Genomic DNA, 72,089 nt, shown 5'->3' on the forward strand with positions numbered 1-72,089 from the left:
AAGCCATTTAGAGTATGTAGTAATTCAGCCATAAGTGGTATTATCCTCAGTTTCTATTGCCGTTTTGACTTATAGAATTGTTTTAATTCATTCCAAAGCTACCATCATACCCCCAAGAAACTGTGATAATACATGGATACCACCACTACTACAGCTGGGACATGAATAGAACAAGACACCAAAGTTCATGAGCTAATTAGAACTGAAAAAAAAAAAAAAAAAGAAGAAGATATACTACACACTCCCAATACTCAACATATAGGGGGTTATTTACAAAAGGCAAATCCACTTTGCACTAAAAGTACACTGTAAGTACACTTGAAAGTGCACTTGGAGGGGCAGTCGCTGTAGATCTGAGGGAAAGATCTGAAATGAGGGGAAGCTCTGCTGATTTTATCATCCAATCATGTGCAAGCTAAAATGCTGTTTTTTAATTTCCTTGCATGTCCCCCTTAGATCTACAGCGACTGCACTTCCAAATGCACTTTTAGTGCACTTTTAGTGCACTTTTTAAGTGCACCCATAGTGCAAAGTGGATTTGCCTTTAGTAAATAACCCCACTGTTACCCAACTAGGTTGTTCTCACTATTGTTGTTTATAGGTATTCTAAAAGTGACAATTCTGGTTCTGGACCTCTATCAAAATAGGTATTTATAACTCAATAAAAGTACCTTAAATTGCTCTCAGTCTCCTCCAAATTACTTTATTTTATTTTTTTACTGTGATTTGACTCGGTTAGAAGATGGCAAAGTTCATTCTTCATGTTCCTACTTATGTATAGGACTATGGGATTTGTAGTGTGCATAGCAGTCCACGTGACCACAATTAACGGGGGGGGGGGGGGGGGCGGGATGTGTATGGATTATTTTCTGTGTCACCGATTTAAAACAAGTACTGAGATCTGGAAAGTTCTTATGTTGCATACTTGTTCCAGGCCTGTGATTCAAAGCACCAAAAGCAAGGAGGTCATGGCATTTTCTGAAGGTCAAAAATAGTAGCTGCCATGTTTCTGCTATAACAGTTTTTTTTTTTTTTTTTTAAAGGAACAGAATACTGGTTTTGAAGTGATCTGCCCCACTGCTAAATATCTAATGTTGAGATATGGATAAATAGCATAGTACAAGCAAGTACTCAATTGTCAGTTAAAGCGACGCAGTGCTGAATTGCAAAGAATGGCCGGTCATTGAGCAGCCAAATCCTTTGGGGCTGAAGTGGTTAAGCACAAAATTTCAGATAATTTTATAGAGAGGATTAAGATATAACCATGCCAATGGTGCAGCAGAAAACATAGCACAGCGAGGAAGGTTTGTGGTCCAGGATGATAGGACAGTCGAAATTAGAAGCCCCGCCCCCAGTTGTGGAATGCCGGCCGACCGCATACTGGAAGCAGTGCGGCCGCTTTACAGGGGTGCTAAACTAATTTGCTTCTCAGCCCAGTCCACCCCATAAGACTGGCGCTACTCTAACAGTGTCGGCCTAGGCCAGGATACAGCGTTGCTGGTAGGTCAGTTGGCTCCTGTCTAAATCTGGCCCTAGTATGAGTCCACGTGTATGCAAGCATGTGAGGTCCTCAGATTGTATAGATTAGATTGAGGAACCTTAGACTAAGCTTCTTGAGGGCACAGACTGATGTAACTGTACAGTATGTAAAGAACTGTAGAAAAAATGTTGGTGCCATATACAAGTACCTGTAAAAAGGAGCCCTATGTGTAATGCACTCAGAGATTCAACAGTCTAAGGGCACCTAAATTCCTTACATTCCCCAAGGAGCTCTACAAAGGGTGGCACAGGCTTTTTCACACTATGTGTTTGTTTAGATCCACTAGAAATTACAAGACATTTTAGTTATATTAATGTTTTTGTCTCTCACTCACAAACTATTTAGAAATGTGACTACATACTTCCAGCAAACTGCATATTTTCATGGGCTGCCAATATAGGCCCCTTTGCGCATCAGTTTTCTTTCACAACACGGCAATTCAATTTTAAAAATAAAACCCCTCTTTTTTTTTTTAAATCTTCCTTTATCAAGGAGGCCACTGAACCTCAAGAAGGGATCTTACGTCCAATTTTTTTCTAGTTTTGGTTAATGTGGGAAGTATTAGAACCCAGTTACTGCTATATGGGGGTACTTTTAGTGAGATTTCCCCTTACTTCCTGTCCTGACAACAGCTTCACAAGGCAAAGTAAGGAAAGAAGTGCAACACAGACACCAATTAAAAGTTTTACTCCCTCTGGAGCAAAAAGTGTGTACCTCCCACATAACATTTTTATTTCCGTGTTGCTCTTGCAGTCACTTCCTGTCTGGTAAAATGTCAGAACAGCAAGCAAGGGTCCATCTGCTGATGGAGCATCAGATACCAGTGAAAAACTGACATGGGTTCAAACCCATTCCTCAATAAGTAAGGAAAAAAAAAAAAAAAAAAAAATAGTTTTGCTGGACATTCTTCGTAGGTGCTATATTTGCTAGGATTAATACAAATGAACAGCAATAATCACTGAAAAACAAAAACTTTTACTGTATAATAGAATATTTTATGATCAAAAGCATGCAAAATATAAAAATATATATATATAAAAAAAAACAGCTCAAAATATTACTGCTAAACATGTAAAGAAAATACATATCTAAAAATTCACATTGATTACTAGAAAAGGTGTGCAATTCATCTCACTGACCTGTACTGTACATTGAAGCCAATTCTAACAAACTGCAAAAACATTTGTCTCCATCTCTGCCGATAAATCACAAATAAAATGATTATTACCTATTGCAGCACATGGGTGGAAAAGTGGTGCTTCACCTACGTTGAAGGAAAGGGTTTCAAGGGAAAAAAAATGAGGGGTGCCATTTCGGACCTCCTTAAAAATGCTAGTTGCCTGGTTGTCATTTTAATACTCTAGTTGCAAAGCCATTTACCTGAATGAGTGTGTTAATCAAGAAAGTCTCTGAATAGTCTGATCTGCATACTTGTTCCAGGTCAGTGACTTGAATTTGTCAAGAAAGAGGACCAGGGGGACAGCCAGGCAATCGGAATTTGCTGGAGGGATTAGCAATGATAGCCTACATATTTAAATCGCAGTTTCCTTTTAACAATAGATTGTCACAGGGCCCAAAAGTTGTTTTTTTTTAATGCTCAAATTTCTGTGTGTATGCCCATTATTCTCACTAGAAGAGATCTCCAGTTCACTCAATCTTCTTCTAGTAACACAAGGAAATCCCTACTGATATGTCTGTAAAGAGCACTATTGACATGAACAGGCAGACTTTATTATGCCGCTGCTGCACATGGGTCTCTGTTAAAAACTAAGCATGCAGTTACAGCTCACACGTATTTTTAATATACTACAGAACTGTCACTCTTATTGCTCCTATACTACTTGGTGATGGACATGGGTTGAGCACAAGTATACATCAGGAATTCCTACGCTCCATGCTCAGTCCAGACTACGGATTCATCAATATCTAAGGAAAGAGAAGGATGACCAGCCTGGAGCTTTGACCTTCAGGGCTAAAGCCTCGTACACATGGTACGATTGTTGGCCAACCAAGTGTCTGCTTTTATGTCAAAAGGGCGTGTGCCAGGATCTTGTCTTACATACCAATGGTACACAATTGTTGTGCCACAAACATGAGCATAGTGACGTACTACGAGGAATTTCAGCTTTTGAGCACCACCCTTTGGGCCCCTTTTGCTAATTTCGTGTTTGGTGAGCATTGATTCCCAACATGTGTATTTGTACTTTTGACGTGTGTGATGGATTTGTGTACTGACCATACGAAAATCTGACGTCAAACCGTTGTCCACCGAAAATGTACTAACCTGTCATCCAACATTTATTGGCGGAAAACTGGACAATTGTCAAAAGGAGCGTACTAAACGGTAAGATTTTAGGACAACAGTCTGTCAACAGACAATCCCCTGCCAACAATCGTCCAGTGTGTACGAGGCTTTAGTCATACTTCTATGTTTTGATGCAGTAAAAAAACTCTTAAACTTTGCTGCATGAAAATGCATGTCAGTTTGAAATTCCCTTCTTTCAATGTGGCTGGTTCTCATCCCCATGTTGCTGTTTAGTGTAAAAGACAGGGAAACTATAGGTCCATTCACACCCACACATGTGCATTACCATGCTCATTGCAAGTACACACACAGTGAAAATCCAGCCTACAGCTGGATACACACTATACAGTTTTCTGTAGACTTTCCTCATATTATATGGTTTTGGTAAATCTTAACACTTTCAATTTGTATGCAATCAGGCAGGCCCTTGCACTACATGGTTTTGGTAAATCTAAAGAAAATCAGACAAAAATTGTATAGTGTGTATGGGGTCTTAGAAATAAGTCAGACATGGCAGTTTTTAGATTTTATACCATGACTGGTTCCTTTTAACTGTGAGAAGCAGATGGGGGCCCTCAAAACAGAGACTATCCTTAAAATGCATGCCACTTCCTTACATTTCCTTTCCATGATTATTAGTGAAATGTATGCTTCAAATGAGGTTTGCCCAATATATTAATTTTCCTGCACAGCTTAAATTGTATATTTTAAAATTTCAGGGAACATAAAAAAAAAAAAAAGTTTCAAGGTAAATCCAAGGAGCTCTTCATTGGCAGTAGAAAAGGCAATGCAAAGCAGTGAAGTTGTAGAGTGGAGCAACAATTTGGCTGAAAAGCACAGGTCAGAACTCTTTGAAGTGCTCTCATGGCCCTGTGAAACTAAACCTTATTTTTTCCCTGTTTCAGAATAAATGCTACTAGGTATTTCATAGGGAACTGAAAAAGTTTGGCTGTACTACTACATATGACTGAGAGAGTTCTATCTTACAGTATCACACTGCTTCAGTAGAGCAAGCAGGGAGTGAGACACTGAAAAGACTATAACTGAATGATATTATTGCAAAGGAACATAAATCAGATTTACATATATTCACAGAACACAGTTCCAAAAACACTTCATACATTAGAAGTGAAAAGTTTTCAAAATATGGATTTGTCCTTTATACAATGTCCACATTTTCTGTGCTGGAAGGGCCAGCATTCTCACACAGCAAATAAATGGCATATATTTCCAAAGGCTTCTAGACAAGCCTTAGGTCCATTGCCTCTTCGTTGTTACAAGATCACCTAGCAGGTACTGGTTTTTGTGTTGCTGGAGCTGGAGGTGTATGTGTTCTTTCTGGAATACTTCATAGAGCTAAATGAGATCTGCATCCTTTCCACAGTCCTGACGCTTCTGCAGAGGAAAGTGTTCTTAACATTGTCTCTGAAGTCTTTGGACACAAAGTAGTAGACAAAGGGGTCGATACAGCTGTTCAGTGAGGAAAAGCACAGGGCCACAATGTAGAAGGCGTAGGTGTCACCAACATGGTTCTCCTTAATAGTGGAGAAGTTCACCAGCAACAGAATGTTACTGGGCAAGAAACACACAAGACACATAATCAGCACAATAACGATGAGCACAATGGCTTTCTTCCTCTTTTTACCAATGTTTTCATCTGTAATGGAAGCATTTAACGTTCTGATAATCACAATATAGGCCACAGAGATTAGGACTGCTGGGAAGAAGAAAAGCCCGATGGCAAGAGAGAGGAAGTAGTTGAACATGTCGGAGGCTAGAACACTGAGCGGGAGGACATCATGGCATGTTGTGATATTAACATTGCTGACGTATACAGTTTGTTCAACCAGATACAATGGAATTGTGCTGAGAAGAATGACCACCCATATTGTGGCTGAAACTATTAAGGCAAGTTTAGTCTTTTTTCGGGTGTGAGAAATGGGATTTACAATGACCCAGTACCGCTGAACGCTCAGACAGGTGATGAATAGGATTGAACAGTACATATTCCCATAGAAAAATCCCACAAGGACTTTGCATAGGCCTTCCCCATAAATCCAGTTGTTGCCATTCAGGTGATAGGAAATCTTGAGTGGAATCCAGATGACAAACATCAAATCGGCAACTGCCAAGTTGGCCATATAGATCACGGCTGGGTGTTTCTTTTTGGTGCGGAAAAGGAAGACCCATAATGCAATGGCATTGCTGGGCAAACCAACTACAAACACAATGATATAGACCAAAGGCAGGAAGACTCTCGTTAAGCCACCCGTCAAAACTTGTTTGGCAAAGTCATCCACTGTATATCCATATTTGCCAGTAGTATTGTCAAACGCGCCATCCTTGCCAATAAACCTTCGTCCAACTTTGGTTGTATTTTGGCCTAAGAGGAGGAAAATATTGAAATCATTAATTCTAGCTCAAAATCTTACACATGATATAAAATGCATTCTATCAACATTATAAAAACATAGAATGGATAAACAATAGCGCTAAAACGTGGCCATGTGTGGATAGGAAAGGGTCACAGTCAGTGGCATGGAGTCTAAGCCCAGTGCAGCTGGAGGTCATGGATGAAACAGAACAAAAAACGATCCAGCGCTCAATGGGTTAGTGGAAGAAGCAGTCTCACAACAGGCAGTTGAACATGAGTACACATAGTTTATTCAGGAGCGCATGACGTCACCCACGGTCATCAGCCTATTCGACACGATCACACGCTGTCCAGCCGACACTCGGATCTGAGTGCCGGTCTTTGTAAGTGCATCTTTTTACCTTGCTTTTATTTAAATAAATTGACAAGCAGAGAGCACTATATGTGTTATTTTTTTGCATATACTACTTTCCCTAATCCGATGAGTGCTGAACGCTGAACACAGGGCTATCACCATTTGGATCGGTTTATCCACTGTATGGTATATATGCTGTATGAACTGTTTCAGGTCGAATGTTTCAGGTGAGGGGCCATCCATGTGCGGTGAAGGGATCACAATCACTTTGAGATTTACCCCCTGTCGTCTTGAGTGTTCACTGGTGGTCCTACCTCCTCACTTCATTTGTTCCATCTGTTCCATCTGATGTATTGTTTTAAGGACATTTATATTTGCGCAGCACTGTTTGCTTTTTATTCAATGATAGCCATAAAATCCAATCCTATTAGACAAGGAGGAGCAATGATAAATAATAATAAAGCAGGCTTACGGTGTCACCAGAAGTCCACAGAGTAATGAGGTGCAGGATGCTGTTAGTCCCTCATTACTCTGTGGACTTCTGGTGACACCATAAGCCTGCTTTATTATTTTTCATTCCCTACTCCTCCTTGTCTGACAACAGGATTGGATTTTATGGCTATCATTGAATAAACTATGTGTACTTACGTTCAACTGCCTGTTGTGAGACTGCTTCTTCCACTAACCCATTGAGCGCTGGATTGTTTTATAACAAATAGAATGAACAACCTATAATGGGTGTACTTTCTGAATGCAGCAATGTTTGCTGAATAGAATTAGCAGTTCATTGATGCATATTTCTGTATATCCAGGACTGCGGGTGCAGAGCTTAGACACAGCATGAAGCGTATGTCAAGCCAAAAACTTTATTTTTTTCTTTTAGTTTTGGATAGAGTTGGTAGAGATTAGAACTCTAGCCAGCTTTTACTGCTATCTAGAACGCCAATAGGCAAGACTTACCCTCACTTCCTGTCCTGCTAACAGTTTCAGCATATAGGAAATGGGGGAAAACCTACAACTTGAACGTGCGAGTACCATTTTTAATGGCACCCCAAATTCTTCTAACACACGCACACACTGCGTTTGCGGTCACCAAACAGCATGGTAGAGCAGTATTTTGAGGTTTGACGTGAATACTAAAAGTCACACCTGCCGTACTTTTTTCCCCCTTCCATAGGTGAGCAGAGCTCTCAGATTCCTACTGTATTAAATTGTATTGTAACTGTACTATCTGCCCTCATGCTGTAAAGTGCTGCATAAATTGTTGGTGCTATATAAACCTTGTAATATAATAATAACAATAAGATTTTAGTAATGAGAACAGTATCATTAGCAGTAATCAGCATGGATTCATGAAGAATAATTATTCTTGCCAAACCAATCTATTAACCTTCTATGAGGAGGTGAGCTGTCATCTTGATAAAAGGAAGTTCCCCATAAACGTTTACTGTACAAAATAAGGTCCGTTGGCATGGACCATAGGGTGAGTACATGGATTGAAAACTGGCTACAAGGGCGAGTTCAGAGGGTGGTGATAAATGGGGAGTACTCGGAATGGTCAGGGGTGGGTAGTGGGGTTCCATAGGGTTCTGTGCTGGGACCAATCCTATTTAATTTATTAGGATGGGATAAACAGTTCAATCTCTGTATCTGCAGACTCTAGGAATCTAGGATGGAAAAGGACCTGGGGGTCCTAATAGATGATAGGCTCAGCAATGCCAAGCTGTTGCTAGCAAAGCAAACAGAATATTGGCATGCATTGAAAAGGTGATCAACTCGAGATAAAACGATAATTCTCCCGCTCTACAAGACTCTGGTCCGGCCGCACCTAGAGTATGCTGTCCAGTTCTGGGCACCAGTCCTCAGGAAGGATGTACTGGAAATGGAGCGAGTACAAAAAAAAAAAAAACAAAGCTAATAAAGGGTCTGGAGGATATTAGTTATGAGGAAAGGTTGTGAGCACTGAACTTATTCTCTTTGGAGAAGAGACGCTTTAGAGGGGATATGATTTCAATTTACAAATACCGTACTGGTGACCCCACAATAGGGATAAAACGTTTTCACGAAAGGGAGTTTAACAAGACACGTGGCCACTCATTAAAATGAGATTTAACCTTAAACTACGTAGAGGGTTTTTACGGCAAGAGTGGCAAGGATGTGGAATTCCCTTCCACAGGTGGTGGTCGCAGCAGGGAGGGGGGGGGGGCGCATCGATAGTTTCAAAAAACTATTAGATAAGCACCTGAACGAATGCAACATACAGGGATATACAATGTAATACTGACATATAATCACACACATAGGTTGGACTTGTGTCTTTTTTTCAACCTCACCTACTATGTAACAGACAAATAAAAATCTAAACATTTTCCTTTTTTATTCAATTTATTCAATTTCTGTCCGGTGTTTGACCAGATATAAAGTGAGGGTAAATCTCTCTAGCAGAGCCCCAGATAGCAGTAGAAACCCCTAATCCAAAACCAAGGAAAAAAAAAAAAAAAAAAAAAAAAAAAACAAACACACACACACACACACACACACACACACACTTCCAACTAAATTAACAGGGTCATTTCCACAGCCTTTCCTTTTATAGTCCCTCCTCAGTGCAAGATGTACAACACATGACTCTAAAGCAGGTCATACCTTAAGCAATTTTCGATTCCCCCAATCGAAAATTGACTCGCATTCAGTGATGTATTCTGACAGTGGGAGGCTTCCCAGGAGTCAGAATAGAATGTGAATGACTGAAAAAAAACAAAAAAACAAAAAAAAAAACAAATGAAAGGCTGTTTGTACTGTGAGGCGCCATACACACTGGTGTAAAAAACGTTGCTTCTACAGGAGTTTTGTGTTCTGCCTGTAGAAGCAGCTCAATGTTATCCTATGTGTCCATACACATTAGGACATTTAGAGGCATATTTTAAGATCAACGTTTAGAGGCAGGAAAAAAAAAAACCCCTTCTGATTCGCGTTTCTGATTGGAGCTCACTGGCAGAAAAGAACAAAAAAACAAAAAAAACAAAAAAAAAGTAAAAAAACTCTCCTAAACTTTGTAATAAAAAAGCTCTATATGAGCGTTTTTTACTCCAAAAGAGAACAGATTTTTTTTTTTTTTAAAGCCCAGTGTGCATGGAGCCTAAGTCAATTGATAGATTGGTCAGGCTTGTTGTACTGAAGTCATAGATGGTTCGAAATTCATCAGCTCCCTGCTGAGCCAGACAAATTGATCCATTTATGGCGAAGGTGGCTTCATTCACACCATGGCGTTCCTGGATCACGGGCGGAATCTCCGTGACGCGCTTGCGAACCCCGTTACTTTCAACGGCACCCCAAGTGCAGTGCGATTTTGCCACAATTGATGTCAGAAGAATCGTGGTAAAACTGCGTAAACAGAATCAGGGGACACCTGGAAATACTTTTGGATGACAAGCGTCCCGCAATTCTGTTTATGCAATTTTACTGCAATTCGTCGGGCAACAATTGCAACAAAACCGTGCCGCGATTGGGGTGCAATTGAAAGGGGATTGCAAGCGTGCCCCCCTGCAATTTGGGATCGCCGGCAGAATCGTGGCGATCCAGAACGCCATTGTGTGAATTGAGCCCAGGATGTAGGGGCATGCACTCTTTTCCTTGGATGTGGGAGCAAATTACAGATTATCGGTCTTTCTTGCCCGACAACTTAAGCCTTGTACATGGGGGCCAAATGTCAGGCGGCATCCTGTTCTATAGAAACCAGCAAACATTCGGCCGGCTTCTGTGGAAGGGGCATGACCGAAAAAGGTCTGCTGACCGGCTGCCGGTCAGCGTTCTCAGTCATGGGCAGATAGTCCGCAGTCAGAACACAATAGAACAGCAGGGGCGATGGCTGTAATAACAATCGCATAGTTAGTACAGCGGCTCCAACCGGAGCTGTCAGGTTTTTTTTCGTTCAGCTCCCTGGGTTGAACGCAAAAATAAAAAAAAAATAAAAACACCAAACAGTGTGTACTAGATTTAAGCCATTAGAAGGGCTAAACTCCTTTAAACTTTTGCTAGAAGTAACTGTATAATACTGTATTATAAAAAGGGAGGATACTGCATTTCTCAATTGAAAAAAAGAAAATCTAAAACATTTGAAACCATCAGCTTTATCTAAAAGAAGAAATTAAACATTCTGTAAAGTCACTTGATGGCATTTTCAGAAGTATCCTACCGAGAACTACTATACAGTTGTGCTCATAAGTTTACATACCCTGGCAGAATTTATGATTTCTTGGCCATTTTTCAGAGAATATGAATGATAACACAAACATTTTTCACTCATGGTTAGTGTTTGGCTGATCAATCAACTGTTTTTACTCTTTAAAATCATAATCACAACAGAAACTACCCAAATGACCCCGATCACCTGTGATCCATTTGCTTGTAATTGGTGTGTGTGCATAAGGCTGGGTTCACACTGGTGCGACACGACAGCCGTCCTACTTTGGATCCGACTTTGCCCTGCGACATGAAGCCGGCATTTGTCCGACTTTCAATGAACGGGGATCCGACTTGGATCCCCGCCAATGCCCGGCATTGTTTGGTATTAGGGGGAACTCCGCGCCAAATTTTAAATAAAAAACCGGCATGGGTTCCCCCTCCAGGAGCATACCAGGCCCTTGGGTCTGGTATGGACCTTGAGGGGAACCCCCTACGCCGATAAAAACGGCGTGGAGGTCCCCCCCCCCAATCCATACCAGACCCTTATCCGAGCACGCAGCCCGGCCGGACAGGAATGGGGGTGGGGACGAGCGAGCGCCCCCCCCCCCCTCCTGAACCGTACCAGGCCGCATGCCCTCAACATGGGGGGGTTGGTGCCTTGGGGGAGGGGGCGCGCTGCGGCCCCCCACCCCAAAGCACCTTGTCCCCATGTTGATGAGGACAAGGGCCTCTTCCCGACAACCCTGGCCGTTGGTTGTCGGGGTCTGCGGGCGGAAGGCTTATCGGAATCCAGGAGCCCCCTTTAATAACACCCGATGACCACGCCCCCTAAAACGTCACAGTCCCAGCATGCCCAGAGACTGACGGCATAAGGGGGCGGGGTCACCGCCTATATAAGTCAGAGCAGAGCGCACAGAGAGCATTTCAGCCGGGGAGAGCGTCGTGTCAACATCGGAAGAAGAGATGAAGAGAAGAAGCGGCGAGACAGCGGCGACAAGACAGCGGCAGCAGACCGGGCCCCTTGATGGCAATAGAGCTGGAAGAAGATAGCGTCGGGGCCCGGGAGAAGAGGCGGAACACCGGGAGAAGTCGGAAGAAGATACCGGAGCTGCCCAATAAATTAATTTTGAAACCTGTGTACTGTGGTTTTTTTTATTGACACTTCCCTAGGTGAATGGGTAGGGGTACCATGTACCCCATACTCATTCACATAGGGTGGGGGGCCGGGATCTGGGGGCCCCCTTATTAAAGGGGGCTCCTGGATTCCGATAAGCTCTCCGCCCGCAGACCCCGACAACCAACGGCCAGGGTTGTCGGGAAGAGGCCCTTGTCCTCATCAACATGGGGACAAGGTGCTTTGGGGTGGGGGGCCGCAGCGCGCCCCCTCCCCCAAGGCACCAACCCCCCATGTTGAGGGCATGCGGCCTGGTACGGTTCAGGAGGGGGGGGGGCGCTCGCTCGTCCCCACCCCCATTCCTGTCCGGCCGGGCTGCGTGCTCGGATAAGGGTCTGGTATGGATTGGGGGGGGGGACCCCCACGCCGTTTTTATCGGCGTAGGGGGTTCTCCTCAAGGTCCATACCAGACCCAAGGGCCTGGTATGCTCCTGGAGGGGGAACCCATGCCGGTTTTTTATTTAAAATTTGGCGCGGAGTTCCCCCTCAAGAACACAAGGCCAAGTCGACCTGTCATTGGCTACATCAGAATAAAGTGAAGGTTCTGGAGTGGCCATCTCAGTCTCCTGACCTCAATATCATTGAGCCACTCTGGGGAGACATTAAACATGCAGTTCATGCAAGACAGCCCAAGAGTTTACAGGAACTGGAGGCTTTTTGCCAAGAGGAATGGGCAGCTTTACCATCTGAGAAGATAAAAAGAGCCTCATCCACAAATACCACAAAAGACTTCAAGCTGTCATTGATGTTAAAGGGGGCAATACACGGTATTAAGAACTGGGGTATGTAAACTTTTGATCAGGGTCATTTGGGTAGTTCCTGTTGTGATTATGATTTAAAAAGCATAAAACACAGTTGATTGATAATAAATGGCTTTAGCCAAACACTAACCATGAGTGAAAGAAAAGTTTTTGTGTTATCATTCATATTATCTGAAAAATGGTCAATAAATCCTAAATTCTGCCAGGGTATGTAAACTTATGAGTAATAAATAGAATATATATATATATTTTCTGTGTGTCTAGAATATAGTAGTTCATTGTAAGTGACTCAAAGTCCTGGAATGTGAGAGGGGATATAGTCACGATAAAGGCTGTGATGACAAGACAAGTGATGGAATGCGTGGGTGAAAACCCTCTGAACTTTCGATCGCAGAAATCATCCCAAACTAGTCTGAGTCAATGTCAGTGAGAAGCATCTGACATTGATAAAACAATGTATGAAACTTCATGTGCCTGCTGCAAAAATATAACATGCTGTTTTATTTGTTGGAAAACGTAGAATTTTTGATATAAATCAGAATTTACCATTTATTGTAGGGAGGATGAATCAGATTTGTCGTTCTGAAGCACCCCTATTACAGATGTTGCTCGAGGGCCATTGACAAGCAAAATTAAAACACTTGTGTGACGTATGGTGGAATAACATGCAAGCTATTTCTGTCTTCTAGTTTCAGGTTTGTCACCAACATTTTTCTGAATCTCTAACCAGGAACAATATGCAGCATGGAAACTCAGAATAAAGCCAACACTTTGATTTTAATACATATTCCAGTTAGCTGGCTGGATGTATGGAAACCTTTGTATCAGCATGACAGCCAGGCAACTAGCACTTTCTAAATAGCAGAAAACAGATTTAGCAGCCTTCTCACTTTCTGAATACAGGTTTTCTTGTAAAGGACTTCCTACGCTTTTAAATGTATAGGAGGTTTTGTGCTGGCATATTGCACTTAAAACAAGTACAGTATAATGTGATGGCTTTATTTATGGACTTATGGGTCAAGTACCTAACCCAACCATTTCTACTTCATCTACTGCACCTGTTCCTTACCAAGAGGAGCATACTGCAGGGGTGAGATAGGGTGGTAGGACAACAGGCTGCCAACTATCCAGGGGTATTCCTTGTATTGGAGAAACAGGGAGGGTAGAAGAGGGGGGGAGGGGTGTGCCTGTATATCAAGAATAATTTACGAGTGGAAGAGAGAAATTACATTGTAAATGGGCAAAAGAGGGCCACGCTTGTCCATACCAGATACGCCGTCCTCAGTTCACGTTCAGTCCCTTGTTAGCTAGGACACAGTTGTTGGCTGTGCAGCCATCAGCGTCATAGCAATGGCTGACTCGTATAGCTTCCGACTGGGAAATTCCTCAGCTGAATGTAAACTAGGAGATGAGCATGCAGGCTAAGGTCATTACCCAACGCCATATTTCGACAATGTCGTCAGCCAGCATCCCCTCCCTTGTTTACTTTCAGGCGCAGACCATGGAATCTCGCCAGCAGCCGAAAGGGGCTGGGGATGAGTCTTCAGTTGCTGGGCATCCAAGCAACCCAGAGACCTGTGCAGAAAGCTCACATTATAGACAGCTTCCCAGTACATATGCCCCACCTCTGAGCACTGGTATGTCTCTGTACACCAACTCAGAGCTGGGCCTAATTACTGCCAGATTGCTGATCTGAAAACAGGTGGTAATTGTTTTAGAATCTGTTGCAGCAATAGCAGTAATAAGAACTACCTGAATCTGGTGCTCATGTCGGTACCGATATTGAAACTGACACAACTTTCATGAATTTGCATTAGGCCACGTTAAAGGGGCCATACCACCAGGAAAGCGTCCTTATTGCTTTATTGAATCCTCCCACAATATGTCTACTATAGACTACTACAGACTTCTATAACTTTCAACCACAATATTTGCCAGTCAGATTTCATCATTTATTTACATAATTCTTTCCTTGCGCACCAAAAAGGACTTCATCTGCAAGAAGCACTTCTCTCACTGAGAAAGACCAAAGCAATAGGAACCCGTTTTACAACTTATCTGATTGAAGTCAAACTTTACGCCACTTCTGAGAGTGGTAAAATGATGTACATGAAGGTACCTTATACTGGTTCCCACCATGCCTTCTGAACGCCCCATTGCCCATCTCGGATTTTAAAGCAAAATAAATAATGCATTCGTTTTGGCTTAATATAACTCATGTAAGATTTCTTGGTTTTCATGATATTTAGAACTTAAATCCAGTGCGATTTTTACAATGTTTTATTGCAGTTTTTTTTTTTACTGCACAGAGGAAGATTTTTTTTTTTTTCATAAAACAAAAGCACACAGCTTTGTTATGGCCATTTAAAACCTTAAAGCAGAACTTCCCCCAAAGGATTGCTTGTTTGTATTCCCCCCTCCCTTCCACATTTGGCACTTTTTTTTGGGGGGGTAACCTGGTTTTGACAGGTACCTGCTCCCACTTCTGGGTCAGATTGCCACGGTGAGCCACGAAGATGTTTGCGCCCCCCCACTCCTTACCCCCGCAGCCTTCTGGAACCATTCACAAAGCCCAGCGTGGCTCATGCATGCGCAGTAGGAAACTGGCTGTGCAGCCATAAGGCTTCACTGCCAGTGTCCCTTACCTAACATGCCAGTGCCTGCACACAAAGCTGACTGAAGAATTGGTTCAGGTGAGGACATCGCTGGATCCCTGGACGAGGCAAGTGTCCTCATATTAAAAAAGTCAACAGTGTTTGTAGTTGCTGACTTTTTTGGGGAGAGAATGGAGCTCCTCTTTAACGCCTCATTTACAAGCAGTCTCACTACATGATGAATTTCATGCAATTGTGTGTGTCACATTCACTTGAATGGGTTGCAGTTTTCGGGTGAGGCACACATATAAGCTCCTGATCCTTTTGGGTAACAAGCTTCACAAGATTTATGAAGGTGCAATTTGTCGCGTGACAATGGCAGCAGAATCGCATTGCATTTGAGTGCCATTGAAGGATAATGGCACCCAAAACGCGTGCAGCACGTTGCACTGCGATTGCCACACAATTTGGGTTGCGGGCAGAATTGCAGAGATTCTGCCTGCAATCCCAAATTGCGAGATGTTAACGGGGTCTAAAAAAAAAAAAAAAAAAAAAAAACCAAACAAAAAAAAAAAACCAAAAAAACACACAGAAAGAATGCACGCATAAATTGAAAATATTCTTAGTATGCCTTCATTCACAGAATGATCGCCTTCTAGTGAAATGTTTCACTTTATCTATATTCCAGAGCGAAGGACATAAAAGTACACAATGTAGCAATGTGGAAACGTTAACTTAGAGCCCATTCACACAGGGACGACTTGTCAGGCGACCTAGTCGCCTGACAAGTCGCCTCCCGTTCTGTGCTATGGAACCGTTCTAAGGGGAGCGACGCAAGTCGCTCCAACTTAGAAAAAGGTTCCTGTACGACTTTGGGGGCGACTTGGGGCGACTTGCATAGACTTCTATACAGAAGTCATCTTGCAAGTCGCCCGGGCAGTCGTTTGCAGGTCGCCTCACTGAGGCGACCTGCAAGTCGTGTTGCCCCTGTGTGAATGGGGTCTTATTGGCCAAGGCAGAGTTCCCTTCTACAATGCCTGTACCATGAGATAAATAATGAATGTATATTGTGTTTAGTGAATTACCTTTAACGATTTATCTATTTTGTTTTCTTGCAGTATTTACTACTTACATTTTTAATGAATTTGTGGTATTATCACAAATTTGATATTTTACTTATTACTGCAGGCCATATCCCCCCCCCCCAAAAAGCAAACACAAATATTACATGAGATAATCGTTAGTGAATCACCTAAACACATACTTCCCTTTATTTTTTTCACCACTGTAATTTGTTTACATTCACTTCTCTTATTAAGAATTGTTTATTAGGGATTTTACTGTGACTCTTCTACTGCTTATTATGACTTTATTTTCTCTTAGGGACCAATTACGTAATTTCTCATTATGGATCCTTTGTCATGCTTCGTGTCAATTTGTATCTTTTTTTTTTGTTTTGTTTATTCAGGGCCAGTTCACACCTTGAAATTGCACAGGAATACGCTGTGCAATCCACATGTGATCCAGGAGCAGTGCGATTTCAGCCCATTTATTTGAATGGTCTGAAATTGTGCTGGGGACCACACCAAAAGTAGTAAATGCACTACTTTAAAAAACACACAGCAACCAGATTGCACAGCACTACTGTACCATGGGATCCAGTGCAGGCAAACACTGTTTGCGACCTATGTTTTGGGCACTGTTCAGTTAACACTGGCATCTATTGCAGATTGCAAGCGCAGTGCATTTTGAACACGGTTTGGAAAACGCACACAGAATGCAGGTTTCCAGCACTGTTTCTGGTGTGAACTAGCACTTAGTCACTTATCGTATATATAATTACTGTAAGCACTTTAGTGGACAAGGGTTTTGTTTTACAGGGGACTGCAGTGACCTCAAGGTGTGTAAATTACAGTGTATTCATGTAGATAGATATATCAAGATTGCTGAAGTGCAGATATTAGTAATTTGGGAATTAATATTTTTAGTCATTTGTTATCCATACGTCCAGAGATGCATGATCCATTAGAACAGCAAACAAGTACAATGCTGATAAGACGCAAGAGCTGCCACTTTGTGTGTCTCCCAGGGACAGGACCAGTCTGGTACAGCAACGGTTTCTGACAATCTTACTAAAAGGAGTGCGTTAGTGTCAGTTATGTCTGATTTCTAAAGAATGAAGTCAAACACAATGGAAAATAAATATGATTTTCCCATTTTATTTTTGAAACTTTGCTACTGCTGTTGAAGGTCCCTGTCCCTTTTCAAGTTATTGACCTAAAAACGCAGCATGCATAGCGGGAAAGTCAGAAGTCCTTAAAGTGGTTGTAAAGCCTCAAGGTTTTTCACCCTAATGCATTCTATGCATTAGGGTGAAAAACCTTTTGTGCTGCAGCTGCCCCCTTTTTTCTTACCTGAACCTATCCGTTCCAGTGACGAGTACGAGATCAGGAGTTGCAGCCGCTGTCTCAGTCCTCATTGGATAGACTGATAGCAGCAGGAGCAGTTGGCTCCTGCTACTGTCAATCAAATCCAGTGACACAAGAGCAGGGGCGGGGCCCGTGGGGGCACCAGATGACAAGGAGGAGCCAGGAGCGCCGCTGGGGCACCCCAGAAGAAGTGGATCCGGGCTGCTCTGTGCAAAGCCCTTGCACAGAGCAGGCAAGTAACATGTTTGCTTAAAAAAAAATAAAAATAAAAATAAAAAAAAAAAAAAAAAAAAAAAAGGAAAGAACCTTTACAAATCACTTTAACTGCATATCATTTCAAGGTACTGAAGCCGGATGGTTAGCACAACAACCAGGCAACTGGACTCAGAATATAGTGGTCAGATTAATAAATGTAATTCTGATTGGTTGTTGTGAATCAATGCAGTTTGCCTAGAATCATTGCTGTTGAATACATCTAATGAATTATATATATTAATTATATCTACAGAAATGTTGCATTTGCAAAAAACATTTAGTATACATTACAGTCAATTCTATGTTATCGATATAAACAAAACTAGACAAAATAGCACATATAGGGAAAACTCTTCAAATTGTAGACGCTTTCCTAACAAAGACTCCTTTATTACCAGGTTTTACAAGGAAGGAAGAGGCTGGTTTACAACAATGATATACTTTTACCATAGCTCCCATGACCTCTGGTAACTTTAGAGCTGTCATCAATGGGCTGGCTACCCCACCCCTGTTATTAATGAACACACAAGTGCATAACAAGTGTAGTTATAAGTGACAAGGGTCCTCTGATCCCTCTTGTATTGAATTGTATTGTAACTGTACTGTCTGCCCTCATGTTGTAAAACGCTGTGCAAACTGTTGGCGCTATAGAAATCCCGTATAATAATAGTGACAAGTGGAAACAGGACTTGAGCTCTACAGGCCATCAAAGCAATTCTGGGGCTTGGACATCAAGTCAGCTCTAATATAAATGAGGGTCATTTACTATTACTATATGGTGCACATTCTCAAGAGATATCTAATGCCTTGTTTCCACTGAGCGGATCGGTTCGGGTCGGTACAGTTTGAATGGCCTAGAATGGTCCGGTCTATTCTGGTGAGCGTTTCCACTGCAAGTGGGACCACAAAGGGCCATACAGGGTTTAGAAAAAATGCCTCAGCATAGCACAGCAGAGGGTTTTCTGTCAGCCAATCAGTGGAATGGATCGTAGTTCCGCCCTAACCGAACCGTTCCATTTTCTATGGCCCCACATCTGAAGCAGGACCCTGAATGGAACGGTTCTGTTGTATGGGCTACTTTCATAATGGAAACACCCAAAATAGCGTACCGTACCGATCCGCTCAGTGGAAACGAGGCATTAGAGAATCCAAAACACACAACCACCGCTGCAATACAGTACTTGTAATATAGAAGGGTGCATGGACCAAAGGCCCGATCAGTAAAGCCCTGTACATGCATACTGAAAACGGTACATGTGTACTCTTCTCTGTTCTGTCGAACAGTCAGGCTGGAAAGCCAGCATCCGATCAGTGCTTCTAGCCTGTCAGAATTCAATAGAGCAGTGGGAGAGATCCCTGCACCAACCTTGCTAGTGTTGGTGCGAGGAACTGTCGGGTTTTTTTTTGTTCAACTCACTGGTTGAACGAAATAAAAAAAACAAACCCCACACACTGTACATGTATACCCAGCTTAACCCCTTCCCACTGATGTAACACATATGTGGTTCCACTGCACAGTGGCTTTTTTCCGTGGGGCCACGTCGCACAGCAGAGACTGGGGTCTCACGAGAGCCCCAGGCCTCATACTAACAATCGGCACCTGAAACTCCTGATTCCTGGTCACTCTGGTAGCCTCTGATTGGCTACCACAGTAATCAGTCACTGTAAAGCCTGTGTTTCTCTCTCTGTGAACGGAGAGGAAAAAAAAAAAAAAAAGATACAATGTACACTATATTACCAAAAGTATTGGGACACCTACCTTTACACACATTAACTTTAATTGCATCCCAGTCTAATGCTGGCCATACACTATCCGAAAAATCGTTCATATAGACACTTTGTTCGTTTTTCGGAAAGTTAATGGGCACAAATCGATAATCGTTTGTGACGTTTTTGTGGAAAAAAAAAAAAAAAAAAAAAAAAAAAAAACGAATGGCAAGTTTGGAAAATTTCTGCCGAACGTATGATAAATTGCAAGGTTAATGTGTTTCCCGTCCGAACTGTCTGCACTAGGTGTATATATATATATATAAAAAGAACAAAAAAATTATTTATGTCCACTGAATGATTTCTCGGTCATTACATGATGGCACGATCGCGTGCGGTCACAGTCGAACGTTCGTTTTTTGAAAATGGGTTCGGCCGATTTTTCGTATAGTGTATGGCCAGCATTAGTCCGTAGGGTTCAATATTGAGTTGGGGCACCCTTTGCAGCTAGCAACGACTTCAACTCTTCTGGGAAGGCTGTCCACAAGGTTTAGGAGTGTGTCTATGGGAATGTTTGACCATTCCTCCAGAAGCGCATTTGTGAGGTCAGGCACTGATGTGGATGAGAAGGCCTGGCTCGCAGCCTCCGCTCCAATTTATCCCAAAGATGTTCTATTAGGTTGAGGTCAGGAGACTGTGCAGGCCAGTCAAGTCCCTCCACCCCAAACTCGCTCATCCATGTGTTTATGGACCTTGCTTTGTGGACTGGTGCACAGTCATATTGTACCAGGAAGGGGTCATCCCCAAACTGTTCCCACAAAGTTGGGAGCATGAAATTGTCCAAAATGCTAACGCCTTAAGATTTCCCTTCACTGGAACCAAGTGGTCAAGCCCAACCCCTGAAAAACCACACCTCATCATCATCCACCTCCACCAAATGATTTGGACCAGCATACAAAGCAAAGTCCATAAAGATATGGATGAGCGAGTTTGAGGTGGAGGAACTTGACTGGCCTGTACAGACTCCTGACCTCAACCCGAAAGAATACCTTTGGGATGAATTAGAGTGGAGACTGCGAGCCAGGCCTTCTCATCCAACATCAGTGCCTAACCTCACAAATGCGCTTCTGGAAGAATGGTCAAACATTCCCATAGGCACACTCCTAAACCTTGTGGACAGCCTTCCCAGAAGAGTTGAAGCGGTTATAACTGCAAATGGCGGGTTAACTCAATATTAAACCCTACAGACTAAGACGCCATTAAAGTTCATGTGTGTGCAAAGGCAGGAGTCCCAATACTTTTGGTAATATAGTGTATCTTTCTCTTTCCTTGCAGAGAGGAAAAAATAAAAAAGTATGTGAAAATAAAATTAAAAAAAAAAAAAAACAAAACACCTGGATAAAGGTTCAATATAGGTCAGTGCCAGGGTTATGGTTTGGCTCAAGTAAGGGGTTAAAAAGGTCAAGGTCAGTAAATTTTGGCCAGGATTTGTTTTTTTCTTACATTCTTTTTCAAATTAGCATCGGTTAATCTGTGTGTTTTAGGCAGGATAAAAAAAAAAGGAAGAAGAAGAAAATGTGCATACTAGCCCATTGTGCTTTTACTTTGCAGGGGAATATAGAGGAAGTAAAACTCATCAGGGTTTACTTCCTCTTTAATAAACATTGCTTTTACAGGAGTTTGGCATCTAAACCAATGCCATGTGTGTAACAAATCCTCGATAACCACTACAAGACAGACACTAAACCATATCCTTGTTTTCCCAAACTATACAAAAATAGACTACCTAATGGACCTGTAATCCATTTTTCATGAAATGGTCTCTCACTGTATTTTCCCACATTCTTGTAACGTCCTTTGCGAGCTCCCACACTTCTCCTTTTCACCTCTCACTTCTGTTTGGTTACAGCTAAGGAGCACTACTCATCCCCGTCACGTACACTGCTCAATGCACACTACACATCCCATAGTACATAGCCCATCGCAAGAGAAGGTGGCTGTGTTCCTACATACAGAATGACTACAGAGAATGAACTAAGCCACCCTTCAACAAGAAGTCACAACACAGCAACAAAATCAGGGGAATTTGGAGATGACAGAGGGGAAAAGGGTCTTTATGTTAAGAATGAGGCTCCATGCACAAGTCGCACGACTTTTGTGACTTGTTGTTCCTCTGCAAAGTCGCACCACTGTTGCAAGCAAAACATTCAGGTACGACTTTCATGCAACTTTTGAGGGTTAACATGGAAGTCTATGGCCCCTAAGTTGCATGAAAGTCGGACCAAAGTAGTGCATGAACTACTTTGAAGTCGCTGCAACTTTAAGTTGCACATGATGAATAGTCATCATTGGAAAACATGGGGAACAACATGTCATATGACTCCAAAGTCGCATGACAGGTCACACAAGTGTGAATAGGGTGCAAATGACCACTATGGGATTAAAAGCCTTTAGCTGCTCTGCCCCCCTGACTTTGGTACACCCTGCCACCTACAACATTGATTTCCTACCCATCTGTAAATCATCTCAAAACTCATCATTTTAAACTAGCATACTCTGACTTCATTGACTTTGTAATTTAATGGTTATGTAATGTATTTTATTTACTTTGTTGTTGCTTTGTCGTCATTTCTGTAAGGTGACCTTTGATGTTCTGAAAGGCACCTATAAAAACACATAATTATTAAATACTTGAAATTTTTTTTTGAGTTTATATCACGTTCAGGGAAAAGAGCGAAGATTTTCCTGTGTAGGGACAGGGACTCAGATGTTGAGAAATATAGGCAATGCAATACACTACAGACGGGAAGGTCATATGCAGGTTATATTGCATTTATGTAATCAAGTCACCAATTAGAAGAGCTAAGAACAGTACACCTTGTTATATTACATAAACCAACCATAAACCAACCGGGCACGAGGACTGCGATGATTGCATAACTTGTAAAATCTATGAAGCAATGTCCAGCATCAGAAGATAAAACCCATATACAATAATGAATGACAACAAAAATGTGGGAAATTTGACGTTTTATAAAAATCATGGACATTTTAACCACGTTGAAGTTTCAAATTTTCTAACTGAACTGCATATAAGCATCAAAATTAGATGTAGATGATTTGACATGCTTGGCACCATGACATATTATAATATAGATTTACCAGGGAAGCTAACAATCTAAAGATACAACTACACATATACAAACACTAGAGGCCATTCTTTTTTATTTAGAGTATCCCTATTAATGATTCAATGTGTTCAAATTTAGGGAACCTCCCTTTATTTAGAAAATAAACTCCACACATACAGCATAACAGCTGTACAAATAAATGTGCATATTCCGGTAAAAAGGTTGAATATCATTCTACAATGTGCCAATAGAGATCAGAGAACACAGCATTTCCTGAGCTGCCAGAAACTCAGCACTGACCGGAGCACAGGGTATACATCCAAACAAAAGGTATGTCTCATCTGGTGACTCGTTTGGAAAGAAGTAGACTCATTATGTTCTTACTGAATGAAGACTATAATCTGGAGTAATAGCAGATACTAACTGAGGATCATCGGTGTGTTATGACAAAACAATGCTCTATTTTTCCACTGGATGAAACCACACAGAAATGTCTACTGCATTCCAATACGTACTTCACCTCCAGGTCGTACAGTCAATGTGGACATAAACGTGGCCTGTGGTGAGAGAGTCCTCTGAAAACCAGCTGACCATACATAGTCAGATCTTATTCTGAAGAAAACCAACACTGAACTTCCACTTCCTACTGGATTCCATATTCCTTCCCCTTACCACGCACTTTTACAACAATATGGAGAACAATGTAAGAGTGCTGGGGGAACCAACAACAATAATACAATGGTCACCTTTTATCCATGTGATATTAATACTATCCACTATTAATAAGCGTCTCTCTAAAGCTGGCCATAAATGGATTGAATATCGTCCATTCAGCAAGAACTGGCCCAACTAATCTATGGCCATTCCTGCTGGAGAAAAGTCAATCTAATGATCAACGTTTCTCGAGCGAGCTTTTTAGAAAAGATTTCCTTTGATCAGCATTGCAGTGCTGATCGGTGTATTCTGACAGTGGAGGAATCCCCATATCAGAATACAATAGCCCGGAGGAAAGGATTCCTCCATCCCCCTTGAATGTGTGAATGGGGAAATTTTAAAAAACAAAAAAACAAATCAATCTATCTACAGCCAGCTCAACTGCAAAAGCATTCACTAATTAGTTAGAGTTCAGGCCCATTCACAGCATTTATGTGCAGTATCAGGACCACAGTGCACTAAAATCACATGAAAACCCATTATAATGTATGGAAGTGTCCCCATCACTGATCAGAGCATGGCGTTTCCAGCTTGCTGCATCTTGTGTGTTTTTCTAAAAACACATGATACATTATGGTCAATGGAAAACGTTGTGTGTTATATTTAAAATGTTTCTAAAAAGAGCAAGTTTTTTTTTACCTTAAAGCGTTAAGGTAAAATAAAACTGTGTGCAGCTCCTAGCCCCTAATACTTACCTGAGCCTCTTCTCGATCCAGTGATGTGCATGAGAGCAGTAGCTTTCCTGGGTCTCTCCTCATTGGCTCCTGCTGCTGTCAATCACAGATAGTGAGTCAATGAGGAGAGTAGGGGACGGGGCTAAGCCACCCTCTGTGTAAATGGACAATCCATTCATGAAATCCCCCATTGGAAAATAACTGTTATTGGGAGTACTCAGCAGGGGGATGAGCCAGGACTGCCGGCGGGGGACCCAAAAAAAAAAAAAAAAAAAAAAAAAAGGAAGAGGATCAAGACTGCTCTGTGCATAACCATTACACAGAGCAGGCAAGTATAAAATGTTTGTGTTTTTTATTTTTTATTTTTTTTTTTTAAATGAGAACCTTTAAAATCACTTAAAAGCGTCTTTTTAAATTACATCAATATTTTCAACACACACATGCCTTGAAATTAAGACAGGTATTTAGGAAAAATGAAAGAAAACACTTGTAAAAAACACAAGCTAAACCTGTGTGCATTACATTTAAATGCAGCATGTTAACACTAATGCTGGCCATACACTATACGAAAAATCGGCCGGAAAATCGTTCGTATAGACACTTCGTTCGTTTTTCGGCAAGTTACTGGGCACAAATCGATAATCGCTTGTGATGTTTTTGTGGAAAAAAAACGAACGGGAAGTTTGTAAAATTTCTGCCGAACGTACGATAAATTGCAAGGTTAATGTGTTTCCCGTCCGAACTGTCTGCACTAGGTATATGTAAAAAAACGAACAAAAAATTATTTATTCATGTCCACTGAACAATTTATCGGTCATTACATGATGGCACGATCGTTTGCGGTCACGGTCGAACGTTCGTTTTTCGAAAATGGGTTCGGCCGATTTTCTGTATAGTGTATGGCCAGCATAAGCCCTCATGCACACAGGCTGTTAAAAAAACGTTATGAAAACGCCAGTATCTTTGCAGTAATTTTTTTAACTTTTATCAGCGTTTTTGCAATAGCGTTTTTGAGCGTTTTTCTGCGTTTTTCCGCGTTAGCGTTTGAGCGGTTTTTTTTTTTTCAATTTTTTTTTTTTTTTTCAATGGATCAAAAACGCTAAAGAGCTAAAAGAGCGTTTTTCAGCGTTAGAGCGTTTTTACAGCTGAAAAACGTCTTTCAGAACCCACTGGTCCTGGGTTTTTTACAGCTTAAAAACGCCTATGCCACTTGCAGCTCAAAAACGCCTAGGTGGGCATGAAGCCATAGACTAACATAGACAGGCCTTTTTAAGCTGCAAAAAAAGCTCAAAAAAGCAGCTGTAAAAACGTCCGTGTGCATGAGGACTAAAAATGCCTTACATGCTTTAAGGAAAATGCATATACGCGGTTTAATGTGATAATGTGAACGGGCACAGAGTTTAGGCTCACATTTGTGCGTGACATTGAGAGTACAGCAGCCCATTCAAATGATCCATGAGAGACGCGGGCATTTTGCCAATGAATGGATGGTGCCATTAAGAACCCCCGCACATCTACTAAAGGGTGGTACGCTTTGCCTGTGGGTCAGGAACATGCACAATTACGCACGCATTCCCAACCTGCACATATGTGAACCCAGCCTAGGCTTTGTTAAGTTAAAGTCCATCTAGGGCACCCAGGATGACAACGCAGCAGACATTTCACCCGGTTACAGGAAGTGCAAGATCAACAAATCTCCGGGCAGGCTCATATTCTAATAAAACGTAGAAATATAAACCTGTGCTGGCCTCTGAATAGTGATCCACAATGGGTCTCTTTTCCAAAAGCAGCACAGGCGTGGCTGACAGGCATTCAGGACACAATACTACGGCCTCCTGAACGGACTTTTTTTTTTTTTTAAACAGCTGAATTGGCAAACCAGAGTGCTTGACTTGTAGTTGCGGTGTGGCCGCCTTCACTTGAATGGGTCAAACACAGCAGTGGTAATGCCAAACGTGACAGTGGGGATCATTTCTGAGGTGCTGTCACATTTGGCATTATTATTGCCATTCCAGTGAAAGTGGCCGCACAACTGCAAGACAAACACTACAGTGAGCCAATTCAGAGGACAAAAGGAAAAAAAACTAACAAAAAAAAAAAAACAAAGAAAACCACAACACACATTCAGGAGGTGGTAGTACTGTGTCCTGAATGCCTGTCAGCCACGCCTAAGCTGCTCTCTGAAAAGAGACCCATTGTGGATCGCTATTCTACAAGACTACACATGCTAGGAAATTAAAGATTACTATACAATACATTCCTTCCAAATTGTTATTCTGTCGTATGAGAATTTTCATAACATCTCCACTTTTGATATGGAGACTAGCATGCAAAAAACAATGGATGATCATTCGTCTGATAATCTCATCGTGTGCAGAAGGCTTAAAGTGGAAGTAAACTTCCATCTCAGGCTTTTACCTATAGTTAGTGTAAATATCTCCTAAACCTGCACCCTTTACGAGAGATTTACTGTACATTCAGCCAGTGACATCACTGCGCTTTGAAGGAACGGCCACCTGTGCCGTGACCCGACAGGAGTGACGTGATCGCGGCTCCGGACAGTCACAGAGCCAGAGTCACCGAAGATAGGGGCAGGGAGACGGGCGAAGACAGGGGCGAAGACAGGGGCGAAGACAGGGGCGAAGACAGGGGCGAGGATAGGGGCGAAGACAGGGGCGAAGACAGGGGCGAAGACAGGGGCGAAGACAGGGGCGAAGACAGGGGCGAAGATGGGAGCACCTGCAGCTCTGACATCTCGGGGTTGGGAGGGCTTCATTTTAGGGCAATTTTAACAGCATGTGCAAGTATGCAATGCATACTAGCACATTATGACATTACTTTGCAGGGTCCAAAAAACAAAGTCCAGCGGTTTATAACCACTTTATGAGATCACGGCCGAGGCACGTGTACAATCCTGTCACCTGCCTTTGTGGCTTAAAGGGGGGTGGATAGTGAGGGCCGAGGAGGAGGACATTCCATTTTTCATACCTCATTAATTTCAATGGGCTGCCAAATATAGGGCAATGAGCAGAAAGGTACAACAGGCACAAAATCTAACGATCAGTCCAAACCTCATAATAGGACAGTACTGTGCCGCTTGGTGGCCTCAAACTCGCTGTGTTTGTTAGAGACAACTGGGGGTGTCGTTATAAAATGAACACTTCAAACATGCTTGGGACAAACACAGATCTAATGAAAAAGTTAATGATAAAACAAAAAGAAATATATAAAAAAAAAAATAAAATAAATAAAATAAACCAAAACAAAAACCACACAAAACAAAAACCACACAAAACAAAAACAAAATGGCCAGACTTGATGGACTACGCTGTGGTTCTGCGGTCACTTTTCTAGGGTTCTAATGTCATCTGTGAAATGTGTATGGAAATTCGCACTCCGCGTCCTCCTGTGAATGGGCCCTAAAACCGTCTATTTTACCCCCCAACTGTCAGTGTAATCAATCCCTGGAGGCAGACACTCCTCATTATAGTGCCTCCTACAGGGAGGTTCTTGTCTGCTCATATACCTGGAACCATGACATTGGATCAATGTCCCCCCTCCCTCCCCCAAGGTATGTCCTAGGAATTCACACTTCCCCAGACCCCGCTCTCTCCTGTCCCTATGAGAAGCTGGTCAGGCATGCTGAGCCTTGTAGTTCACCAGCCGTAGAAATCCACAGTCCAAGCAGCACTTACCAGTCACAGCTAGAAGGCAGGCAGATAACAGCACAGCCCCGTACAGGAGCCCCGGGCCCCTCATAGCGGACAGAACTCCGACAAACTCCTCACTGATAACTCTGCAGGCCGAATACTGCTACGAACTCACTCCGCTCAGTGATACTCCGCCGCCTGATGTCACCGCCCCCTCTCATAGGTTTCACTGAACCGAGTACCTGGGGAGGGCGGGGATTCTTTCCACCACGCCCCCCGTGGTTGATTGCTTGTGGCTGACGTCATGAGTTAGGTATGTCAGGTCTGTGCGGTGAATAGTTGCTCAGTGTACGGAGGGGAGGTGTAGAGAATGTATATAGGGGATCATTGTGTGCTGGGATACAACTGTGCTCTTCAGTCCAGGAGCTCACCTCCTCCACCGACATGAATGGAAAGCAATGTCAATGCACGGAGCACATGGAGGCGTGTCCTCCCCATACGCAGCATGACGCGAACTGACGCACAATACTTTCATGATATCCAATACATTTCAAACATTCAAAATGCCCCAAAGTGCTACAGGTCAGAAATGTTATGGCCATGCTGCTGTAACACAATGATACTGCCTATTCTGTATATTTTACAACAATGACACACTATTAGTAATTGGATGTTAAAGCTAAACTCCAGTAAAATATAAAAACACATTATTGGAGCTATGTATTTGTTAATTTATTTTATTTCAGGTACTTATATAGCACCATCAATTTACGCAGCACTTTTACATATACATTGTACATTCACATCAGTCCCTACCCTCAAGGAGCTTACAATCTAAGGTCCCTAACTCACATTCATACATACTAGGGCCAATTTAGACAGGATCCAATTAACCTACCAGCATGTCTTTGGAGTGTGGGAGGAAACCAGAGTACCCGGAGGAAACCCACCCAAGCACAGGGAGAACATGAAAACTCCAGGCAGGTAGTGTCGTGGCTGGGATTTGAACCAGTGACCCTTCTTACTGCTAGGCGAAAGTGCTAACCACTACACCACTGTGCTGCCCATAATAATAATTAACCACTTCCTGTCCACCCTATAGCAGGTTTACTGCTACAGGGTGGCAGCTGTGCGCCAGATCACACACACACACACACACACATATATATATATATATATATACAGTATCTCACAGAAGTGAATACACCCCTCACATTTTTGTAAATATTATATTATATCTTTTCATGTGACAACACTGGAGAAATGACACTTTGCTACAATATAAAGTAGTGAGTAGAGCTGCATGATAATCGTTAAGAATCGTTATCGCAATTTTTTCCCACTTGCGATCTTGACAAAGTATTTCCCCAGTCTTTCTGTGCAGAGAATTCTCTCTGCTCTGCTGAAGCCGACAGCCGTCAAAAAAAAAAAAAACGGGCAGTCTGCCAAGTATCACAACATTCTTTAGCAGTGGAACTTAAGTATAAACATTGTAAAGATTTGTCCTTTCGCTGTGTAAATGAGGAAAGCTTAACCACTTAAACACTAAACCTTTTTCTGACATTTGTTGGTTCCAAAATCTTTTTTTTTGCTAGAAAATTACTTGGAAACCCCAAACATTATATATATATATATATATATATATATATATATATATATATATATATATATATATTTGGTAGAGACCTTAGAGAATAAAATGGCAGTTGTTGCAATATTTTATGTCACACTGTATTTGCACAGCAGTCTTTCAAATGCAATTTTTTTGGGAAAAAATTACTCTTTAATAATTTTTTTTTTTAAAAACTAACCAGTAAAGTTAGCCCAATTTTTTTTGTATAATGTGAAAGATTTTACGCCGCAAGAATTGTGAGAGAATCATGATCTTTTTATTCTAAGCAAAAAAATTGTGATTCTCATTTTGGCCAGAATCGTGCAGCTCTGGTATTGCGTGCACAGCTTGTATAAAGGTATAAATTTGCTGTCTCCTCAAAATAACTCAACACACAGCCATTAATGTCTAAACTGCTGGCAACAAAAGTGATTACACCCCTAAATGAAAATGTCCAAATTGGGCCCAAAGTGTCAATATTTTGTGTGGCCACCATTATTTTCCAACACTGCCTTAACCCTCTTGGGCATGAAGTTCACCAGAGCTTCACAGGTTGCCACTGGAGTCCTCTTCCACTCGTCCATGACGACATCACAGAGCTGGTGGATGTTAGAGACCTTGTGCTCCTCCACTTTCAGTTTGAGGATGCCCCACAGATATTGAATAGGGTTTAGGTCTGGAGACATGCTTGGCCAGTCCATCACCTTTACCCTCAGCTTCTTTAGCAAGGCAGTGGTCGTCTTGGAGGTGTGTTTGGGGTCGTTATTATGTTGGAATACTGCCCTGCGGTCCAGTCTCTGAAGGGATCATGATCTGCTTCAGTATGTCACAGTACATGTTGGCATTCATGGTTCCCTCAATGAACTGTAGCTCCCCAGTGCCGGCAGCACTCATGCAGTCCCAGACCATGACCCTCCCACCACCATGCTTGACTGTAGGCAAGACACACTTGTCTTTGTACTCCTCACCTGTTTGCTGCCACACACGCTTGACACCATCTGAACCAAATATGTTTATCTTGATCTCATTAGACCACATGATATGGTTCCAGTAATCCATGTCCTTAGTCTGCTTGTCTTCAGCAAACTGTTTGCGGGCTTTCTTCTTTCTTTAGAACAGGCTTCCTTCTGGGACGACAGCCATGTAGACCAATTTGATGCAGTGTGCGGTGTATGGTCTGAGCACTGACAGGCTGACCCCCCCACCCCTTCAACCTCTGCAGCAATGCTGGCACCACTCATACATCTATTTCCCAAAGACAACCTCTGGGTATGACGCTGAGCACGTGCACTCAACTTCTTTGGTTGACCATGGCGAGGCCTGTTTTGAGTGGAACCTGTCCTGGTAAACCGCTGTATGGTCTTGGCCACCATGCTGCAGCTCAGTTTCAGGGTCTTGACAATCTTCTTATAGCCTAGGCCATCTTTGTGTAGAGCAACAATTATTTTTTTCAGATCCTCGGAGAGTTCTTTGCCATGAGGTGTCATGTTGAACTTCCAGTGACCAGTATGAGAGAGTGAGAGTGATAACACCAAATTTAACACACCTGCTCCCCATTCACACCTGAGACCTTGTAACACTATGGAGTCACATGGCACCGGGGAGGGAAAATGGCTAATCGGGCCCAATTTGGACATTTTCACTTAGGGGTGTACTCACTTTTGTCGCAAGCAGTTTAGACATTAATGGCTGTGTGTTGAGTTATTTTGAGGGGACAGCAAATTTACACTGTTACACAAGCTGTACACTCACTACTTTACATTGTAGCAAAGTGTCATTTCTTCAGTGTTGTCACATGAAAAGAATATAATAAAATATTTACAAAAATGTGAAAGGTGTACTCACTTTTGTGACATAATATATATATATATATGTGTGATTAGACACTTCCAGGTAGGGGGTCGCATGCATGCCGCCGGCAGCTTGCTTCCACTGTCATTACACACAGCGGATGCCAATCAGCGGGTGCTGGGTACTCGATGTCCATCAGCACCCATTGATCATTGGGCAAAGACACAGAATTGTGATCTTCCTATGTGAACAAGGCAGATCACTGTTCTGACAGGAGGGAAGGGATGGAGTTTGTGTTCTTGCAAAGCAGGGAATAAATCCCATATCTTCCCCTAGTAAAAGCACCTCACATAGTGTAGTAAAACACTGGCTAGGCACACAGTTAACCTTTTGATTGCCACTGATGTTAACCTCTTCCCAGCCAGTGTCATTAGTACAGTGACCGTGCATATTGTTAGCACTGTATTAGGCTGGGTTCACACTGCTGCCGGATGCAGCTCACAGCAGGGACATTTCATGGACGAATCAGGGATGAATTTTTGCCTAAATTCAGCCCTGAAACTGAGCCAAAAATGCACAGGACTCCTGTGCAAGCCCTTCTGCAGCTGCCACTGAGATATGTGAAATGGCTCCATAGAGAGCCGATCACACTCTCCTGTCATGCGAATTGGATGCGGGAAAAAAGCCGCATTAAATTCGCACTGGTGTGAACCCAGCCTTAGGCTATATTCACACCTGAGCGATTATCTTTTTGAAGCTTGAAGCTCAAAAACACTGGAGGAGAATAAAAATCAATTATTCTCTATGGAGATGGTTCACATCTCCACTCCATGTCGCCTGAAGCCAAATGTCCGGAAGCTCAAACAAGTTCTGGAGCTTTTTTCATCGCTCAAATCGGGCAGATTTGGGCGTTTTTGCGCGTTTTTATTCTCATAGAAATTAATGGAAACTTGGTTTTGTCGCATGATTTTGCGTGATTTTCTGCTCAAATTAAAAAGGTAATAATATATGAATAAATAAATGTAAAATAAATACACAAATAACTCAAAGACAGTAGAAAAAGATGTTACCAGTTCTAGGGACAGCTTCTACATCCACATCCTGACCTCTAAAAAATGTGTGAAAAGGGGAAAAAAAACATAAAATAGAACTTTTCAGGATGTAGAGCTGACACTGAGGTGAGCACACAGTATTGAATAAAAATAATTTATTGAAAAAATAATGATAAAATCACATACAAAGATATCTCATGATATATCAATTACATAGCATAATTTACAAACAATGATGAGTATTTCACATGCTTGGAGACAATTCATGTCAGTAGAATAATCCAACGCATTTCGCAAAGTAATATCTCCCCTTCTTCGGGGAATTTTGATTAATATCTAGTTATCATTGGATTGAGAAAAATATACCATTATTATCATGCTATGCTAATTGTATAGTACATCTATAAATACATTCATTTAATAATAACCGTGTAGTTCATATTACAAATTACAAAAGTGCTCACCAAATAGATCAGTATGCAGAAAACATGCTCTCCCGTAGGCTCAATGCACAAAGAACCTGCCCTCTAGTCAAATATCCCCAATAATCAATTGGTACCTTGTCAAGCGGATACTGGATTATGCAATAATAGATACAGTATATATGGCGTTTTTAGGTCCTGCCACTTGGGTCTCAGATCGAAGCGTGGTTCCGTCTGTTCAGTTAATAGTGCGATGAGTCAGTGCGTTGCCCATGCCCCAGGATGACGTCAGAGTGTGACGAAACACGTGTCAGAAGGAGTGACGTGCTGACGTCATTGCGCTGTGTACCTTAGTGGACGGGTGTTCGATTTCTTTTATCTTTGCAAGTTTACTTCTTACTATGTGTACGTGCAACCTTTACTTTTAAATAAATGCTTTTTTAATCCGATTTACACTATGGTGAGTTCCTCTTCATTTTGGGTTACCATCAGGCCTCCAATTGAGACCACTGAATGACCGAATCCCTGTGGTCGTTTTCTGTGTGTTCATATCGCATCAAGTACTTGAGAGCTGTCATCGCCATCCCTTTGGAACAATGCCCATGCGGGGTTAATAGCCGCAAGCTCATAATAGGTTGCCTCTGGTAAGCGCGCAATCTGTGTGGTGGAGGATCACGAGTTTGTGGTGTTGTCACAAGTCATATGAAGATCACATATGTTTTTATCTATGGACTAATCTTTAATTTCTTGTGGTGTTGGGAGCAAATTCAACTTATATGTGCACTATTTGCATTTTTAGTGTGCTATTTTTTAGCGCAGCTCCATTTTCTAATTTTATGTGCTTATATGTGTATCCCATATTGAGCTGCTGTGTCTTTTTGTTTTTGTTCACTTAGCACGGTAATTGTTTTTACTTAATAATAGATACAGTGCCTTGCAAAAGTATTCACCCCCTTGGCTTTTTACCTATTTTGTTACATTACAGCCTTTAGTTCAATGTTTTTTTATTCTGAATTATATGTGATGCATCAGAATACAATAGTCTAAGTTGGTGAAGTAAAGTTAGAAAAATATATACATAAAACTATTTTTCAGAAATAAAGAACTGATAATTGGCATGTGCGTATGTATTCACCCCCTTTGTTATGCAGCCCATAAAAAGCTCTGGTGCAACCAATTACTGTACCTTCAGAAGTCACATAATTAGTGAAATGATGTCCACCTGTGTGCAATCTAAGTGTCACATGATCTGTCATTACATATACACACCTTTTTGAAAGGCCCCAGAGGCTGCAACACCAAAGCAAGAGGCACCACTAACCAGACACTGCCATGAAGACCAAGGAACTCTCCAAACAAGTAAGGGACAATGTTGTTGAGAAGTAAAAGTCAGGGTTAGCTTATAAACAAATATCCAAATCTTTGATGATCCCTAGGAGCACCATCAAATCTATCATAATCAAATGGAAAGAACATGGCACAAGAGCAAATGTGCCAAGAGATGACCGCACACCAAAACTCACGGTCTGGGCAAGGAGGGAATTAATCAGAGAGGCAGCACAGAGACCTAAGGTAACCCTGGAGGAGCTGCAGAGTTCCACAGCAGAGACTGGAGTATCTGTACATAGGACGACAATAAGCCATATGCTCCATAGAGTTGGGCTTTATGGCAGAGTGGCCAGAAGAAAGCCACTACTTTCAGCAAAAAGCAAAATGGCACGTTTTGAGTTTGTGAAAAGGCATGTGGGAGACTCCCAAAATGTATGTAGGAAGGTGCTCTGGTCTGATGAGAATAAAATTGAACATTTTGGCCATCAAAGAAAACACTATGTCTGGTGCAAACCCAGCACATCACATCACCCAAAGAACACCATCCCCACAGTGAAACATGGTGGTGGCAGCATCATGCTGTGGACATGTTTTTCAGCAGTCGGGACTGGGAAACTGGTCAGAGTTGAGGAAAAGATGGATGGTGCTAAATACAAGGATATTCTTGAGCAAAACCTGTACCACTCTGTGTGTGATTTGAGGCTAGGACCGAGGTTCACCTTCCAGCAGGACAATGACCCCAAACACACTGCTAAAGCAACACTTGAGTGTTTTAAGGGAAAACATGTAAAATGTGTTAGCATGGCCTAATCAAAGCCGGACCTCAATCCAATAGAAAATCTGTGGTCAGACTTAAAGATTGCTGTTCACAACCATCCAACTTGAAGGAGCTGGAGCAGTTTTGCAAGGAGGAATAGGCAAAAAACCCCAGTGGTAATATGTGGCAAGCTCATAGAGACCTATACAAAGCGACTTGGAGCTGTGATAGCCGCAAAAGGTCGCTCTACAAAGTATTGACTTTAGGGGGGCGAATAGTTATGCACATTGACTTTTTCTGTTATTTTGTCCTATTTGTTGTCTGCTTCACAACAAAAAAAAAATCTTCAAAGTTGTGGCCATGTTCTGTAAATTAAATGATGCAAATCCTCAAACAATCCATGTTAATTCCAGGTTGTGAGGCAACAAAACACGAAAAATGCCAAGGGGGTGAATACTTTTATAAGGCACTCTATGGCGGGAAGGATATCAAGCACCCAGTACTGTGAGGAGAGAGAACATATATGTTCTATCATTGTTGCATTTTACCAAGAGCACATGGCAGATCACAGGCATCAAACATCCCATGGATACTTACTTGAATCTGCCTCTAATCAAAATATGGTATGGGGACAGAGGGAAATTAGGAGTCACACAGGGAACCCAAGAAGTTAATTTGGATCACATGTGGCAAGCTTTAAAGGAAATAAAGGGGGGAGAACGGTCATTTAAAGAGGAAGTAAACCCTGGTGGGTTTTACTTCCTCTTTATTTCCATGCAAAGGTAAAGCATAATGGGCTACTGTGCATCGCATAGTAGCCCATTATGTGTCACTTACCTGAAACCGAAGCCTGTGATGTCTCCGTTGTCCTCATGAGCAGGGAGCATCCATCTTCGCCCTTCTTCCTTCATGGTCCGCGAACTCCAGCTCTATGACTGGCCGGAGTCGCGTGACGTCACTCCCACGCATGCGCGCGGGAGCCACCAGTCACGGCATGACCTCTATTAGAAACAGCACGATGTGCCCTTTCTAAAGGGTGCATGCACCGCAGTCTTTTTAGTAAATACCTCCTAAACCGTGGAGGTTTAGGAGATATTTCAAGCACCTACAGGTAGGCCTTAATATAGGCTTACTTCTAGGTAAAAGTGGTTGTACAGGGTGTAAAACCACTTTAACTGTCTAGCCAGCTAAGGTCATACAGTAAAACTCCCACCACCATACTTTTTTTTTTTTTTTTTTTAAATATATTTTTATTAGATTTTTTGAGACAAACAGCAAACAATACAATAACACATGGCTGCTACAGTACATCAAGTCCGCGCCAGATTAATTAGATCATTTGATAGAACATATGACAACGTGAGTTGCTAGGTTAAATTAACAGTAATCAAGGTATATATATGGTTCTCCTCAGAGGGAATTAGTCAGTTAGATACCATGACAAATTGCGCCTGAGATTTCAGATATCTAAGCCTAGAAACATAGTATTTTGATCAATACATTAACCCGAGGACCGTTGTGAATCTGTGTTCAATGTGAAATATTCAGAGCCTCCATCCGCTTGCACCAGACCCTGTCAAATTTTAAAGGACAACCTCTGTTAGCGTATGTGTCTTTGTATAGTGGGAGGCTTTCATTGACCAAACGTTTCCACTGTGTAACTGAGGGGGGGTTAGGTTTTTTCCACTGTATTGCGATACACTTCCTGGCATAGAAAAGTAATAAACTGGTCAACGTGCGTTTGGCTATGGTTGGGACAATATTTTCTAGTAAACCTAGTATGCATATCTCCATCCGCGGTGATAGATTAGTTGAAGCCACCTTGTTAGTCAAGTCGAGTACCTCTCCCCAATATTGCTGTATTTTTGGGCAGCGCCAGAAGATGTGTGCAAAGTCTCCTGGGGTTAGACCACATCTCCAGCATTCCGAAGAATGCTGAGGGTTCATCAAATGTAGTCTGTGTGGGGTAAAGTAAGCCCTATGAACAATTTTAAATTGTACTACTCTGTCTCTTATGGAAACAAGTGACCTGAAGGGGAAATCCCAGACGTCATCCCAGTCATCATTATCCAACGCAGGAATGTCGCGTTGCCAACGGGACCAGAGCCCTTCCAGAGGTGGTAGGGACACAAACACCAGGTACACGTACAGAGATGATGTTGGCTTCTCAGCGCAGCCGGATATGAGCGTCTTCTCCAGCTCGGATTGGGTCAGGATGCAGGATGCGTGGGGAAATTGAGCCGCAAATGCGTGTGCTAGCTGAAAATAACGAAACTGGTAATATTTCGGGAGATTGTACATTGAAGATAACTGGGCAAAGGAAAGCAATGAGGTCTGTGACACCACTTGTGAAATTAATTTGATGCCATATTTAGTCCATGCCTGGGGGTCTGTGAGCTTAAAGATATGTGGTAAGTTGGGGTTTGACCATAGTGGGGCGTTGGGGGAAAGCTCTGAGCGGTTATATTTACCTATACTAAGATCTATTCGCCATGCTCGCAGAGTAGTATGCATGGAGGGGGTAAGTGGGTGCAGGGCACGTGGACCTCTGTGAATTAAAAACTGAAGGGTCTCCCAGGAACCCACCACCGTAGCCTCCAGAGCCGAGGCCGCGTTAGTTTTGTCAGGGACCAACCACCAGACCACTGTCACTAACTGAGAGGCCAGGAAATATTTGTAGCAGTCTGGAAAAGCCATGCCTCCCTGTGATGTGGGCCTCATCAAGGTAGACATTTTATATCTGGGTGGGGTGGGGCCCCACAAGAAGTCTGAAAATTTTTGGTTAAGTTTGGTAAAGAATGATTTGGGGATCCATTGTGGGGAGTGGCGAAAGAGGTAAGTGAATTTGGGGATGATTTTCATTTTGAGGAGATTAACTCTACCCCAAACCGATAAAGGTAGATTGCTCCATACTTTGAGTTTAAGTTTCGTATCTCCCACCACTGGGTCAAGATTTAGTTTAATGAAATCCTGGGCATGGGCAGAGATCTGGACCCCAAGATACTTGAAGGTGTCTACCCATCTCAACGGGCTATCAGGGGGGGAGGTGTTTTTTGCTTCCTGATCTATGGGGAATAGGGTGGATTTTGACCAATTAACCCGAAGACCCGTTGCCTCAGAGAATGTGTCCAGGACCGATAATGCGCCCTGGAGCGACGGGCCAGCGTCTGCGAGAAAAAGGACCATATCATCAGCGTACAGGGCTACCCTCTCCTCCAGCAAGCCAATACGCAACCCCTTTATGTGGGGTGATGTACGTAGGGCTTCAGCAACTGGTTCAATGGCTATGGCAAACAAGGCTGGAGAGAGGGGGCAGCCCTGCCTAGTTCCCCTAAACAATTTGAAGGGAGATGATAATTTGGAGCCGAGTCGAATCGAGGAGGTGGGGCATTTGTAGATCACCTGTAGCCACGCAATGAATTTTAATGGGAAGCCCATTCTTCGGAGGGTCTCCCACAGAAAGGGCCATTCCACTGTGTCAAAGGCTTTTTCTATGTCCAATAGCGCTATGGCCCTGGTCCCTGAATTTTTATGCTGGGTATGGATGTTTGTGAAAAGTCTCCTGATATTTACGTCAGTGGACCTCTTGGGCATAAAACCTGTTTGGTCGGAATCAATTACTGATGGCAACAGTGGATAGAGACGGGAGGCTAGCAGTTTGGTTAGGATTTTAAGATCGTTGTTTAACAATGCGATCGGTCTGTAAGATGCGCATAGTTCCGGGTCTTTGGGGGGCTTGTGTATTAGGGTAAGGTATGCCTGGTGCATTGATGGAGGTAGGTCTCCCTTAGATAGGCAAGTAGTATACAGCTGGGCCAGAATGGGTGCCAGTAGATCACAGTGAGTTCGATAGAATTCTATGGGAAGTCCGTCTGGCCCTGGTGCCTTACCGGTGGGGAAGGAGCGGATAACGTTTAGAACTTCTAATGTCGTAAAAGGCTGGATCAGTGACTGTCTCTCTGCGTCCAAGAGCCAACCTAGTGCCAGCGGATCTAAGAGATCTCGTAGTGACTCTGGTTGGAAATCGGAGGGAAGAGAGGAGGCATAGAGCCTTCCGTAGAAGGCACTGAACATCTCTAATATGTCAGATTGGGACGTCACCGTCTCTCCATCTGAGGAGCGCAGGCTAGAGACTACTGTGAGTGGATGGTCATGTTGAGCCAGCATAGACAAAAAACGACCGTTTTTGTCACCCTGCTCAAAGAACCGTTGTCTACCTGTATGTATGTCTAGTCTAGTGACCTCCGACATATGTATGTTCAATGCACTCTGAGCTGCATTTAGCGAGTCAAAATGAGAAGGCGAGGGGTCTGCACTAAACACCGCAGCCTGATCATCAACTGACTGTTGAAGTAACTGAGTTTGTTGGCCTTGTTGTTTTTTGACACTAGCAATGGTGGAAATGTATAGGCCTCTGGCATAGGCTTTGAATGAGTGCCAAACTATTTGCGGAGATGAAGAGTCCTTGTTATGGTCCCCACCACCATACTTAGCATAATACCCACTATATCACTAATGGGTTCACATCCTATACAGACATATTTCTGCAGGGCTTCACTCACTCAGCCATATACCAAGTAAAAATCAGTGCTCCTCAGGATCCAATACTAAGCATGTCCTTCACATCATTGGATGAAAATATGGCATTCACCTGCAGCATCCCAACTCTGTGGGAACTCTGTGAGAAAGTGCAATAGCATCCCTGTGCCTTTACTGGGTGCCCGAATAGCCGCCTAAGACTAAAACCGGAACGGGCAATCTAAGTACAGGAGAGCCGAAAGAGAGCATATCCACACACTCTAGCCTACATATATTTTAATCAGACAACTTATACATAAACCTATATTGTTCCATACACCTAACATCATCCTTGACTGATAATAATCACCTTCATAAAGTATAGACCATAAACATTAATGTATTTACAAGTTGAAGAGGGGGGGAGAGAGAGAAAAAAAAAGGCTAACGCCTCCAAATAGAGCAAGAACAAGGCAGGCTGGAGGGTAGGAAGGCCCTAGAAATCCATCAAAGATATGGTTTAAATGTCAATGCTGTTTTTAGCCCGGGGGGGGGGGGCAAAGTCACTTGTAGGTTATAAATACATTTTGTTTCACAATTTGTCAAAGTCCCCTCCCCATGAGTTCTTGAAAATATGTTCCAGGACAAAAAAGGTTATCACAGACGGGTGAAAGTTGTGCTGAAGTCCCACATGTTTACATATAGGTGTGTATAGTAAACCCACCTCTATATAGTATAGAATGTCTTGTATACGTCGACCAAATGTGCTCTCCTATATAGAAAGCACCACACCTACAGAGTTCTATATATACCACACCTATTGTTTTTACAATCAACATAGGCTCTAGATTTTAACATGCCCCCTCTTGGGAGTGGGAGCATATGACCCTCCCTCACCCAGGGGCACTGGTCACAGCTCCCACAGCGGTCAGTACCTACACCTCCCACAGCTCCTTCTAACAAAACTTCAGATCTATAGTGGCTGTGAACCAGATTATCCCTGTCATTTACATATTTAGAAATAACACTATCTATAGACAGAAAATGCTAATTGCGGGCCAATATGGCTCGAAATTGGTCCTGCTGGGTACTGAACTTAGTAATTACTTTGGTAGTACTTTGGGCAGGTTGGACTCTCTTTTTAAAAATTAGTTCCTCTCTTGAGTTTGATTTAGCACGTTGATATGCTTGTTTTAACACCTTTTTGCTATATCCTCTCTGTAGGAGATGACAAAAAAGTGTCTTAGCCTCAGTCTCAATGTCCCCCTCCCTGGCACAGTTCCTCCTCAGCCTAAGATATCGGCTGAAGGGGATGCTGCTTACCATGGAGCGCTATTAAAATGCAAAATGGTGTTGCCTGCCGTATCTTTACAATACAAGCTGGTATATATAGACCCATCCGGGTTGAGGAATATCCTCAGATCAAGGAATGGAATGCTTTGTGTGTCAAACTGCATAGTGAACTTTAAGTTATATACATTCTTGGAGATAAACAGCATAAAGTCCTGTAGTTCCACTAAGGAACCTGTCCATACCATAAGCACGTCATCGATCTACAGAGGCCACAATATTATGTGGCGAAGGTACATCCATGCTACCTCGCTGGCAAAAAGCGATCTCTCCCCCCCCCATGTACAGGTTGGCATACGATGGGGCACAAGAAGTCCCCATTGCAACCCTCTGCACCTGGAGGTAAGTGATGTCATTGAACGTGAACACATTGGAGGTTAAGATGCTGTTTATCTCCAAGAATGAATATAACTTAACGTTCACTATACAGTTTGACACACAAAGCATTCCATTTCTTGATTTGAGGATGTTCCTCAACCCGGATGGGTCTATATATACCAGCTTGTACTGTAAAGATACGGCAGGCAACACCATTTTGCATTTTAATAGCTCTCATCCTCGCTCCCTGGTAAGGAGCATCCCCTTCGGCCAATATCTTAGGCTGAAGAGGAACTGTGCCAGGGAGGAGGACTTTGAGCTTGAGGCTAAGGCCCGTTTTTGAAACATGAAAACATATTTTGTGTGCCAACGTTCTAGGTTTATTGGAAAGTTATTTAGAGAGCAAAAACATGGACTTTATAGGCACACACATAGCATTTATGTAGGAAAAAATTTAAATTTTATTTAAACATGATTAAAAGAACAACATTGTTGACATACATGTTAAAAAGCAAAACATAGTGTTGACCTACACAGCACTCAGACCACCTGACATAACCAATTGTTACCACAATACTGAAAATAGATTAGGTTCAACTTGGTTGATAGTGGTTGGAGAAAAGCTGGGTGGTGGTAGAGGCGTGATAAAGAAAACTACATGTTGAGCGCCTTGGGCGCCTCTTCAGGAGCTTGCAATGCCCATAACATAAATACATCGTCAATGTATCTTAACCAACATAATACATTAGACAGGAAGTTTGTGTATTTATCATTTTATTATAAAAATATATGTTCTCTCTCCTCACAGTACTGGGTGCTTGATATCCTTCCCCCCATATCTATTATTGCATAATCCAGTATCCGCTTGACAAGGTACCAATTAATTATCGGGGACCTTTGACTGGAGGGCAGGTTCTTTGGGCGTTGAGCCTACGGGAGAGCATGTTTTCTGCATACTGATCTATTTGGTGAGTACTTTTGTAATTCTGTAATTTGTATTATGAACTACACAGTTATTATTAAATTAATGTATTTATAGATGTACTATCCAATTACCATAGCTTGATTGTAGCTTGATTGTAAATCCAATCATTATGTTCATGGTTTTTAATGTTTAGTTTCTTAATATAGTTTGTAATTTTATATATATATATATATATATATATATATATATATATATATATATATATATATATATATATATATATATATATGGGGGAAGCCATGTTTGTTCTTTACATACAGTGGGGACGGAAAGTATTCCGACCCCCTTACATTTTTCACTCTTTGTTATATTGCAGCCATTTGCTAAAATCATTTAAGTTCATTTTTTTCCTCATTAATGTACACACAGCACCCCATATTGACAAGAAAACACAGAATTATTAAAAATTTTGCAGATTTATTAAAAAAGAAAAACTGAAATATCACATGGTCCTAAGTATTCAGACCCTTTGCTCAGTATTTAGTAGAAGCACCTTTTTGATCTAATACAGCCATGAGTCTTTTTGGGAAAGATGCAACAAGTTTTTCACACCTGGATTTGGGGATCCTCTGCCTTTCCTCCTTGCAGATCCTCTCTAGTTCTGTCAGGTTGGATGGTAAACGTTGGTGGACAGCCATTTTTTGGTCTCTCCAGAGATGCTCAATTGGGTTTAAGTCAGGGCTCTGGCTGGGCCATTCAAGAACAGTCATGGAGTTGTTGTGAAGCCACTCCTTTGTTATTTTAGCTGTGTGCTTAGGGTCATTGTCTTGTTGGAAGGTAAACTTTCGGCCCAGTCTGAGGTCCTGAGCACTCTGGAGAAGGTTTTCGTCCAGGATATCCCTGTACTTGGCCACATTCATCTTTCCCTCGATTGCAACCAGTCGTCCTGTCCCTGCAGCTGAAAAACACCCCCACAGCATGATGCTGCCACCACCATGCTTCACTGTTGGGACTGTATTAGACAGGTGATGAGCAGTGCCTGGTTTTCTCCACACATACCGCTTAGAATTAAGGCCAAAAAGTTCTATCTTGGTCTCATCAGACCAGAGAATCTTATTTCTCACCATCTTGGAGTCCTTCAGGTGTTTTTTTAGCAAAATCCATGCAGGCTTTCATGTGTCTTGCACTGAGGAGAGGCTTCCGTCGGGCCACTCTGCCATAAGGCCCCAACTGGTGGAGGGCTGCAGTGATGGTTTACTCTCTACAACTTTCTCCCATCTCCAGACTGCATCTCTGGAGCTCAGCCACAGTGATCTTTGGGTTCTTCTTTACCTCTTCTCCCCCGATAGCTCAGTTTGGCCGGACGGCCAGCTCTAGGAAGGGTTCTGGTCGTCCCAAACGTCTTCCATTTAAGGATTATGGAGACCACGGTGCTCTTAGGAATCTTAAGTGCAGCAGAAATTTTTTGTAACCTTGGCCAGATCTGTGCCTTGCCACAATTCTGTCTCTGAGCTCTTCAGGCAGTTCCTTTGACCTCGTGATTCTCATTTGCTCTGACATGCACTGTGAGCTGTAAGGTCTTATATAGACAGATGTGTGGCTTTCCTAATCAAGTTCAATCAGTATAATCAAACACAGCTGGACTCAAATGAAGGTGTAGAACCATCTTAAGGATGACCAGAAGAAATGGACAGGACCTGAGTTAAATATATGAGTGTCACAGCAAAGGGTCTGAATACTTAGGACCATGTGATATTTTAGTTTTTCTTTTTTAATAAATCTGCAAAAATGTCAACAATTCTGTGTTTTTCTGTCAATATGGGGTGCTGTGTGTACATTAATGAGGAAAAAAAATGAACTTAAATGATTTTAGCAAATGGCTGCAATATAACAAAGAGTGAAAAATTTAAGGGGGTCTGAACACTTTCCGTCCCCACTGTATGTGGTGTCTGATTCTTGCTTTGTAGTGCTACACATTGGTTGTGCTTTAAGGCTCCTTGGAATCCGCCTTGTGAGACCCCAAGTCGCAGGACATGTAAAATTCAATGTATTTCTATGAGAGCTATTCTCGCCGCGTTTCCCCGAAAATAAGACCGGGTCTTATATTAATTTTGGCTACAAAAAACACACTAGGGCTTATTTTCAGGGGATGTCTTATTTATTTACGTTTTTTACAAAAACGTTCCTCCCCCTGTCAGCTCAGGAGTTAGCATTGTGAAATTCTGTAATCCTAAAAATAAGCCTTAGTTAAAGACCTTGTTACAGAACATGTTATCTGTTCTGTAAAAAGATGATATAATGTGCAGTGTCTCCCCTTGTGTAACTTTATTGTGGAAAATACCTTAATTACAGCGCCGCTGGGCGCTCACGGGAGCTCTTCTTCCCCACTCCAAATACTGCAGAGGGAGGGGCCGAGATCCCCGCTGATGTCAGCCCAGGTCTGAGCACCGCAGAGGGAGGGGCCGCTGACATCAGCCAGGAGGAGAAGATCTCCGGCGGGTCACACGAGTGCCCAGCAGCACAGTAAATAAGGTATTATCCACAAGGAGACACACTGCACATTATATATTCTTTTTACAGAATGGATTACGTCTTTTTACAAGAACTTTAACTAGGGCTTATTTTCAGGGTAGGGCTTATATTGCAGCCAACCCAGAACCTCACGCTAGGTCTTATTTTTCCAGGGTAGGGATTATTTTCGGGGAAACAGGGTACTAACACTACAGAAGTCACTGAAACTTCAGAAAAGGCTCCCGTAGCAAATGTAAAATCCCCCCCCCCAAAAAAAACCTGCAAGACAAAGGCATAATGAGCTAGTATGCATAGCATATTAGCTCATTATGAATTACTTACCTGAGATTGAAGCTCCCGCAGCGGTCCTCGTTCACCGCTCCAGTGGCCGCCATCTCTCCCGGGGGTTACTACCGAGTATCGCGGCTTCGGCGCTGTGATTGGCTGGAGCCGCAATGATGTCACTCCCGCGCATGCGAGCCACCGGTAACGGCACAGTCTAACTGAAGCAACAGCACGTACGTGGCGTTGCTTCAGTTTGCTTAAGGCCCATTTCACACTGGAGGCGTTTTTCAGGCGCTTTAGCGCTAAATATAGCACCTGTAAAGCGCCTGAAAAAAGCCTCAGCTGCAAACTCAGTGTGCTTTCACACTGGGGCGCTGTGCTGGCAGGGCCTCACAAAAAGTCCTGCAAGCAGCTTGTTTGCAGCGCTATAAGAGCGGTGAATACCCACTGAAATCAATGGGCAGCGCCGCTGTATCGCTGGCAAACCGCCGCTGCAGCTGAGTTTTGCGGGCGGTTTTAACCCTTTTTAGAACGCTAGCGGGGGTTAAAACCACCCTGCTAGCGGCCGAATAGTGCCACGCTAAAAATAGCACCGCGTTACTGCCGACGCCCGGGCGCTTTCAGTGTGAAAGGGCTCTAAGTGCGCATGTGCCGATGACGTTGGCACATGCAAATACAGGGATATCTCTTAAACCGTGCAGGTTTAGGAGATATCCAGTGTAGCTGCAGGCAAGCCTAATTATAGGCTTGCCTGTAGTAAAAAGTGGCTGTAAAGGGTTTACAACCACTAATATGATTTTGCAAAAACAGGAAAGTCATAAAAATGACTCTAATGTAAATGCTGAAATATGAACTCATTGGAGATATAGTATGCTTTCCCTTGTTGGACAATTCGGTGATAAGAAATGTACAAACACTTTGTTCTGGTCTTCTCAGCTCGTTAAATCAATATAGAATCATAGCACCGACCTTTACCCGCACTTTGCACCATCGGGTAACCAAGCTGGTGTTTCAACATATTTCAGCGGCTTGACTCCAAACAGATCTGAAAGATTAAACCATTTAATACAATAATTATATTTTTAATTTTTACATAACTAATTAACACAAATACCTGAATCGGTGTTCATAAAGAAGAGCAGCACTAAGGGCCAATTTAGGTTTTGCTTCATCCACATGTGTTGACAGGATGAAAGATCAACTAAAGTAGACTGCACATAGGAGGGGTGACACAATAGTATTTTTTACCTGTAGCAGAGAAAGTGTTGTCACTCTCCTGGCTTTGCTTTCTGGCAGAGGTATGTGAATAACAAATGTAGCTGGACATGGTTATTAATCATTTAGCAGTTAGCAGTTGTTACAAACCCACACATATACCCTGTGAATTGACTATCCTCAGGTCATACACAGAGATGAAACAAATCCTCTTACATAAGTTGTACCTGTTTATCTGCCGTTTTCCCTTCTCTACAGCCATTTAAAGTCCAGAATTTATAAAGCTTGTCTGAGCTATCAGAAAGAAAGGGGTCAGAGAGCTGAAATTACACACTGCTGAGCTTAGTGTGGAGAGCTCTGAGAGCTGATTGGAAGGAAGAGACACAGCCAGGGCCGCTGATAAGCCAGTACAACCGACCCTATTGTACCGGCCTCGGTGTCCTCAGCAGTGGGGCCCGGGCAGCCTCACAGACAGTCAGTGTGAAATTAAATAAAAAAAACAGCCTTTCTAAATTACACCCCCACTCAGCTGCTCCTACTAGCTTAGGGTGGGTGTATTTTTTATATTTTCTGGGATCCTCTCTGAGGATGTGCTGGTGGGAGTGGAGTGACTTTTTTCAGTTTTGGGCGCATGTCTATTCTGCGCCTGCTCCACATTTCCTGGTGGCTCAAGTACTGGGCGCCTGCCGCTGCGGCTGCCTTTTTCCTTCCCTGGCGGGGGGATCGTCCTCTGCTCAGCTTTGAGTCAGGCCTGAGACAGAGAGAGAGGGGCTGTGAGGCGGACAGCGGCGGCAGGCAGAGGTAGCTGACAGGGGCAAGGAGCAGAACAGGGGTGCTTGGGGGTGAATATTATACTGCATTGCACTGCACATATTTAGGCCGGATTCACATATGTGCGGCCATGGTTTTCAGCTTTTCTGTTCACCGGCTCAGGTGCGGTTCCAGGTCCAAATTTTTGCCTGAATTCGCACCTGAACTGGACCCAAATACGCACAGGGCCTTTTTGGGAACCACATCACGGCCGCCCCGTACATGACATGGTGTGGTGATTATATTGCATTGCACTGCACATATACAGTATCTCACAAAAGTGAGTACACCCCTCACATTTTTGTCAATATTTTATTCTATCTTTTCATTTGACAACACTGAAGAAATGATACTTTGCTACAATGTAAAGTAGTGAGTGTACAGCATGTATACCAGTGTAAATTTGCTGTCCCCTCAAAATAACTCAACACACAGCCATTAATGTCTAAACCGCTGACAACAAAAGTGAGTACACCCCTAAGTGAAAAATGCCCAAATTGGGCCCAATTAGTCATTTTCCCTGCCCGGTGTCATGTGACGCGTTAGTTTTACAAGGTCTCAGGTATGAATGGGGAGCAGGTGTGTTAAATTTGGTGTTATTGCTTTCACTCTCTCATACTGGTCACTGGAAGTTCAACATGGCACCTCATGGCAAAGAACTCTCTGAGGATCTGAAAAAAAGAATTGTTGCTCTACATAAAGATGGCCTAGGCTATAAAAAGATTGCCAAGATCCTGAAACTGAGCTGCAGCACGGTGGCCAAGACGATACAGCATTTTAACAGGACAGGTTCTACTCAGAACAGGCCTCGCCATGATCGACCAAAGAAGTTGAGTGCACATGCTCATTGTCATATCCAGAGGTTGTCTTTGGGAAATAGACGTATGAGTGCTGCCAGCATTGCTGCAGAGGTTGAAGGGGTGGAGGGGTCAGCCCGTCAGTGCTCAGACCCTACGCCGCACACTGCATCAAATTGGTCTGAATGGCTGTCGTCCCAGAAGGCAGCCTCTTGTAAAGATGATGCACAAGAAAGCCCGCAAACAGTTTGCTGAAGACAAGCTGACTAAGGACTGGAACCATGTCCTGTGGTCTGATGAGACCAAGATAAACTTATTTGGTTCAGATGAGGAATAAAAAGACAAGTGTGTCTTGCCTACAGTCAAGCATGGTGGTGGGAGTGTCATGGTCTGGGGCTGCATGAGTGCTGCCGGCACTGGGGAGCTACAGTTCATTGAGGGAACCATGAATGCCAACATGTACTGTGACATAATGAAGCAGAGCATGATCCCCTCCTTGCAGAGACTGGGCCTCAGGGCAGTATTCCAACATGATAACCACCCCAAACACACCTTCAAGACCACCACTGCCTTACTAAAGAAGCTGAGGGTAAAGGTGATGGACTGGCCAAGCATGTCTCCAGACCTAAACCCTATTCAGTATTTGTGAGGCATCCTCAAACTGAAAGTGGAGGAGCACAAAGTCTTGAACATCCACCAGCTCCGTGATGTCGTCATGGAGGAGTGGAAGAGGACTCCAGTGGCAACCTGTGAAGCTCTGGTGAACTCCATGCCCAAGAGGGTTAAGGCAGTGTTGGAAAATAATGGTGGCCACACAAAATATTGACGCTTTGGGCTCTATTTGGACATTTTCACTTAGGGGTGTACTCACTTTTGTTGCCAGCAGTTTAGACATTAATGGCTGTGTGTTGAGTTATTTTGAGGGGATAGAAAATTGACACTGTTATACAAGCTGTACACTCACTACTTTACATTGTAGCAAAGTGTCATTTCTTCAGTGTTGTCACATGAAAAGATAGAATAAAATATTTACAAAAATGTGAGTGGTGTACTCACTTTTGTGAGATACTGTATACTATGGATGGTGTGATTATACTGCATTGCACTGCACATATTTACTATGGATGGCATGGTGTGGTGATATAACACACAGGCAGCGCAGCAGTCAGCATGTTCTCTGTCACATTGTGTTACATGGTTGTTGGATGCTTATTTTGTTAACTTATTGGTCATAAGATAACAAGTTCATGTCATGTAACACATTGTGACAGTGCCAGCCATGCCAGCCATGATAGAGTGCCTGCTGCCTGTGTATTATCATAATGCTGATGATCCTACCCTGCCTGCGTTGCAGTTTGTTATCAAGGCTTCCTTCACATGGGGCGGAATCTGCTTGTTCAGCAGGGGTTCTGTCCACTCAGCTTATGCAGAGCGAACATGGACAAAGCCCACTCTGCTCTACGGATGTTTCAAGGTGGGTCTGGGGAGGGGCCAGGGGTGGGGCTGAAGGGGGCCCCATGATTTCTATCAGCAGCCCTAAACACAGCACACAGGAACAGAGCTGAAGCTGTCAATCACAGGTTGTGTGCTGGAGCTCCCTCCCTTGTCACCTTTTTTCTCTTGGTGTCAGGAAAACTTGTCAGAAGTGACTCATGTTGATAGCAGAGGAATGAAGCAGCAGACAGAAATGACACTTATGCCCCGTACACACGGTCGGACATTGATCGGACATTCGGACAACAAAATCCATGGATTTTTTCCGACGGATGTTGGCTCAAACTTGTCTTGCATACACACGGTCACACAAAGTTGTCAGAAAATCCGATCGTTCTAAATGCGGTGACGTAAAACACGTACATCGGGACTATAAACGGGGCAGTAGCCAATAGCTTTCGTCTCTTAATTTATTCTGAGCATGCGTGGCATTTTGTGTGTCGGATTTGTGTACACACGATCGGAATTTCCGACAACGGATTTTGTTATCGGAAAATTTTATATCCTGCTCTCAAACTTTGTGTGTCGGAAATTCCTATGGAAAATGTGTTATGGAGCCCACACATGGTCGGAATTTCCGACAACAAGGTCCTATCACACATTTTCCATCGGAAAATCCTATCGTGTGTACAGGGCATTAGTGTTCTTAATTGAGAAAAGTGCATACTATAGAGCAGGCGTCACTAAATGGTGGACCATGGTCCGATTCCGGCCCCAGTAACCATCCTTCCCGGACCGCAGCCTCACCGAATAGTTGACTGTGTGTCCTCTCCCCGCCACCGGCTCGCCTGCCTGCCTCTATGTTCACAGCATGGCAGGTGTAACAGGTCTGTCCCTTCCATAATATTGCTGCACCCCCCCCCTTCCTCCCCCTCTCCCCACAGAGCCCTACCTTATTCAATACACAAGGCGTGAAGCACGACCACTCTGAACAAACAGCGGGACTTTGCAAGTTAAGCGGTTGATTGGTTGCTAGGCAGCGGAGCGGTCCCAGCAATCAATCACCCACCTTAAACGTGAAAAGTCCTGCCCTTTGTCCAGGGCTGCCATGCTTTCTGTCTTGTGTGAATAAGGTAGGGCTCTGTGGAGAGGGGGGAGCGCTGCGCTGTTATGAAAAGGACAGGAGTCTAATATCAAGAAATGTGATGGGGGGCTATGATTTGGGGGGTCTGTGATGGGTCAGTCTGTGAAGGGGGGTTCTGTGATGGGTCTGTGATTGGGGGGTTCTGTGATGGGGGGTTTTGTAATGGGGGGTTCTATGATAGGTCGGTCTGTGATGGGGGTTCTGTGATGGGTCGGTCTGTGATGGGGGGTTCTGTGATGGGTCAGTCTGTGATGGGGGTGCTGTGATGGGTCAGTCTGTGATGGGGGGTTCTATGATGGGTCGGTCTGTGATGGGGGGTTCTGTGATGGGTCAGTCTGTGATGGGGGGTTCTGCGATGGGTCAGTCTGTGATGGGGGGTTCTATGATGGGTCGGTCTGTGATTGGGGGGTTCTGTGATGGGTCAGTCTGTGAAGGGGGGATTATGTGATGGGTCTGTGATTGGGGGGTTCTGTGATGGGGGGTTTTGTAATGGGGGTTCTATGATGGGTCAGTCTGTGATGGGGGGTTCTGTGATGGGTCAGTCTGTGATGGGGGTTTTGTGATGGGTCAGTCTGTGATGGGGGGTTCTATGATGGGGGGTTTTGTAATGAGGGGTTTTATGATGGGTCGGTCTGTAATAGGGGGTTCTATGATAGGTCGGGCTGTGATGGGGGGTTCTGTGATGGGTCGGTCTGTGATGGGGGGTTCTGTGATGGGTCAGTCTGTGATGGGAGGTTCTGTGATGGGGGTTTTGTAATGGGGGGTTTTGTGATGGGTCGGTCTGTGATGGGGGGTTCTGTGATGGGTCAGACTGTGATGGGGGGTTCTGTGATGGGTCAGTCTGTGATGGGGGGTTCTGTGACAGGGGGCTCTGTGATGGGGTGTTTTGTAATGGGGGGTTTTATGATGGGTCGGTCTGTGATGGGGGGTTCTATGATAGGTCGGTCTGTGATGGGGGGTTCTGTGATGGGTCGGTCTGTGATGGGGGTTCTGTGATGGATCAGTCTGTGATGGGGGGTTCTGTGATGGGTCAGTCTGTGATGGGGGGTTCTGTGACGGGGGGTTCTGTGATGGGGGTTTTGTAATGGGGGGTTTTATGATGGGTCGGTCTGTGATGGGGGGTTCTGTGTTGGGTCGGTCTGTGATAGGGGGTTCTGTGTTGGGTCAGTCTGTGATGGGGGGTTCTGTGATGGGGGTTCTGTGATAGGGGGTTTTGTAATGGGGGTTTTATGATGGGTCGGTCTGTGATGGGGGGTTCTGTGATGGGGGGGTTTTGTAATGGGGGTTTTATGATGGGTCGGTCTGCGATGGGGGTTCTGTGATGGGTCAGTCTGTGATGGGGGTTTTGTGATGGGTTGGTCTGTGATGGGGGGTTCTGTGATGGGTCAGTCTGTAATGGGGGGTTCTGTGATGGGTCAGTCTGTGATGGGGGTTCTGTGATGGGTCAGTCTGTGATGGGGGGGTTCTGTGATTTGGGGGTTTGTGATTGGGGGGTTTTGTGATGGGGGTTTTGTAATGGGGGGTTTTGTGATGGGTCGGTCTGTGATGGGGGTTCTGTGATTGGGGGGTTCTGTGATGGGGGGTTTTGTAATGGGGGTTCTATGATGGGTCGGTCTGTGATGGGGGAGTTCTGTCATGGGTCAGTCTGTGATGAGGGGTTTTGTAATGGGGGGTTTTATGATGGGCCGGTCTGTGATGGGGGGTTCTGTGATGGGTCAGTCTGTGAAGGGGGGGTTCTGTGATGGGTCTGTGATTGGGGGGTTCTGTGATGGGGGGTTTTGTAATGGGGGGTTCTGTGATGGGTCAGTCTGTGATGGGGGGTTCTGTGATGGGGGTTTTGTAATGGGTGGTTCTGTGATGGGTCGGTCTGTGATGGGGGGTTCTGTGATGGGTCAGTCTGTGATGGGGGGTCCTGTGATGGGGGGTTTTGTAAAGGGGGGGTTTTATGATGGGTCGGTCTGTGATGGGGGGTTCTGTAATGGGTCAGTCTGTGATGGGGGGTTCTGTGATGGGGGAGTTTTGTAATGGGGGGGTTTTGTGATGGGTCGGTCTGTGATGCATTTACATTCGTTCTGAGTGAATCGGCCAAAAGCAAATGTTCTTAAGGCTATTTTCTCTTCTGAATGAATGTTCTTTTTTATGGGATATTAAAATACCACATTACAGCCACTAGATGGATCAGAGGAGCCTAGTAAATACATATGTCTTTGTAGCAAGAGATGCAATGTAACAATTCTATAGAATGCTACAGGGAATTAGCAAATAACTGTAACCAATAGTTGCGTTTATTTGCTGATGTTACAATGTTATTTATTTCTTTTTTTGTATAATTTCTTTCTGTGTATATAGTTTGGAATATTCAGGGGTTGCCATATTTGTTCATTACAGATGCAGACTGTGCTTCCTGCTTGGTAATGCTGCCAAAAAATGTATTGTTTTTTATTTATAGCTTGTAAATATATATTTTTGAGAACTGCTATATTTGTTCATTACAAAAGCAGACTGGGTTTTCTGTCTGGTAATGCGGCCTGTCTAGTAATACGGCTAGTCATAAGCTTCAGACAACATTTAAACATGCCCTCGTGGAAAGTCCCCAGCTAACAGACATATCAACACAAGCTTTGACTTGGCCAGTATTTTCTATATATTCCAACAGAGCCTTTCCCATGGTGGTTTTGACAAAGTACTTCTATAGTGTGAAACGCGTCAACCTACCTGCATTTCCCCTGCCTGTACCCATCCATTGCTTGTATTATATTTATGCTTCAATAAAGACTTTCTACTTTACTTCCTGTGTGGGTGTGCTGCCGATCCAAAGTTTTCCTATTCCAATGCCTTTCCCATACTGTATATACCAAAGGAGGAATTGGGAGGTCAATGCAAAAATGCTTCAGGCACGTCTGGTCCAAACTATATCAGGGAAGACACTAGTGGCCCATCCACACCAGCAGAGCACAGCATATCCTATATAACATGTGACCACTGGTGTGTGCTATAAAGGAGCCGTGAAATGTGATGTAATGACCCAAATTTTTTTGTAACTTAATTGAAATGACACTGAATGATAATTCATTCATCTAAGTAAACTTCCTCTGCTGACATTTACTTACAGGTAAGCCTATAATAAGGCTTACCTATAGGTAGTGAAAATATCTCCTAAACGTACACCATTTAGGAGATATTTACATTGCATGCAGCCAGTGACATCACTGGCGCATGCGTTTTGAAGGAGCGGCCATGGGTGCTGTTCCTTCCAAGCCCCGTGCTGGGAATGGCATCTCCCGCGCACATGCAAGGGTGTGACATCATCGTGGCTCCAGCCAATCACAACGCCTGAGCCCGCAAACCTGGAAAATGTCAGCCTTTTCAGTGGTGTGCGGGCGCTGCTGCAACAGCTTTGTTTTAAGGTAAGTATTTCATAATGGGCTAGTATGCATACTAGCTCATTATGCCTTTGTCTTACAGGGTTTTTTTTTCTGAGTTCACAACCTCATTAAAGTGAAACTTCAGTAATGTTTTCATCTTTCTATCTATTAAATCTCCTGACCTTGTTTTTTTAACTTTGGATAGTAAAACATTTCTTTTTCTGCCAGTAAATACCTTATACAGCTCACTTCCTGTTTCTTGTCTGGAAAAATGCCTAGGCTTATGACATCACGCACAGTTCTCTTTCTCACTCTGGTGAGAGTTTAGCAGGAAGGGAGGGGGGATGAGTCATAAGAGGGCCAATCAGAGCTGCAGAGCTGGAGGTGTGCCTCTGTGTGTATGTGTAAATCCAGGAAATGAACAGGCAGCAGCTTCAGCTGACCACAGTTAAAATGGTTGCAGCCAGACTCAATGGAGGGAGATTTCTGCAGCATATTTGGCAAGTACAGAATCACAGTATATATAAAATAATATGTAAAGTGGTTGAAGGGAAGCTTCAGAATGGCAAAGATGTTTTGATTATAAATTATGTGAGCAGACTGCAGTTCCTCTTTAAGTACTGCAGCTCATTGCAATCCAGTGCTTTGTGTAACAACACTTTCAGTACCCAGTCAAGTTTAAAAGAAATGAAAGCCTCACTCTAGACCAGTGGTTCTCAACCTGGGGGTCAAATGATGATTTGCCAGGGGTCACCAAATCCTTGGCTGTTTCTGAAGCCTGCACCACTTTCCCAGCCTTTTTGTGGCCGCCCAGTAGAGCTGTCCCTGGAGCCCGCAGCCGCCCACTCAGCCTCTTCACAGCGGCCCATTCAGTTCACGGCATGGCTGGGGGGCAGAGACTAGAGGTCAGCTGACTGGTGAGGAATGTGAAGTGGGAGGGGCTGGAGGAGACCCTATCTCCTGATTTCGGCATAGGTGTCACTGCTACGAGACACCACAAAGTCGGAGACACAGTGAGTAACACTACCTGTGATTATAGTTGCCATTAAAAGTCCCCACTACAGTTCTCAGATCAGCAGATGACCTTGATCAAGAGCACCTAAGTTGGCTGATCAGAACTCCGCACCAACATTGGGTTGCCACTCATCCCACCTCCCACCAAGGAGTAAGAGAAGGAATAAAAATATAGAATACATGGAAGGGAGAGGAAAAAGGGGGGGGGGGACAAAGAAAAAGGGAGAGAAAAAATAAGAGAAAGAACAAGAAAGATGGCTAAAAAGAGGGATGGAAAAAAAAAAAAAACCCAAGAAATTAGGATAGAGAGAGATAAAAGGGAAAGAAAGAAGAACAAAGAGAAAGAGTGGTACATCCTAAAATGTACCATAAGGGGTTTTAATACTGTACGAGTGGAAGTAACTCAGGGAGTGCTAAATGTCCGTAGGTTAGGGGCGCAAATTACTTGTCTTGCCTTGGGTGCTAACAACCCATGCTATGAAAATAATTTGGGCGTCTCTCCACAACTTGGGAAATTTTATCAAGGGGTCACGGCACTAGAGGGGTTGAAACCACTGCTCTAGACAGAAGTAAAAATTACCTCCTACTGTGACACCCTTACTGCAGAGAGGTTTAAATATACCTTTGGTCTAGGAGCAAAGAAATAAGCAGTAATGCCTACCTTATTATGCTCTCCCACAGGTTTCCTTCTAGCTGAAAGGCCGGTCCCCAGAAACTGCTTTTCTTCACCGCTCCACCAGTCATAGGCTTTCTTACATCATCATGTACATTGCAGGACCAGCAGTTCTACATTGTACATAAAGGATAGTTGGGCCCAGCCAGATCCCAGGAGTGTCAGCAGAGGGGAGCGCTGTCTGCTGGGGGGGGGGGGGGGGCAAGGAATGAAGTAAGGGTTTGTTTGTACTTATGCTTATTCCTCCAACCCAGGACTGAACAAGCTTTTAAACCTTGAAGTGTGGGACAGGGCAGCAAGGGTCAATTGTTTTTTTTTTTTAACCTTCCCAAAGTCCAACTTTAAAAAACAGAATTTCTCTTGTACATGTCTGGATGATTGAAGTGAACACTACTTCAACTTATTCATTAAAGTAGAACTATAGGCAAAACTTTTTTTTTCATTTTGGATAGAAGAAGGAAAGGTTATAACCCCTGTCAGATTTTTTTTCTTTTTTTTTTTTTACTATCTCTGTCCCATTGAGGAGATTTCCCTTCACTTCCTGTCCCATAGCCAAACAGGAAGTGAGAAATCCCTGAAAATTAAGGGAATTCCTTGGGGACCCCCAGGTCACCAGAACTAGTGTCCCCATTGGAGGATTTTCCCTCTATTGCTTTTCTTGGGAGAACCCAAAATTTGGGATTTTCTTTTACTTTCAATTTCAATGATAATGGTAAACAGGACAAATAGAGAGGGTGAATCTCTTTTTTCGGCTCAGTTCATACTAGCCCGACTCCAGTGCGACTTTTAGTGCAACTTTGGAGTCTGACTTTGATGTGACTTTTTACACTCTGCAGCATTGAAGTTGGACCAGAGTAGTACAGGAATCTTTTCTAAAGTCGGACAGAGTTATGTAGTATCAGTTAAGACGAGTCTCATAGGGAAACATTGAATTTCACATGGGGTCTCAGAAGTCGGATTTTATGTCACATCAGTGTGAACTGAGCTTAACGGGGGCACAGATAGCAATAAAAACTGACAGGTGTTCTTATCCTTCTCCACTCTATCCAAAACAAAACAAAAAAGCTTTGCCTTAAATTATACTTTAAGCTAAAGCTGACCATATATTAGAATTTTGTGTGAAAATTTTCATTTTAAGAACGTTCGTTGGATTTTCTTTGGTTATTGGGGTCAAATTGATGATTGAAAATTCAAAGGAGCTGTTTGGAAAATGTTTTTTAACCACATGCTGCCCGCCCACTGTCAAATGATGGAGGAATGGTGCGGCTCTCGTTCTGGGTGGACGTCATATGACGGCGCACACGAACGGCCACTCACACGTGCCCGTGGGGGTGCACAGCAGGATGATTGCAGCCACGCTGTGTTGCTAGGACATGGCACAACCCAGATCTCTGTATTCCCAGATCCCCGATTGCTGATGCGGCTCTTTAACCACATGATCGGCTGTGTCCAATCACAGCCGGTCACATGTAAATACAGGAAGTGCCGGTAATAGGCTTTCATCGCCTCTCACTAACAGAGTGTGTGGCGAGGAGAGCCGATCAGCGGCATCTCCTCGCAGGGGACAGCAAGACAGGTAATCAGGGCACTGATCATCAGTGCCCTGATTACAATAAAGCACCAGCAGTGCCAGCAATAAGTGCCCACCAGAGCCAGCAATCAGTGCCCATTAGTGATGTCAGTCAGTGCTGGCTTTCAGTGCCTATCAGTGCCACCTATCAGTGCCCATAAGTGTGGCATATTAGTGCCTCCTCATCAGTTCCACCTAATCAGTGCCCATAAGTGCCGCCTTATCAATGCCCATAAGTGCCACCTCATCAGAGCCTATCAGTGCAGCCTGTGACCAAATCTGGACACCCTGACTGGGTATCTCCACCAAAAAGCTGCTTCCCAATGCTCTGGAACACGAGAGCAGTGAATCTGGCTATAGTTACTCCAAGAACCAGGCAACACCAGTTTTGGAGTAAACCAGAATAAGAACTGTTTATTTGAACAAGAAAACAGGCTTTTATACACTTGAGAAGGAGGTCACTCACCACATTAACAATATTGACCCATCACACAATGGTTTAGCTAACGAGGTACAGCTGACTCATGGCTAATCCCATCACAGAGGATCCTTAATTAACCACCTGGATGACTCAGATGCCACATTGCAGGTCAGACTTGCCGATTCCAAGCTTAGAAGGTACAATATACGTTATTATATGTATAAACACAGAACACCTTCAGACAGAAGCAGGAGACGCCAGTAGCAAACTGTTCGTCTCCTAACTACAATAGTCTGAATCAAAGCTCATACAATGTTCCATTATTCTGATACAGTGTAATTAATGTATCATAGATTTCTTCAGGGGTTTTGTTGATAAATATTACTATCCCATCTAAAGTGATCCAAACCACATTCTCAGTGTCCATTAAGTAGTTGTCCATTATTTGCTTGGTCACCCTGTGCCCTTAATAGACACAGGTTGACTAACACATAAGAGGGACATGGGGGTCTGAAACAAAGTTCTCTCCAAAAGCCCCTGTCTCGGCTAGGTCTGTAACACAGCCTATCAGTGCCCATCAGTGCAGCCTCATCAGCGCACATCAGTGAAGGAGAAAATTTACTTATTTACGAAATTTACTGACAGAAACTAAGAAAAACGTTTTTTTTTTTCACAAACTTCCTTTTTTTTTTTGTTTTTTTTTTAATAAAACAACCCAGCAGTGATTAAATATCACCAAAACAAGGTTCTATTTGTGTGAAGAAAATGATAACAATTTCACATGGTTACAGTGTAGCATGACCGCGTAATTGTCATTCAAAGTGTGACAGCGCTGAAAGCTGAAAAATGGCCTGGGCAGGATGGGGGTGAAAGTGCCCAGCATTCAGGTGGTTAAACAAACCAATTTCTAGCATTCGCACAAGAGTTCTGTGGCGCACCCTGTCCCTGGAGGATCGCTGGATTGTAACCCTCTTCCAAGGATATGTACAGTGATCACCCCAAAAAATACAACCCTAAAGTTGGCCTTACATTGATCCAAATTTAGCCAGTTCAACAGGAAGCACCCATATAGAAAGCAATTTTGCTGCAAGTTTAAAAATTTGTTACAAATTGGAAAAGTAGAACTTGTGCTTCAAGTGCTCTGCAAGTGTACAACTTGCCAGCGAAAATGTGCAGCAAGTTAAAGGGGTTTTAAAGTCTTGTGGTTTTTTTTTGTTTAATAACAAACATTTCATACTTCCCTCCTCTGTGCAAGGGTTCTGCACAGAGTGGCCCCCGATCCTCCTCTTCTGGGGTCTCCCAGCGGCGCTCCCCGGCTCCTCTCCCCATTGAGTGCCCTGACTGAGAATCGCTTACCCTAGGGGCACTCGTGCGGGCGCACTCCCATGTCCTGCTGCTGCATCTATTGACACAGACAGCAGGAATCGGCCCTCCCCCTGGCTCCCGGGTCATTGGATTTGATTAACATCAATAGGGGGCCAATGGCTGGGCTGCTATCAATCTATCCAATCAGGACCCGAGACACCGGCTGGAGCTGGTGTGCTCGTCCCCATCGCTGGAAAGACCGGGTTCAGGTAAGTAAAAGGGGGGCTCCGGGGGGGGGTGCTGCATCCCAGGAGGTTTTCACCTTAATGCATAGGGATGCATTAAGGTGAAAAACCTCGAGGGTTTACAACCCCTTTAACAGACTTTCAATTCAACACTGCCACAAATTTGTGGGCAAGTTATCCATGCTATCTGGGGATGCCTCATCTTCAGTCAATGACGCCAAGAAACTATACCTGGAAATTGAATAAATCACTTATCCAGGATCTCGGGGTTATTAAAAGGATAGAATGTGAGCTAGAGGAATTATTTTCCATTAATAATACATCAAAGGTCTCTGCACCCACCTTGTGGGAATCCCACAAGGCCTATATAAGGGGCATACTGATGAAAATAGGAACACAGATGAAGAAAGAAAGAAGGAGAGACTGAATCTCCTCTTAAAAGAAATCCATGAAATGGAACAGCAGGTCCCAACCTAAGGGCTCTTTCACACGGGGGATCCGTATGTCCGTTTTTCATCCTTCCGTTTTCGGATGAAAAACGGACATACATGTATCCCTATGGAGCGTCGGATGTCAGCGGTGACATGTCCGCTGACATCCGACGCCGCTCCGATCCGAAAAGTGTAACGGAGGAAAAACCTACTTTTCCATCCGTTTTCGGATCGGATCGGGTGACGACGGACACTACGGTCCGTCATCATCCGATCCCCCATAGGGGAGAGCGGCGCTCTGACAGGTCCGTAGCTGCACAGCGTGCAGCGATGGACCTGTCATCTTTCTGCTCAGCGGGGATCGGCGGAGCGATCCCCGCTGAGCCAGCGGGGTGTTCACGGGGCGGATCATCACTGATCCGCCCCGTGTGAAAGAGCCCTTAAGGTATTCCAGAAAGGCAGGAGCTAATTAGGCTTCTTTTATGGAACAAGAAACAAAATGTGCATTTCATATGGTTATGAAGGAGAAATATCAGTGGGGAAACAAACCGGGGTAGTGGCTAGCTAAAGTCCTGTGGGAAAAGAAAACTACATCCTTTGTTTTAAAAATAAGAGATGAGAAAGATGAAATGGTGCATTCATCTTCGGAAATGGCCAAGATCTTTTTATACATATTATAGTAAGTTATATAATGTGAGTCAGTCAGAAGACCTTACGGGGAGACAAAAGAAAGACCTTGAAATACAACAGTACCTTCAGGGCCTGGACTTCCCAATTGTGCCTAAAGAGGAGCTGGATCAGTTAGAACGCCCAATCACACAGGAGGAGGTGATAAAGACGATAAAATATACAGTGGGGCAAAAAAGTATTTAGTCAGCCACCAATTGTGCAAGTTCTCCCACAAAAGATGAGAGAGGCCCTGTAACTGTCATCATAGGTATTCCTCAACTATGAGAGACAAATGTGGAAACAAACCCAGACAATCACATTGTCTGATTTTTGAAAGAATTTATTTGCAATTATGGTGGAAAATAAGTATTTTGTCAATATCAAAAGTTCATCTCAATACTTTGATATATATCCTTTGTTGGCAATGACAGAGGGTCAAACGTTTTCTGTAAGTCCTTCACAAATTTGTCACACTATGTTGCTGGTATGTTGGCCCATTCCTCCATGCAGATCCCCCCTAGAACAATGATGTTTGGGGCTGTCGCTGGGCAACATGGACTTTCAAATCCCTCAAATGGTTTCCAATGGGGTTGAGATCTGGAGACTAGCTAGGCCCCTCCAGGACCTTGAAATGCTTCTTACGAAGCCACTCCTTCGTTGCCGGCGGTGGTGTTTGGGATCATTGTCATGCTAAAAGACCCAGCCACGTTTCATCTTCAATGCCCTTAGCTAATGGAGGAGGTTTGCACTCAAAATCTCACGATACATGGCCCCCATTCATTCTTTTATGTACACGGGATCAGTCGTCCTGTTCCTTTGCAGAGAAACAACCCCAAAGCATGATGTTGCCACCCCCATGCTTCACAGTAGGTATGGTGTTCTTTGGTTGCAACTCGGCATTCTCTCTCCTCCAAACACAACGAGTTGTGTTTCTACCAAACAGTTCTACTTTGGTTTCATCTGACCATATGACATTCTCCAAATCCTCTTCTGGATCATCCAAATGCTCTCTAGCAAACCTCAGACGGGCCCAGACATGTATTGGCTTAAGCAGGGGGACACGTCTGGCACTGCAGGATCTGAGTCCCTGGCGGCGTAGTGTGTTACTGATGGTAGCCTTTGTTACGTTGGTCCCAGCTCTCTGCAGGTCATTCACTAGGTCCCCCGTGTGGTTCTGGGATTTTTGCTCACCGTTCGTGTGATCATTTTGACCCCACGGGGTGAGATCTTGCGTGGAGCCCCAGATCGAGGAAGATTATCAGTGGTCTTGTATGTCTTCCATTTTCTAATTATTGCTCCCACAGTTGATTTCTTCACACCAAGCTGCTTGCCTATTGCAGATTCAGTCTTCCCAGCCTGGTTCAGGTCTACAAGTTTGTTTCTGGTGTCCTTCACCATAGTGAAGTTTGGAGTGTGACTGTTTGAGGTTGTGGACAGGTGTCTTTTATACTGATAACAAGTTCAAACAGGTGCCATTAATACAGGTAATGAGTGGAGGACAGAGGAGCCTCTTAAAGAAGAAGATACAGGTCTGTGAGAGCCAGAAATCTTGCTAGTTTGTAGGTGACCAAATACTTATTTTCCACCATAATTTGCAAATAAATTCTTTCAAAAATCAGACAATGTGATTGTCTGGATTTGTTTCCACATTTTGTCTCTCATAGTTGAGGTATACCTATGATGACAATTACAGGCCTCTCCCATCTTTTTAAGTGGGAGAACTTGCACAATTGGTGGCTGGCTAAATATTTTCTTGCCCCACTGTATGACGGCAGAGAAAAGCCCAGGCCCTGACGGATACACTATTATGTATTATAGAAGGTTTGAAAAGACTTTTATTACCTAGGCTGTGTAAATATTTAAACACACTTGGAGAGGGGATAAAGTTACGAGAAGAGTCATTACTAGCATATTTAACCGCTTGACGACCAGCCGCCATCATTATACTGCTGCAGGTCGGCACGATCCCGCGAATCGGCGTAGCTATACATTGGCTCGCGGGATCGGGGATAGCAGGCGCGCGCGCCGCCGGAGGCACGTGCCTGCGCCTGCTGCACTGCGGGGGTGCCGATGCTCGTGGCTGACGGTGGTGATGACCGCCGGCCACAAGCAATTGCGGGCACAAGAGGCAGAACAGGGACGCGTGTGTGTGTAAACACACAAATCCCTGTTCTGTTCTGTGAGGAATGACAGATCGTGAGTTCCTAATAGCTAGGAACCACGATCTGTCATCCCCTCTAGTCAGTCCCCTCCCCGCCTGAAACACACACACAGGGAACACAGTTAACCCCTTGATCGCCCCCTAATGTTAACCCCTTCCCTGCCAGTGACATTTTTACAGTAATCAGTGCATTTTTATAGCACTCATCACTGTATAAATGCCAATGGTCCCAAAAATGTGTCAAAAGTGTCCGATGTGCTCGCCATAATGTTGCAGCCCCGATAAAAATCACAGATGGCCGCCATTATTAGTAAAAAAAATAATAATAATAAAAATGCTATAAATCTATCCCCTATTTTGTAGACGCTATATATTTTGCGCAAACCAATCAATATACGCTTATTGTGATTTTTTTTACCAAAAATATGTAGAAGAATACATATAGGCCTAAACTGAGAAAAAATTTGCTTTTTTTTTAAAAAAAAATAGGGATATTTATTATAGCAAAAAGTACAAAATATTGTGTTTTTTTTTTCAAAATTGTCGCTCTTTTTTTGTTTATGGCGCAAAAAATAAAAACCACAGAGATTATGAAATACCACCAAAAGAAAGCTCTATTTGTGAGAAAAAAAAGGACGTCAATTTTGTTTGGGTGCAGTGTTGCACAACTGCGCAATTGCCAGTTAAAGCGACGCAGTGCTGAATCGCAAAATAATGGCCTGGTCATTCAGCAGCCAAATCTTCCGGGGCTGAAGTGGTTAGGTAAGATGGTTTGTGATAGGGAAATCCCAGAACTCAAGGGGTTTCAATAACATATTGACTGGTGAAGCCATATTAAAAATGTATTTAATATACATGCCTATAGTTTTTGCTATAAGCGTAGGGAGCAAGCATAATGTCACAGTACATTTCAAAAATAATTGCTCTGAAATGGCTGAGGACCATGTGATACAATTTATACATTCTGAAGGGGGTGGCACCTTGGCACCTGGACTCTTTTGAAGTCTTTGGTGACATTCATTGATATTCACCATGGTCATTTCACATATACACGTCACTTCCAGAGTTCTCTGGGAAAAGCCAAAGATACAGTAGACGTCTTCACAGCTGGAGGTGTAAATGGCACTTGAACACAACCAAGACAGTTGTTACATCATATGACTTCTAACATATTTACACCAAGTATATCTGCTTAAAGTGGAGTTCTGCTTAAAAAAATAAAATAAAAGTCAGCAGCTACAAATACTGCAACTGCTGACTTTTAATAATCGGACACTTACCTGTCCCAGGGTCCAGCGATGCAGGGGATTGAAGCCCCGCTCATCTCCCCCTCCGCTCGGCGGCGCCGGCACTGCACAAGTGCGCGCCGTGTGTCGTGATTGGCCGTGCAGTCATATGGGACCTGTGACGTGTCCCAGATGACTGCCTAGAGGGTGGGGGGAAAGCTAATCTCCCTTCCTGCGCCGAGGGAAGTGACATCAAGAGCCCAGGTGCTGACTACTAGGGACTCCCTAACAACAGGCATTTAGAGGTGAGTAAAAAAAAAAAAAAATTTCTCCAAATGTTTTTTTTTTAAATTTTTTTTTATGTACATTAATGAATTTTTTTTTGGGGGGGTGGAACTCCACTTTAATCAGATACACATGCTTTGATACTCATAACTAAATGTTTGATAAATAAAATGGCTATTCCATTTACCCTATCAGTTTGGATACCACAATCATATTGAGATTTAGTAAACAGCACAAACCCACTGACAGAGAATGTTTTTAGAATATGGCATATCCTATGCAGGCATTATCACTGGGAGCACAATTCACCTTTGATTTCATTAACCATTTCAGCCCCAGAAGATTTGGCTGCTCAATGACCAGGCCAATTTTTGCGATACTGCGTCGCTTTAACTGACAATTGCGCAGTTGTGCAACGCTGTACCCAAACAAAATTGATGTCCTTTTTTTTCCACAAATAGAGCTTTCTTTTGGTGGTATTTGATCTCCTCTGCGGTTTTTATTTTTTGCGCTATAAAAAAAAAGAAGAGCGACAATTTTGAAAAAAACACAATGGGGGTTATTTACGAAAGGCAAATCCACTTTGCACTGCAAGTGCAAACTACAAGTGCAAAGTGCACTTGAAATTACACTGAAAGTGCACTTGGAAGTGCAGTTGCTGTAGATCTGAGGGGAAGATCTGAAACAAGGGGAAGCTCTGCTGATTTTATCATCCAGGGACGATCCCAGACGGGGTGCACGGGGTGCAGTGCACCCGGGCGCAAGAGAGGTGGGGCGCTGAAGCGCCAGAGTGCTCCCCTCCCTCCTCCTCTTCCTCCTCTCTGTGTCCAGAAGTGGCTCCCTCCGCAGGTCACAGCCACCGCTGTAGTTTTCGAGGCCCAAGCGGCAGCCCGTCCCCCCTCCTTCCTCCTGTCAGGGAAGGAGAGCAGCACCAGAGATCGGAGCGGCTGGTCTCTGTGTGGAGAGAGACCAGCCGCGCAGTGACATTGCTGGGGGGGGTGGTCCGTGCTCCTCCTCTGTCTTTAACTCCCGCCCAAGCCTGTCTCCATCTGCTCTCCACCCGGGCGGCGCGGCTGCACACTGTCCTCTCCTCTCCAGCTGCCGCACGGGTGTTTTTATGTACGCTAATGGAGAGGGGGGTCTGTCCTAAGGGGGTCTGTACTAATGGAGGGGGGGTTTCCTGGGGGGTGTGTACTAATGGAGGGGGGTTTGTCTTGGGGGGTCTGTACTAATGGAGGGGGGGTTCCTGGGGGGGTCTGTACTAATGGAGAGGAGGGGGGGGGGCGGTTTGTCCTGGGGGGGTCTGTACTAATGGAGGGGGGGTTTGTCCTGGGGGGGTCTGTACTAATGGTGGGGGGGGCTTTGTCCTGGGGGGTCTGTACTAATGGAGGGGGGTTTGTCTTGGGGTGGTCTGTACTAGTGGAGGGGGGTTTGTCCTGGGGGGTCTGTACTAATGGAGGGGGGGTTTCCTGGGGGGGTCTGTACTAATGGAGGGGGTTTGTCCTGGGGGGGTTTGTACTAATGGAGGGGGGCTTTGTCCTGGGGGTCTGTACTAATGGAGGGGGGTCTGTCCTAAGGGGGACTGTACTAATGGAGGGGGGTTTGTCCTGGGGTCTGTACTAATGGAGGGGGGGTTTGTCCTGGGGGGGTCTGTACTAATGGAGGGGGGGTTTGTCCTGGGGGGTCTGTACTAATGGAGGGGGTTTGTCCTGGGGGGGTTTGTACTAATGGAGGGGGGCTTTGTCCTGGGGGGGTCTGTACTAATGGAGGGGGGTCTGTCCTAAGGGGGTCTGTACTAATGGAGGGGGTTTGTCCTGGGGGGCTCTGTACTAATGGAGGGGGGTTGTTCTGGGGGGTCTGTACTAATGAAAGGTGAGCGGTTTGTCCTGGGGAGTCTGTACTAATGGATGGGGTTTGTCCTGGGGGGGTCTGTACTAATGGAGGGGGGGGCTTTGTCCTGAGGGTCTGTACTAATGGAGGGGGGTTGTGCTGGTGGGGTCTGTACTAATGGAGGGGGGTTTGTCCTGGGAGGGTCTGTACTAATGGAGGGTGGGCGGTTTGTCCTGGGGGGTCTGTACTAATGGAGGGGGTTTGTCCTGGGGGGTCTGTACTAATGGAGGGGGTTTGTCCTGGGGGGTCTGTACTAATGGAGAGGGGGGCTTTGACCTGGGGGGTCTGTACTAATGGAGGGGGGTTTGTCCTCAGGGGTCTGTACTAATGGAGGGGGGTTTTGTCCTGGGGGGTCTGTACTAATGGAGGGGGTTTGTCCTGGGGGGGTCTGTAGTAATGGAGAGGGGTTTGTCCTGGGGGGTCTGTACTAATGGAGGGGGTTTGTCCTGGGAGGTCTGTACTAATGGAGGGGGGGGGTTGTCCTGGGGGGTCTGTACTAATGGAGGGGGGGTTGTCTTGGGGGTCTGTACTAATGAAGGGGGGGTTTGTCCTGGGGGGGGTCTGTACTAATGGAGGGAGGTTTTGTCCTGGGGGGGTCTGTACTAATGGAGGGGGGTTTGTCCTGGTGGGGGTCTGTACTAATGGAGGGGGGTGGTTTGTCCTGGGGGGTCTACACCCAGGAAAGTACACCCAGGACTCCAGAGGGAGAGGGCAGTGCTGACAGAACACCATCAGAGAGAGAACCCCGCTGCCCTGCACCACCAGAGGGAAAGCCACACAGCCTAGCGCCATCCCTGGCGGAGAAAGGAATGGAGTCATTGCAGGAATACAGATCTGGGTGCTACCCAACGGAGTCGCCATGGGCAATTCAGAGTGAGCTGACTCCTGATCAGAGGAACCATTGCTGTATCGCTGGGTCAGGTGAGAGGGCCGATCGGCCATTATCTACTAACGTCCATAGGAACTGCAGTCTCTGACCATCTCCTGTATTATATCTGCAGTCTCTGACCATCTCCTGTACTATGTCTGCAGTCTCTGACCATCTCCTGTACCATGTCTGCAGTCTCTGACCATCTCCTGTACCATGTCTGCAGTCTCTGACCATCTCCTGTATTATGTCTGCAGTCTCTTACCATCTCCTGTACTATGATTGCAGTCTCTGACCGTCTCTTGTATCATGTCTGCAGTCTCTGACCTTCTCCTATATTATGTCTGCAGTCTCTGACCATCTCCTGTATTATGTCTGCAGTCTCTGACCATCTCCTGTATTATGTCTGCAGTCTCTGACCATATCCTGTATTATGTCTGCAGTCTCTGACCATCTCCTGTACTATGATTGCAGTCTCTGACCGTCTCTCGTATCATGTCTGCATTCTCTGACCATCTCCTGTATTATGTCTGCAGTCTCTGACCATCTCCTGTACCATGTCTGCAGTCTCTGACCATCTCCTGTACCATGATTGCAGTCTCTGACCGTCTCTTGTATCATGTCTGCATTCTCTGACCATCTCCTGTATAATTTCTACAGTCTCTGACTGTCTTTTGTATCATGTCTACAGTCTCTGACCTTCTCCTATAATATGTCTGCAGTCTCTGACCCACTCTTGTATCATGTCTGCAGTCTCTGACCATCTCCTGTATTATGTCTGCAGTCTCTGACCATCTCTTGTATCATGTCTACAGTCTCTGACCATCTCTTGTATCATGTCTACCGTCTCTGGCCTTCTCCTATATTATGTCTGCAGTCTCTGACCGTCTCTTGTACCATGTCTGCATTCTCTGACCATCTCCTGTATTATGTCTGCAGTCTCTGATCATCTCCTGTATTATGTCTGCAATCTCTGACCATCTCCTGTATCATGTCTACAGTCTCTGACCATCTCCTGTATTATGTCTCCAGTCTCTGACCATCTCCAGTATCATGTCTACAGTCTCTGACCGTCTCCTATATTATGTCTGCAGTCTCTGACCTTCTCCTATATTATGTCTGCAGTCTCTGACCGTCTCTTATATCATGTCTGCAGTCTCTGACCATCTCCTGTATCATGTCTACAGTCTCTGACTGTCTCTTGTATCATGTCTACAGTCTCTGACTGTCTCTTGTATCATGTCTACAGTCTCTGACTGTCTCTTGTATCATGTCTACAGTCTCTGACCTTCTCCTATATTATGTCTGCAGTCTCTGACCATCTCTTGTAACAGGTCTGCAGTATTTGACCGTATTATGTCTAGGGGCTCTTTCTAACAGACAGCCCTCTGTGTGTGCATCAAAGAGACTCCCCTCCAGGTCTCATTAGTGTACTCTCTTTCTGTATTTTCTTTATTGTTAAGAGATCATGGGAGGATCCCAAGGTAAGGAAGACTTCTAAGGGGAGCATCTCTGTGTTTGAGTCGTTGCCATAGAAACATTTGTAAAGGGGAGGAGTTGGTAAGATGACCACGCCCCTTTTGTGGGGGTGCCAGAAATATTTCTACACCCAGGCGTCTGTGACCCTAGGATCAGCCCTGTTATCATCCAATCATGTGCAAGCTAAAATGCTGTTTTTTATTTTCCTTGCATGTCTCCTTCGGATCTACAGCGACTTTACTTCCAAGTGTACTTTCAGTGCAATTTTAAGTGCAAAAAATGTGGTAGTATGCCACTAGATAAATGGAGATATGCACAAATACAACACTTCACACAAATGTTACCACAGCCACTACGTGGAAAAGATAGATTTAAAACAGAGTTCCACTCAAAAATGGAACTTCCGCTTTAAGGGAGGTGACCCCCTGACATGCCACATTTGGCATGTCATTTTTTTTTTGGAGGAGGGCATTCGTTCCCCCGCATCGCTGGACCGTGAACAGGTAAGTGTCTGATTATTAAAAGTCAGCAGCTGCAGTATTTGTAGCTGCTGACTTTTCTTTTTTTTTTTTAAGCAGAACTCCGCTTTAAGCCTATAGAAAAACTGTCTAGTGTCCAGCACAGCACTTCAAAAATATATAAGGTACTAGTGCAAGAAACAGAACCTGAGTTCCTGGCCCTTCTGGGGAAATGGGAGCAAGAACTGGGGGTAAGATTAAATGAGCACCAGAAGAGGAGAATATTAAAACTATCCTATTTTTCCTCAAGGAATGCTAAGATGACGGAAATGAGCTTTAAACTCTTGGCTAGATGGTATTTGATCCTGCTGAGGGTGCGGATGTATCCCCTCCAGTGGCGGCCCGCCCATAGAGGGCGCACGGGTGCCGCCTCACCTATCCATGCATCCGGCCGCCTGATCTACATATCAGAGCGCCGGACCATGGATTCCAATGCGGGGTGGGTGTTTTTTTTAAGCACCTGATTAGAGCCAGAGGCTCTAATAGGCTCCAATAAAAGGTGGCCTCAGAGTGCAGAGCATTGTGCTCCGATCCCACCCTGTTGTGTGACGATAGCGAATTAATTTCGGGAGTGGAGGAGAGGACACCATAGCCCTGCCACACGAGCAGGTAAGTGCTATACCCCCCCACCACCCCCACCACCAAAAAAAACCTGTAGCTGCTGGCTTTAAATTTTCGCATTTGTGTGTAAGCACCGTGGGACAGGAGTGCTTTATATTTTAGTTAATACATTTTTTTTTCTGGATTAACTTTTTTGCTATCACAAGGTATGAACATCCCTTGTGACAGCATGGGGCATGACAGGTCTTTTTTATGGAGAGATCTGTGGTCTACGGGCAGCAGCAAAAAAAAAAAAAAAAAAATATATATATATATATATATATATATATATATATATATATATATATATATATATATATATATATATATATATGTGTGTATAAAAAAGGGCTCATGCACACAGAGCATTTTTACATCTGCTGTTAGGGGTGTTTGACGTTTTTTAACTGCCTCTAAAAGCCCCTCTATGTTAGCCTATGTGTCCATGCACACATAAACTGTCAGAGGCGTTTAGAGGCATAAGTGTTTAGGTGCAGTATAAAAAAAACGACAGCCTCTGCTTCCAGGAACAGTAAAAATGAGCTGTAAAAATGAAAAAGCCCAAAAAAACGCAGCTAAACGCGTCAAGCCACGTTTGACATTTCTAGGCGTTTTTACATTATAGAGAGTTTTTTAAATGAAAAAACGCGGGAAAGCGCGCAATGATGCTAATGTAAAAACGCGGCTAAACATGAAAAAACTGGCATTTTTAGCACTGCTGTTGTGCTGGCATCAGCAAATAAATAGTTACTAGCTACATGCAATAGATAACATATGCTTCAGAATTGGGCGCAAAACAATGCTTTCAGATATGACATGACAGGTTTCCTGATTTAATAGCCAACATTTATTTGTTGTAAATAGAGTGTTAGATAAAAGAACAAGGTTAAGTTAGTACAAGATATACTGTAGGTGTGTATTCTCTGCTGATAACCAAACGTTTAAGCTGAACATGCATGGCTCAGTATCAGTTGCTTACCCTGTTTCCCCAAAAATAAGACCTAGCGTGATTGTCAGTGATGTCAGCCCTACCCCCCAAATAAGCCCTACCCTGTTTCCCCGAAAATAAGCCCTACCCTGAAAATAAGACCCACAAGGACTTTAACTAGGGTTTATTTGGGGGGTAGGGCTTATATTGCAGCCATCACCGGCAATCACGCTAGGTCTTATTTTCGGGGAAACAGGGTAGTATAAACTAAACTGATTCCCCCCATTCGAGGTGGGGAATCTCCCCACTGCACTATGGTATTCTGACAGTGGAGAGACTCCCCGCTGTCAGAATCCGCAGACCAAATAACTTTTACCTGATAGGGTAGAGAAGAGAGGCAGAATGGGGATCTGCCAATGTAAACAAGGGGACAGTGGAAGAAGGGGAGGATCAGAGGAGAGAGGATCAAACAGCTTTTTTACACAATGCAGAGGATTAACCCCTTAATATACACCTAATATAACCCCCTGCATAAACAGACTGATTTTACTGTTGTAGGTTTAGTAACACTTTAAATTTAATTTTTGTCTGGAGTTGGGCTTTAAAAAGTCAGGTCTGGTAACAGGGTCTCTGTAAGGGCCTGTCCATGCTATGTATGGGGAGCTGTGTTTTTCAGTACTGCATATACACAAGCCACCACTAGGGCACATAGAAAACAATTGTTGCCTAGGTGCCAGATTTACACTACAACATTGCTGTGATGTCCAGTGGAGAGTGGAAAAATGCTGCATGTCTGAATTTTTCCGGGAATTCCACCAGCAAAAGTTAGATGGAGCATACACACGGTCGCATTTTCCGACCAAAAGCTCTCATCGGTCTTTTGCTGGCCGAATTTCCGATCGTGTGTATACGGCATAAGTGAAACTTCAAATATAGTTGGAAAAACACAGTAAGCAGTGTGTTATGTTAAGTGTGAATTGTATGGTGCTTTTTCAGAGCTCATGCTGGCAGCTGCCTGGCCAGTAAAACACTTCATTTTAGCACATGGGTTGGTGTGAACTAGGCCTAAGGCAGACCACAGATGGTGCAGGAAATAAATTCTCACGATTCCCCCATCAACGCAGACAGTGCTGACAGGGGAACCCCTCTTGACAAGACATTGTATTCTCAGGGTTGGGGGGCGTCAGGCAAGGGAAACCATCTCTCGCCGGGAGACGACACCGATTATTGCTAGCAGCTATAGCAGCCGCTAGTGAGAATTGCAAGTAAATCCGGCAGGCTGGTTGTACCCAAGTTGATCGATCGCCCCCCCCCCCCCCCAATACCTACCTGAGCCCATCTCGATCCAGTGATGTTGCACGAGAGACTCAGATGTCTGGGGCTCTTCCTCCTCATTGGCTGAGACAGCAGCGAAGCGCCTTTGGCTCCCCCTGCCATCAAAGTTAGTGAGCCAATAAGGAGAGAGAGGGGATGGGGCCAGGCCACAGCTCTGTGTCTGACTGGACACACGGAGCTGCGGCTCAGCTCAGGTGCCCCCATAGCAAGCTGCTTTCTGTGGGAGCACTCAACAAGAGGGAGGGGCCAGGAGCTCCAGTGAGGGACCAGAGAAGAGGAAAATCTGGGCTGCTCTGTGCAAAACCATTGCACAGAGCAGGTAAGTATAACATGTTTGTTATTTAAAAAAAAAAAAACGAGACTTTAGTATCACTTTAAAGCGAAGTTCCACCCAAAAATGGAACTTCCGCTTTTTGGAATCCTCCCCCCCTCCGGTGTCACATTTGGCACCTTTCAGGGGGGAGGGGGGAGCAGATAGCTGTATAATCCAGGTATTTGCTCCCACTTTCGGGCATAGATAGTCGCAGTATCCGCCGTTATCTATGCTATATCTGGCGCCTCCTCCTATCCCCCCCCGCTGTCTTCTGGGAGACACACAGGTCCCAGAAGACAGCAGGGACCAGTGGAATCACACAGCGCGTCTTCCGCTTTTTGGAATCCCCCCCCCCTCCAGTGTCACATTTGGCACCTTTCAGGGGGGAGGGGGGAGCAGATAGCTGTATAATCCAGGTATTTGCTCCCACTTCCGGGCATAGATAGTCGCAGTATCCGCCGTTATCTATGCTATATCTGGCACCTCCTCCATCCCCCCCGCTGTCTTCTGGGAGACACACAGGTCCCAGAAGACAGCAGGGACCAGTGGAATCACACAGCGCGTCTTTCGCATGTGAAGTAGGGCGAGCCAAGGAACAGATCGACTTCAGGTGCCGACATCGCGGGCACCCTGGACATATTTTTAAAAGTCAGCAGCTGCAGTATTTGTAGCTGC

General features: G+C 44.0%; 1 protein-coding gene across 2 annotated transcripts; it reads right to left on the reverse strand.

Moving 5' to 3' along the window:
• Nucleotides 1-3,107: 3,107 nt before the first annotated feature.
• Nucleotides 3,108-28,303, reverse strand: F2RL1 (F2R like trypsin receptor 1). Of its 2 annotated transcripts, XM_073623978.1 has the most exons (3): nt 27,894-28,303; nt 22,287-22,343; nt 3,108-6,228 (listed from the first exon to the last, which is right to left on the reverse strand). In XM_073623978.1, the coding sequence occupies exons 1-3, from the start codon at nt 27,955-27,957 to the stop codon at nt 5,132-5,134; spliced, it is 1,218 nt and encodes a 405-aa protein (XP_073480079.1). In that variant the 5' UTR covers nt 27,958-28,303; the 3' UTR covers nt 3,108-5,131. The 2 variants fall into 2 exon arrangements, with proteins under 2 accessions (XP_073480079.1, XP_073480086.1); XM_073623985.1 differs by lacking the exon at nt 22,287-22,343 and having other exon boundaries at nt 27,894-28,106.
• Between the last annotated feature and the right edge of the window lie 43,786 nt (nt 28,304-72,089).

This window comes from Aquarana catesbeiana, linkage group LG01 (genome assembly GCF_042186555.1).
Source record: "Aquarana catesbeiana isolate 2022-GZ linkage group LG01, ASM4218655v1, whole genome shotgun sequence".
Classification (NCBI taxonomy): Eukaryota; Metazoa; Chordata; class Amphibia; order Anura; family Ranidae; genus Aquarana; species Aquarana catesbeiana.

Coding starts and splice junctions, on each gene's coding strand:
- F2RL1 (XM_073623978.1), bottom strand. CDS start 27,957: ATGAGGGGCCCGGGGCTCCTGTACGGGGCTGTGCTGTTATCTGCCTGC. Junction 22,344..27,893: donor CTGCCTTCTAGCTGTGACTG/GTAAGTGCTGCT, acceptor GTGTTTTTATAG/GTGCCTTTCAGAACATCAAA. Junction 6,229..22,286: donor GACGACAAAGCAACAACAAA/GTAAATAAAATA, acceptor TCCTCCTCTTAG/GCCAAAATACAACCAAAGTT.